Source organism: Lissotriton vulgaris, chromosome 8, assembly GCF_964263255.1.
Source record: "Lissotriton vulgaris chromosome 8, aLisVul1.2, whole genome shotgun sequence".
Lineage (NCBI taxonomy): Eukaryota > Metazoa > Chordata > Amphibia > Caudata > Salamandridae > Lissotriton > Lissotriton vulgaris.
In genome coordinates this window covers 591,211,046-591,283,134 of record NC_141696.1, presented here as the reverse complement: position 1 = coordinate 591,283,134, position 72,089 = coordinate 591,211,046, and positions in this window count along the sequence as shown.

Here is a 72,089-nt window from a genome sequence, read left to right as displayed (position 1 = left end):
GTCCCTCGAGAACACAGTCCTCTTTCTAGCTCCACATTCAGCAATGCAGAAAACGCCATCGGAAGCGTGCTCCTAGCGTCCAGGAGGCAGAGCCAGCACAAGACGCGGAACACGCTTCCTAAGGCGGGTGAGTGTTTCCCCTACTGCCGCCGGTGAGTATCCAGCCACCGGCAGACATCGAGTTTACTATTTCTCTCTGATGTGTTTGTAGCCTGGGACAGAGTCCACACCTCCTGATGGGACCTGTTTAAAATTGCCTCAAGGTAAGACCTCTCATGAGGTAACCGAACACCACTTTTTTTCGTGAGTGTAGTATTACATATTACCTCCGTTCTTTTTCCCACCAGGTTCATTTCACTGTACACCTAATATAGAGGTATGATTTTAAAATTACATGAGTCTGCGCATTGTCTATTACTAAACCCTGGTCTCAATATATCGCAAACCCCCTCTTAAACTCGCCATGATGTCAACACTTGTGTTGTTTTGTTTCCTGACAATTTTGCACATAATGCCTCAAAAAGAGCGCGTAAGCTTTGATAAACACAATGCATGTTTTTCTGACCACGTTTTTTAACATAAACCTGTTAAAATGCCACAAGTTACCCCTTTTCTCTCTAATCTTTTAGGTGACTATTAAGAACCTTCATGGGTAAGACTAATACGTTATATTGACCCATTCACATCACAAATAGTGAAAGTAGTCTTTTATTGTATGTTTTTTGTTATATGTCCTGACGAATTCTCTTAGACCCACGGGCCAAGAGAGCAGAAACATGTTGACGTTTTTTCTGTCCTAATGACCTATGCTAAGGATCCCTAAACATCCCCAGAGCATACCCGTAACATTTTAATTAGTGGTCCAGCGTTCTGAATAAAGCTTATAATCGTCTGGAAACTATTTTATCCACTTTCTCTCAGCTTCAGTGGGGTAACTCCACACTATCTCTGGATACTGCCACGAAAAAACCAGATATTGCCTCGGGTGAGGCTGGCAAGATACTGATTGAAAAAACCCAATGACTGTTGCCATAACGTTTGTGTGGGGCGGAGAACAAGATATACCGCTTCTCGTAATACACAACGTTTATGAGGGTTTTTCAATATATCTCTTGGCATAAGTGGTTACAAGTGTCCTATCCTCTTTGATAAATTCAACATAGTTCTGGGGAACACATAGGGCAGCAATTCCTCTTCCCTCAATCTGATTAAATACTTACATTTATTTATAGTCATAAATAATTTACTATTCCCACTCCATTCTACATTTAATTGGGGTAGGTGCTGGACACTAATTAAATAAAATTTACTATTCCCACTCCAATCTACACAACAAATTGGAGTTGGTGCTGGACACTAATTAAATATAATTTACTATTCCCACTCCAGTCTACATTAAGGGGCTCATTAGGATGGCGGACGGAAGTGCCTCCGCAGCCCCGGAGCATGCGGAACATGCCTATTCTGCGTCCGCCCGTCGCGGACACTCCGTCCGCCAGATCAGGATAGGAAATATGGGCCAAAATCCGTCCGCGGCGGTAGATCACGGTCCGCCGCCCAACTACACCCAACCACGCGGCGGACGTAACCAATCCAGAGACTCCGCCGTACGGACTGATGTCTAGGACCGTCCTCCAAATCAAGATGGCGGAAAAAACACATAAAAGCGCTCCGGAAAAACAACCTGCCTGAACACTGCGGATGCCCCACAGCGACCATACCCACCACGAGCCGCTCGCCGACATGGACCCAGCACTACACGCTTACCCGATACTCTTCGCGATCCACCACGTCCTACTCTTGGCCCACCATCGAGGACGACGCAGGTAGGCAACAAACCATTCGCTGTCTGGAGAGGAGTACCTGCAAGGGCCGTGACGTAGGGAGGGGGGAGTGACATGTATCTGAAACCACTGATTTGTGTGGAGGGGAGCACCTGCAAGGGTCGTGACGTAGGGAGGGGGGAGTGACATGTATCTGAACCCACTGCCTTGAAATACATACAAATGCACACCAGCATCACACACGCAGGAATGACTCCGACAACCCACGACACATGATTGACAAGTTTATTTACACATAATCGGGTAACATCACAGTCTAGGCTTGAGCATGGGCATAGTGGACACCAGAGCAGGTCCATCAGAGGCAGTACATGAGAGGGCATACAGCAGTATCAGAACAGCAACAGGGCATTGTGGACACCAGAGCAGGTACATCAGAGGCAGTACATGAGAGGGCATACAGCAGTATCAAAACAGCAACAGGGCATTGTGGACACCAGAGCAGGTACATCAGAGGCAGCACATGAGAGGGCATACAGCATTATAAGAACAGCAACAGGGCATTGTGGACACCAGAGCAGGTACATCAGAGGCAGCACATGAGAGGGCAGAATGCAGTATCAGAACAGCAACAGGGCATTGTGGACACCAGAGCAGGTCCATCAGAGGCAGTACATTAGAGGGCATACAGCAGTATCAGAACAGCAACAGGGCATTGTGGACACCAGAGCAGGTCCATCAGAGGCAGTACATGAGAGGGCATACAGCAGTATCAGAACAGCAACAGGGCATTGTGGACACCAGAGCAGGTACATCAGAGGCAGCACATGAGAGGGCAGAATGCAGTATCAGAACAGCAACAGGGCATTGTGGACACCAGAGCAGGTACATCAGAGGCAGCACATGAGAGGGCAGAATGCAGTATCAGAACAGCAACAGGGCATTGTGGACACCAGAGCCGGTCCATCAGAGGCAGTACATGAGAGGGCATACAGCAGTATCAGAACAGCAACAGGGCATTGTGGACACCAGAGCAGGTCCATCAGAGGCAGTACATGAGAGGGGCTAAGTGCACCAACAGTCCATGGCAAGGCACAGGTCCATCAGAGGCAGTACATGAGAGGGGCTAAGTGCACCAACAGTCCATGGCAAGGCACAGGTCCATCAGAGGCAGTACATGAGAGGGCATACAGCAGTATCAGAACAGCAACAGGGCATTGTGGACACCAGAGCAGGTACATCAGAGGCAGTACATGAGAGGGCATACAGCAGTATCAGAACAGCAACGGGGCATTGTGGACACCAGAGCAGGTACATCAGAGGCAGTACATGAGAGGGGCTAAGTGCACCAACAGTCCATGGCAAGGCACAGGTCCATCAGAGCCAGTACATGAGAGGGGCTAAGTGCACCAACAGTCCATGGCAAGGCACAGGTCCATCAGAGGCAGCACATGAGAGGGCAGAATGCAGTATCAGAACAGCAATAGGGCATTGTGGACACCAGAGCAGGTACATCAGAGGCAGCACATGAGAGGGCAGAATGCAGTATCAGAACAGCAACAGGGCATTGTGGACACCAGAGCAGATACATCAGAGGCAGCACATGAGAGGGCCATATGCAGTATCAGAACAGCAACAGGGCATTGTGGACACCAGAGCAGGTCCATCAGAGGCAGTACATGAGAGGGCATACAGCAGTATCAGAACAGCAACAGGGCATTGTGGGCACCAGAGCAGGTCCATCAGAGGCAGCACATGAGAGGGCACAATGCAGTATCTGAGGCACCACAAGTACGAATCACAATTAACCTGTCCCAAGGACCACAGCAGTGGAAGACTGTTTACAATGGACAATGTACACACCATGTCCAATGACATGCGAGTGAAGTCAACAGCACCTTACATCACACTATCAGGTGGATTGCGTGAAGTACCCGCATCGGACAGACTGCCAGCACCAGAAACCGGAGTGTGACACATAGCCACAGATGTAGTGACTGACACGTGAGCCACAGACCCAGACACACTGCCAGCACCTGATACAGGAGTGTGAGACACAGCCACAGCCCGAGTGACTGACACATGGGCCACATACCCAGATACACTGCCAGCACCAGAAACAGGAGTGTGAGACACAGCCACAGCCCGAGTGACTGACACATGGGCCACAGACCCAGATACACTGCCAGCACCACAAACAGGAGTGTGAGACAGAGCCACAGCCGAGTGACTGACACATGGGCCACAGACCCAGATACACTGCCAGCACCACAAACAGGAGTGTGAGACACAGCCACAGCCCGAGTGACTGACACATGGGCCACAGACCCAGATACACTGCCAGCACCACAAACAGGAGTGTGAGACACAGCCACAGCCCGAGTGACTGACACATGGGCCACAGACCCAGACACACTACCAGCACCAGTAACAGAAGAGGGCACAACTGATACAGTGCCACTACATGATGCATGACAGCAAACAACAGACACAGTGCCACTATCTGACACATGCGAGTCAACTGCAGCTGCGCCACTGGGACCACTGAAATGATGAGCCACAGGGCTGTATGGCCCAGGAGGCAGGGTGGCTCTGGGAGCGGGGGATAGTTGCAATTGGCCGACATCGGGTTGGGCATGTGTCAATGCTGTGTGTCTACGTTTCTTGGTGACATGTGACTGCACCCTGGACAGGACAGGACTGGCAAGTGGCCCGGACTGAAAAGAAATATCACCCACCATGGGAGGTGCATCTGCTGGCGGGGGAATGCTCTCTGGGGACGTGCTGGAGCCTGCTTGTTGTTTGCTGTGTGGCTGCCTTCTGGCCTCTGCAACATGTGTCATGGGGGATGCTACTACAGGGTCCACCTGCATCCGCTCCTGACAGGCCCTGATGGGAGTGGAGGTAAGGGGTGACTCCACTGCGGAGACATCTGTATTCCGTTCCCTCAACAACAGCAGCCTCAGTGCATCAAGGGGTGATGTATGCCTGTCCTTGACAGCGCCACTGTCCATGGGAGATGCCTTGTCCCTTGGATGTTCCATTTCTGTAGGAGGAATGTTGTCTGTCGACCTTCCCTGTTCCCTGGATGGTGCCCTGTTCTAGGCAGCAGACTTGTCGTCTGTGGTGTACCTATCCCCAGAACACACCTTCTCCCTGTGTGTGTCCCTGCCCCTGGGAGTGTCCGTGCTCTTCTTAGGTGCGTTTGTCTTGTGACTGTCCTTGTCCCTGCCCTTGGTAGTGGCTCCTTCCTTCCTAGTCTCCCTGCCCTTGGTAGTGGCTCCTTCCTTCCTAGTCTCCGTGCCCTTGGGAGAGGGTCCTTCCTTCCTAGTCTCCCTGCCCTTGGGAGTGGGTCCTTCCTTCCTAGTCTCCCTGCCCTTGGTAGTGGCTCCTTCCTTCCTAGTTTCCGTGCCCTTGGGAGTGGGTCCTTCCTTCCTAGTCTCCCTGCCCTTGGGAGTGGGTCCTTCCTTCCTAGTCTCCCTGCCCTTGGGAGTGCCTCCTTCCTTCCTAGTCTCCGTGCCCTTGCCTCCTTCCTTCCTAGTCTCCCTGGCCTTGGGAGTGGCTCCTTCCTTCGTAGTCTCCCTGTCCTTGGGAGTGGCTCCTTCCTTCCTAGTGTCCCTCTCCCTGGGAGTGTCCCTGCTCTCATGAGGTGCCTTCGTCTTCTGACTGTCCTTGTCCAAGGTAGTGTCCATGGAACTGGGAGTGAGGCTTGCCTTGGGAGTACCTTTTGTGTGGGATGCCTGTGCAGCATGTGTAGCCATTACACCCAACCCCTCTTGTGGATCCCGTGTGTGTACTCCAGTGTATCTGACGTTGTCTTTGTGAACAGATTTTGCTGACCTAGGGGATGGTGTCTGAGCCCTCCGTGCCTTGACGTGCTGGCTGACGCTGCTTCTAGTGCAATAACCTGTATTAGAGTCCTGGTCAGAATATTCACTCCCCCCTGAGACAGCCAGTGTTGTAGATGGTGGAACAGAAGTAGCACCCAGCCCATGCGACTGTACAATGACAGACGACACACTGTTAGCCAATGACTGCACTGTCCTGTGTAGACCAGCCAGATCGCCATGCATCCCTTCCATGAAAGCCATCACCTGCCCCAACTTCCTATCGTGGTCTTGGAAAGCATTTATCATATTGGTCTGCCTCACACACAGCTGTCGCAGCAGATCAACAGCCTCTGCACAAAGAGCGTTTTAGCTCACCGAGGCTGGGGCAGCGGTGCCGACACCGAACGCCACTCTGCTCCCCCTACTCCTGCGTGCACGAACAGTACATGTTGCAGTTGGCGCCAGGGTGGGCCCTGTGTGCTGTGTCCCGACCGAAGGTGTTGATTGCCCACTCCGAGTCTGTGACAACAGTGCTGACTCACCAACACTGTCGGAAGATGATGACGATGTTGTCTCCACATGCGAGTCCTCCGGAACGGTCCTGTCCCCCTCTCCGGCGCTGGCCTCTTCTTTGTCAGTCTGCGTGTGCGCGACGTCTGATCCGGATGCATTGCCTTCAATCATCTCCTCCGTCTGTGGCTGGGTGCCCTCTGCCAATGCTGAAATGCACAGGAAATGGGTGTAAGTCATGGGCACACTCACGTACAGTACTGCTACGGAATCCCTAATGCCATTGATTACAATGTACATCGATCCCCCAACCTGCACACGGGCCACCCCTACCAGTCATCCTCACAGGAAATAAGTGGTGTTGGCCGTGCAACATGTACAGCATGCGGACAGGGCATGAGCACGTACATCTGCACACCAGTCTTGCCATGGGGTGACGGAGCACTACAGCATGTGCATCAACACTCAACTGCTTAGCGAGTGGCTTGTCAACATGCCGGACCTGGACGTGACATTTCACTGCGCCAATGTCACCAACATGCCATTGCAACGAGACACACGATACACGGAAGTCACTAATGTGTCTGGGCAACAATACATGCATTGCACTCACAAGCAACATACACTGACAGTATGCTTACCGCCACGTTGCTGTTCATCCACACGCAACCGCTTGGACAGGTCAGGATGCGTCACAGCAATGATACGGTGCATGAGAGGGGTCATTGAGCGCCGGGCCAGACGTGCCATTCTTGGAATCATCCTTAGTGTCACTTCCGCTACATTCTTGCTCAGCCTGGAAATGTCGTCCTAGCGTTTGTGGCAGTGTGTATGTCGTCTATTGGACAGCCCCACTGCCCGTACATCACGTACAATGCTCCTCCACACATCCTTGCGAAGGTGCAGCTTGACCTACCATGATGGGAGACAAAAGGGTGTAAGTCAGTGGACAGTTGGCCAGTCACACAGATAGGGGCAACACGTATCTCTCTGCAGCCATGCACATTTCTACTCATGTGTTGGTCCCACATCACACCGCCAAGATTCCAGAGCCCAGGTGTCATGGACCACCTCATGCACACCAACATGTCCCCCACTGCACTTACCACCTGTCCGGGTGCGCCGTACAGGCGTCCGAAGTTGCGGAGCACACGGTCCACGAGGACATCCAGCTCCGTGGTGGTGAAGGGACGAGACCGGATCTCTTTGACTCTCGACATGGCAAGTTCACGGAGGATGGCACTAGAGCGGCAGTCGGTGGTCAGCTCCGCAGCAGCAGGTGGAGGTGATGGTCACAGGCAGCAGTCGGTGGTCAGCTCCGCAGCAGCAGGTGGAGGTGATGGTCACAGGCAGCAGTCGGTGGTCAGCTCCGTAGAAGCAGGTGGAGGTGATGGTCACAGGCAGCAGTCGGTGGTCAGCTCCGCAGCAGCAGGTGGAGGTGAGGGTCACAGGCAGCAGTCGGTGGTCAGCTCCGCAGCAGCAGGTGGAGGTGATGGTCACAGGCAGCAGTCGGTGGTCATCGTAGAATGTGTGCTTTTGCACATCACACATATGTAGGGCCCTGTGGCCATGTCAGTGGCATACGGCGCCAGCCATTGGTCAGCCCTGGATGCGTGTTTGGAAATGGGCCAATTACTGGCTCTGGTGTTGCGGTGCACAGCATACGCTACATTCGATTAGGCATACGCGGGCCTTGTTCACACTTCCCATTGGCTGCACGTGCACAGACTATCACGGTCACACACCGGCACCCGCATGTGGAAGCTTCCGGGATGGATGCTTCATTTGCAACAATGTTCAATCACTGGCGCCAACATGGCGGGGCACGTATTCGGCGGGGGAGGTGCAGGCCAACACATCCATTAGCTGATGTCATGACCCCCCTTACAGTGACATTGCATCATCCAGCCTACACCGGCTGGCCCAGCCCTGCCCAGGACCGCCGTGCCTGCCATGTCAACTACTGCCGTTTCAGGCCCCGTCCACTACCGCCGTGCCAGGCCCCGTCCACCACCGCCGGGCCTGGCACGGCGGTAGTTGACATGGCCGGCACGGCGGTCCTGGGCCGGGCCTGGCACGACGGTAGTTGACATGGCCGGCACAGCGGTCCTGGGCTGGGCCTGGCACGGCGGTGGTTGACGGGGCCTGGCACAGCGGTGGTTGACATGGCCGGCACGCCGGTCCTGGGCCGGGCCTGGCACGGCGGTGGTTGACATGGCCGGCACGCCGGTCCTGGGCTGGGCCTGGCACGGCGGTAGTTGACATGGCCGGCACGCCGGTCCTGGGCCGGGCCTGGCACAGCGGTGGTTGACATGGCTGGCACGCTGGTCCTGGGCCGGGCCTGGCACGGCGGTGGTTGACATTTGCCCGGCACGCCGGGCCTGGCACGGCGGTAGTTGACATGGCCGGCACGGCGGTCCTGGGCCGGACCTGGCACGGTGGTGGTGGACGGGGCCTGGCACGGCGGTGGTTGACATGGCCCGCACGGCGGTCCTGGGCAGGGCTGGGCCGGCCAGTGTAGGCTGGATGATGCAAATCTTTGCTGACGATGCACCTTGTTCTATTGTCTGCAGCTGCCTGATGACGGATGTGTGCGTGATTGCGTGACTCCACATGTCATGCTCTATCCCATGTGTGTCCATACCATGGCCATCGGTGTGCCACAAATGTGCATCACATGTGCATGTCGACATCGGGTATTTCCCTACACAACTTTTCAGTACCTCACATCTACACAGTAGATCCCGGATGTATCGGCACATTCTGATTCAGTTGTCAGTGAGTGGTATATGTGAGATAATGACTATGGTGGGGGTACACTTGTGTTCAGTGCATGTGTGTTGCCTATTGTGTCACCATGCATGTGATGCACGTATGCCCACCATTATTGGTTTTTCCATTGGTGCATGATGAAATGGTGTGTGTGTGTGTATCTTTTCGTTTGTGTGCATGTACTTGCATGTGTGTATGTGATGTTGCGCCTACACATTTGGGTCATGTCACATGTCTTGTTGGCAGTAATGTTGACCTGAGACAAAGTAGCATTGCACATGTTGAGACACATCATGTTGCTAGTGGCTGCACATTGTTGCTACGTCAATCCATGTTGTAGTGACAATCAGAGATGTCACACATATGACAATTATACACTGCATATTACGTGTTGGTAGAGTTCGTTGACATGTGAGTGAGTTGCACAGACATGCGTTGCATGTGAATTGACTTCCATTCCATCTACTCCCACACAGGAGGGCTACAAATGTCCATCGCCCATACACTGTGCTGGAGGATATGGTTGACGAGGAGGTGATCAGGAAATTCAGGCTGGATCGACGTCGATTGATGGAGCTTGTGAACCAATTGTCTCCTCACTTGCAGCCGCGAAGAACCTATCCAGGTTCCATTACACCCACGGCAAAGGTGATGTCGGCACTCCACTTTTTTGCTACAGGCACATTTCAGTACACAGTTGGACATGCCGGGGGGATGTCACAGTCCATGTTCAGCATGGTACTTCGGGATGAACTGAGAGCCATGATGCTGTACAAGCATGACTACATTCATTTCCCACAGGAGCGGTCAAAGCAGACTTCTATGCACTGGGTCGGATACCACACGTTGTGGGTTCCATTGATGGCACGCATATCGCAATCATTCCACAACGGGCACGTGAGCAGGTGTTTAGGAATCGGAAGCACTTCCATTCCCTCAACGTGCAGGTGGTGTGCCAGGCAGACAACATAATATCACATGTGTGTGCAAGATTCCCAGGCTCTGCACATGACGCCCACATCATGCGGAGCAGAATTGTCCCCCAACTGATGGCAAATCTGCGTCCGGCACAAGCGTGGCTTGTTGGTGAGTATGCTGTGGTGACAGGAGTGATATCTGTGTGGCATGGTGTGCCCACCAATTCAGGTTGTGATGTTTCTGTCTCTCTCTCTCTTCCACCAACATAGGCGACTCGGCTTACCCAAACAGGCCTTGGCTGCTGAGTCCCATACGCAATCCAACTACAGCGGGAGAAATGTGATACAATGATGCCCATGGAAGAACACTTTGAGTGGTAGAACGTACATTTGGCCTGCTTAAGTCTAGGTTTCGGTGCCTGGATAAGACTGGAGGGGCCCTGCCTTACTCACCATGCAAAGTATGCAGGATCGTGATTGCCTGCTGCATGCTCCACAACCTGGCTGTGCGCAATAACATTGAACTGCTCTTGGACCCTGATGAACAGCAAGTTCCTCGCCCTCCCGACCCACCCATGTCGACTGATGAGGATAGTGGTGAGAAGGAAGGTGTGGACCAGAGGCGCCAGCTCATTGATCGCTACTTCCCTTGAATGTGAGTGTGCTCCTCTTGTGCTGCTTGTGTATGCCCTGTGTATGTTTGCTGGTGTTGTGTCATTGTGGTGTGCATCATCTATGTGTTCTGCAATGTGATGTATGCATGTGTGTGTGTGTGTCTTCATTTATTTGTACATGCAAGTCTCCATGATGTGTGTACTCTCATCCAATCATGTTGTGATGAGTGTGGTTTGTGGAATGTTGCACTGCAGTGTGTTGTGATGAGTGTGAATCTGTTTCCTGTCGTGTCTTTGCGGTTTCTATATTTCCCTAGGTCACTCCCGCTGCGGCATGATTCTGTACGAGTTGGATCCCTGAACCTGGTAACGTCTGTTCCTGATGCAATCATGTGAATAAACATGGAGGCAACACATCATTGAGTGAGTAAGTGGTATTTATTTACAGATTGTGCATAGGTGTTGGTGCATATTTACAAATGAGTGAAGGGGTGGGGGAGTGAAAGTTAAAGGTTATGGCAGATGAAATGTCTGTGCTGACACCACATAGGGTGGTGTCTGCCTAGTGCAGCAGGCCTGTGCCAATGATTGGCTAGGTGGGACCGGATAGTTGGCAGGGTGAATGGCAGGCTCAGGTAGTGTGACAGTCATTGTCGGCTCCTCTTGGAGCGTGTGGAAGGAGCATCCACACTGCTCTCGCCCACTTCCAGCCTCGGACGGTCCCTCCGTCTTTGAGTCGGGACGGAGTCAGCTGGGGGCACAGGCTGATCTGGTACCACATCCGTCACAAGGGGCGCAGGTGGCGGTGGCGGTGGTGTTGGTGCCCGTGGCGTTGTTTGAGGGGGTGTGGGGAGGGTGGTGTTGGCGGCTATCCATCCCATCCACATGGTATTGTTCAGGGACAATATGTCCACTAGTTGGCCAAGCCGCCTCTCAATGGCCCCCAACATTGCAGTGTTCTCAACAGAGTCCTGGTGGGCACGGTCTGCCTGTGCCTGGCCACGTTCATAGGTTTCCTGGACCCTGGCTAGTGCTTCCAGTGACTGTGCCACGGCATTGGGTGGGTGTACTTCCTTAGGACGTCTTTGTGCTGTGCTCCTGCCTGCCGGATGTGGCCTTGCCTCTCTGCTTTGCCTCACACTCTCCCTGCGTGGCTGGGATGGCGCAGGCCCGGCGTCGTGCGGTGGGTTGGCCAGGGTGGCAGGGGCAGGAGTGGTGGTACTGGTGGTGGTGGAGGTGGTGGTGGTGGTGCTGGTGGTGGCTGTGCAGGTCACAGTGGCCGGTGTTGTGGGAATAGCAGAGGCCGTAGTAGTCGGTGCTGGTATGACCTGGGAGCCAGATGGCCCTGGCCGCCTGCTTGTGCCCGCACCATCCTCCGCACCGGAGCTGGCTGGGCAATCGTCCCCAGAGACTCCTGAGTGAGGCGAGTCTGGAGGCCAGGTGGTGGTTCCACCTGTCAGATTACGATCACCTGCAAAACAAAAATGTGAAGATGAGTCATGTGGGCATTACGTGTTATTTTCATTTTGTTGACTATTCAGTCGGCACTCGCACTCACCCCACCCACCACCACCGCCATCCCTATGGACATGGGGGCCTGGTGGGAGTTGTAGTGCCGTCCTCTCACACACCCCACCCACCACCATCGCCATCCCTATGGACATGGGGGCCTGTTGGGAGTTGGACTGGTGACCTCTTACACACCCCACCCACCCCCACTGCCATCCCTACGGACATGGGGGCCTGTTGGGAGTTGGACTAGTGACCTCTCACACACCCCACCCACCACCACCGCCATCCCTATGGACATGGGGGCCTGTTGGGAGTTGTAGTGCTGTCCTCTCACACACCCCACCCACCACCACCGCCATCCCTATGGACATGGGGGCCTGTTGGGAGTTGGACTAGTGACCTCTCACACACCCCACCCACCACCACCGCCATCCCTATGGACATGGGGGCCTGTTGGGAGTTGGACTAGTGACCTCTCACACACCCCACCCACCACCACCGCCATCCCTATGGACATGGGGGCCTGTTGGGAGTTGTAGTGCTGTCCTCTCACACACCCCACCCACCACCACCGCCATCCCTATGGACATGGGGGCCTGGTGGGAGTTGTAGTGCCGTCCTCTTACACACCCCACCCACCACCACCGCCATCCCTATGGACATGGGGGCCTGTTGGGAGTTGGACTAGTGACCTCTCACACACCCCACCCTCCACCCCTGCCATCCCTATGGAAATGGGGGCCTGTTGGGAGTTGTAGTGCCGTCCCCTCACACATCCCACCCACCACCACCGCCATCCCAATGGACATGGGGGCCTGTTGGGAGTTGTAGTGCCGTCCCCTCACACACCCCACCCACCACCACCGCCATCCCTTTGGACATGGGGCCTGTTGGAAGTTGTAGTGCCGTCCCCTCACACACCCCACCCACCACCACCGCCATCCCTATGGACATGGGGACCTGTTGGGAGTTGGACTAGTGACCTCTCACACACCCCATCCACCACCACCGCCATCCCTATGGACATGGGGGCCTGTTGGGAGTTGTAGTGCCGTCCCCTCACACACCCCACCCACCACCACCGCCATCCCTATGGACATGGGGGCCTGTTGGGAGTTGTAGTGCCGTCCCCTCACACACCCCACCCACCACCACCGCCATCCCTATGGACATGGGGGCCTGTTGGGAGTTGTAGTGCTGTCCTCTCACACACCCCACCCACCACCACCGCCATCCCTATGGACATGGGGGCCTGGTGGGAGTTGTAGTGCCGTCCTCTCACACACCCCACCCACCACCACCGCCATCCCTATGGACATGGGGGCCTGTTGGGAGTTCGACTAGTGACCTCCCACACACCCCACCCACCACCACCGCCATCCCTATGGACATGGTGGCCTGTTGGGAGTTGTAGTGCTGTCCTCTCACACACCCCACCCACCACCACCGCCATCCCTATGGACATGGGGGCCCGTTGGAGTGGTTTAGACGTTGGTGAGTATGTGGACTGCATGCATGTGTTGGGGTCTGGGAGATGTGTCTTCTGAGTTGTGTGAGGCACACCATGTTGTTGTGCTCGTGGTGCTTGGTTTTTACTTACCAGCCTCTTCTCCATCCTCAAGTCCATCAAGGGTCTCAGGGTGCAGGATGCTCAGCACCTTGTCCTCCCACTCGGTGTACGGTAAGGGCTCCGGGGGGGTTCCACCGCCTGTGTGATTTGCCGGAGATAGTTCTTTGCACGGATGGATTTGACTCGGGTCTTGAGGTCATGCCACCACCTCTGAATCTCCTGATTCGTCCTCGGGACGGTCCCAGACGCATTCACCCTGGTGACTATCCGGTCCCACATGTTGTTTTTCCTGGCTATGCTGGTCTGCTGCACTAGGGCCCCGAATAGGTGGGGTTCTATACGTATTATTTCATCTACCATAACCTTTAACTCGGTGTCAGTGAATTTGGGGTTCTTTTTTGGTGCCATGGTGTGTGGTGCTCGGGGTGTGGGTTTGAGTGAATTGGGAGGTGCAGGTGTGTGGTGTGTAGGAATGGTGTGGTGGGTCTTTGTGTAGTGGGTGTGTTTGGGTGTGGGTTATGTGTAAGATATCGGTGTTTGCTGTAAGTTCTGTGGTGTCTTCTGCTAGCAGCTATGCTGTGATGCAGAGGATTTCTGGAGTGGGTGGGAGTTATTTTATAGTCTGTGTCTTGGTCCTGTCTGAATGGTTATTGGCAGTCAGGTGCTAGGTGGGTGTGTTGCCAGGTGTGCATTATGTGGTACTTGGGGGTGGGTCATTGTGTCTTGTGATTGGTTTTGATGTTTCAGGTGGGTGGTCGTTCATTTTCCTGTGTTTGGTATTAACTTCCGTCGCACTGTATGGCATTGGTTTGACGGTAGGGATGTTGTTCGTGTTGTCCTTCCACTGTGGAGCATGGTTTCTCATTGCATTGGTACCGCAGCGGACGTGGATCGTGGTGGCTACCGGGGTACTTGCGGAGTTATCCTAATTGCGGACACGGACACTACGCAGGTATAGCGGGAGAAGTGGATGTTCTCGCGGTCATGTGCGTACGCGGCGGTCGGTGTTCTTTCGGTTCCGTCCGCCTGTGGCGGTCTCAGGTGTACTTCTACCGCCGCGGACGGGGTTTGGTGTGCTCCGTCCGCCGCGATCGGTGTTTCATTCATATATTATCCTAATCACTATTGCGGTTTATCCGCGGACAGGTCCGGAGTATCTTGCCACCTTCCTCGGCGGACGGAACACGTTTACGTCCGCGATCCTAATCGACCCCTAAATTGGGGTAGGTGTTGGACGCTAATTAATTATGATTTACTATTCCCACTCCAGTCTACATTAAATTGGGGTAGGTGCTGGACTCTAATTAATTATAATGTACTATTCCCACTCCAGTCTACATTAAATTGGGGTAGGTGCTGGACACTAATGAATTATAATTTACTATTCCCACTCCAGTCTACATTAAATTGGGGTAGGTGCTGGACAATAATTAATTATAATTTACTATTCCCACTCCAGTCTACATTTAATTGGGGTAGGTGCTGGACAGTAATTAATTATAATTTACTATTCCCACTCCAGTTTACATTAAATTGGGGTAGGTGCCAGACACTAGTTAAATATAATTTACTATTGCCACTCCAGTCTACATTAAATTGGGGTAGGTGCTGGACACCTTTTTAAAATTATTTACTATTCCCACTTCAGTTTACATTAAATTGGAGTAGGTGCTGGACACTAATTAATTATAATTTACTATTCCCACTCCAGTCTACATTAAACTGGGGTAGGTGCCGGACACTAATTAAATATAATTTACTATTCCCACTCCAGTCTACAGTAAATTGGGGTAGGTGCTGGACACTAATTAATTATAATTTACTATTCCCACTCCAGTCTACATTAAATTGGGGTAGGTGCTGGACAATAATTAATTATAATTTACTATTCCCACTCCAGTCTACATTTAATTGGGGTAGGTGCTGGACAGTAATTAATTATAATTTACTATTCCCACTCCAGTTTACATTAAATTGGGGTAGGTGCCAGACACTAGTTAAATATAATTTACTATTGCCACTCCAGTCTACATTAAATTGGGGTAGGTGCTGGACACCTTTTTAAAATTATTTACTATTCCCACTCCAGTTCACATTAAATTGGGGTAGGTGCTGGACACTAATTAATTATGAATTACTATTCCCACTCCAGTCTACATTAAATTGGGGTAAGTGCTGGACACTAATTAATTTTAATGTACTATTCCAACTCCAATCTACATTAAATTGAGGCAGGTGCTGGACACTAATTAAATATAATTTACTATTCCCACTTCAGTCTACATTAAATAGGGGTAGGTGCTGGACACTAATTAATTATAATTTACTATTCCCACTCCAGTCTATATTAAATTGGGGTAGGTGCTGGACACTAATTAATTATAATTTACTATTCCCACTCCAGTCTACATTAAATTGGGGTAGGTGCTGGATACTAATTAATCATAATTTACTATTCCCACTCCGGTCTACATTAAATTGGGGTAGGTGCTGGACACTAATTAATTATAATTTACTATTCTCACTCCAGTGTACATTAAGTTGGGGTAGGTGCTGGACACTAATGAATTCTACATTACTATTCCCACTCCAGTCTACATTAAATTGGGGTAGGTGCTGTACACTAATTTAACATTATTTACTATTCCCACTCCATTCTACATTAAATTGGTGTAGGTGCTGAACACCAATGAATTATAAATTGCTATTCCCACTCCAGTCTACATTAAATTGGTGTAAGTGCTGGACACTAACTAATTATAATTAACTATTCCCTCTCCAGTCTACATTAAATTGAGGTAGGTGCTGGACACTAATTAAATATAATTTACTATTCCCACTCCAGTCTACATTAAATTGTGGTTGGCGCTGGACACTAATTAATTATAATGTCTGTTCCCACTCCAGTCTACAATAAATTGGGGTAGGTGCTAGACACAAATTAAATATAATTTACTATTCCCACTCCAGTCTACATTAAATTAGGGTAGGTGCTGGACACTAATTAATTATAATTTACTATTTCCACTCCATGGTACATTAAATTGGGGTAGGTGCTGGACACTAATTAATTATGAATTACTATTCCCACTCCAGACTACATTAAATTGGGGTAGGTGCTGGACACTAATAATTATAATTTACTATTCCCACTCCAGTCTACCTTAAATTGGGGTAGGTGCTGGACACTAATTTAAAATTATTCACTATTCCCATTCCAGTCTATATTAAATTGGGGTATGTGCTGGACACTAATTAATTATAATTTACTATTCCCACTCCAGTGTACATTAAATTGGGGTAGGTGCTGGACACTAATTAATTATAAATTACTATTCCCACTCCAGTCTTCCTAAAATTGGGATAGGTGCTGGACACTAATTAATTATAATTTACTATTCCCACTCCAATCCACATTAAATTGGGATAGGTGCTGGACACTAATTAAATATAATTTACTATTCCCACTCCAGTCTACATTAAATTGGGGTAGGTGCTGGGCACTAAATAAATATAATTTACTATTCCCACTCCAGTCTACATTAAATTAGAGTGGTAGCTGTAAACCAAGAAAATATTTATAATACATCAAACAAAATTTATACAAACAAATTAAATAATATAGTAATATAATATGTGTTTTCTTAACATAAATATTAATTTAAATTAAAAAATATATGCACTTTTTTAAAATATTACAAAAATATGAAATGTGTATAAAAAATTTAAAAATTTCGATTTTTATTTATATATATATATATATATATTTATTAATTTTCGAAATTTTTTAATTTGTAAAAACATTTTTCTATAAATATTTCTTGGTTTTTATATTTTTTTAAAACACTCCCCACCCTTATCCCCTATAAACCCAACATCCCGCTACTAATTACATTTTTTTAAATTTTCATTTATAATTTTTTTGACATTTTAAAACGTTTGTAACAGAAATTACTTCACATTTTTAAATTTTTGAAACACTCCCCACCCTTATCCCCTATAAACCCAACATCCCGCTACTACATTTTTTTTTAATTTGTATACTTTTTTTTACAAATATTACTTCAAATATTTTAATTTTTGAAACACTCCCCACCCTTATCCGCAATAAACCCAACATTCCGCTACTAAATATATATTTTTTTAAATTCAATTTTTATAATTTTTTTGAAATTTTTAATAGTTTTTAACAAAAATTACTTCACATTTTTAAATTTTTGAAACACTCCCCACACTTATCCCCTATAAACACAACATCCCGCTACTACATTTTTTTTTTTTTTTAATTTTTAATTTTTTTTTACAAATATTACTTCAAATGTTTTAATTTTTGAAACACTTCCCACCCTTATCCCCTATAAACCCAACATCCTGCTACTAAATATATATTTTTTAATTTTATTTATATTTTTTAAATTTTTTTTAACAAACATTGCTCAAAATATTTAACATTTTAAAACACTCCCTACACTTATTCCCTATAAACCTAACATCCTGTTCCTAAAATTATATATTATTTAAAAAAATATATAAAAATAACATTTAAATAACACATTGGAATTACTAATTATTAATAAACACTAAACATTTCTAAAAAATAAACTACAATAAAATAATTACAATATATCGATATTTTTATACAACCATATATTGTCTGACTATATTTTTGCATCCGATATAAAATTACACATACTTAAAACGATATTTTTGTAATCGATATTTTTTGATTCGATATACTTTACCATCGATATATAAACTTCGATATTCTGTCACATCGATATTAAAAATTCAATATTATTTCTGCTTACCGTATGTTATACTGTTTGCTGGGTAGCCCTCCCTCTACTCTGAAACTCCAGTGCCGGTTGTAGTGTGTGAAGACTGTTGGTTTGTCCCGGTAAGACTGGGGTAACTACATTATGCGGACTATGGACACATGGTTGCATGGTCAAATATGCATAGTTAACGGATTTTGGCTGGAGGGCTCCAAGCCACACTGTTTAGTTTTCTGTGGCATAACGGGGGTGGGGCGCCTTAACGACGTTTCTTCGATTTACTAACAGTCACAGATTGGCAGCTTACCAAATGTTCTACTATGGTTATCTAGACGGGGGAACAAGATCTTTTGGTCTGGGTTGTTTGGCTGTGTAGAGTTTCCCCTTCTCAAGGTTACTAGTTATGGGTCTACAGGCACTCTGCAAAATTGGGGGGGTGGGCGGGTGTAAATCAGTGTTGCAGGGAGGCAGGGAGGGGGGTGGTGATGGGGGGTTTGCTATGGGGTTGTTACTTTGTGTATTTAGGTTTTGGTGAAGTTTTTATACAGCATTCTTCCTAGTGCATTGCAGATTGACAACCAGTCAGAATGTAGATCAATCTACACAATGTTCAAAGTATTTAAGGTGTGGTCACCACATGGGTGCGGGAGAACATGCCCCTGCTTTCCCGCCTGTGTTGGCTTGCATTGCAATCAACCCCATTCACAACAAGTTACATGAGTGACATATGTAATTCAGCTCCGCTTTTTTGGGCCGCTTTAAATTACTCTTGTGGAATGTAAATGGCCTGGGGAACCAAAATGAACATGGAATAGTTTTATAATATCTGAAATGATAGGCTTCCGACGTGGTGCCTCTGCAGGAGACTCACATCCAGGGGTCCTCTTATTGTGCACTCAATAGATGGGGATTTAGGTTAGTGGCTCATTCAGGCTATGTAACAGCATATCGGCGGGTGGGCATTGTCATGTGCACCTCCTTCCCATTTCAGGTCCTCACGGTTGCTCATGACCCATTGGGCAGATTTTTGTCATGGTCTCTGGCCTGTGGGAGGGTAAATCCCTAAATATAACCTCACTCTAAGTACCAGCCAGACTGCACTCCGTGACACTGGCTGTGCTCAGACCCCACATATTGAATTTGTCTGAGGGTGACCGACTTCTGGGTAGGGATTGCAACGCTGCCCTTGATGGGGACTTGAATAGGCAGCCACCAAGACAGGGCGGGTTGGCAGGGAAGATTCTGTTAGATTTCTTCGGGCCGATGGGTCTGATTGATACCTGGAGGGCGAATCACCAGACAACTAAACAGTAGACTTTCCTTTCTAGAGCTCACGGTAGTATCTCCCGAAGTGATTATGTCTTTTGTAGAGCCACCCAGCTTCCCAGGTTCGGGGAGGTTTCTTTTCACCCCAGGGCCATTACTGATCATTCCCCGCTGGTGGCATTTTATGGTGTGCTCCTTCCCCTGCACAACACAAAATAGTTCTCAACCCATGGTACCTTAAAGTGCCAGCAATCAGAGAGAAGCTTAACAAAACGACCACCTAATAATTCATTGACAACAAGGGGTCAGTGGATTCTGACATTGTTTTGTGGGAGGCATATAAGACTGTGGTGAGAGGTAGCGGGGTGGCGGTGTTGTCGGGTCATAGGGCAGAAAAGAGGAAGCACCTACAGAAGATAGAGGGTTAGATTGCTCTTATCGAGCAAGATCTCATGGCGTTGGACACTCCAGACACCAAACACAGATTGCTCCTTAAACAACAGGAGTATCGAGATGCTGCGGAGGATGCAGCAAGGGCCCAGTACCGGGCCACCCAGCATTGTGTATGTGACATTGGCGATAAGGCGAGCAAGTTATTAGCCTGGCTCGACAAAAGAGATAGACCCAACAGATGGGTGGTGGAGATTATGGGTCAGGACAGGACTAGACCACATGATAGAGCTAGGATCGCGGAAGCATTTGCTTATCACTTCAAACGGGTCTATACCTCCACACAGGCTCCCACCCATGAGGCGGCAGGGGAACTCCTGGACACCCTGGAACTCCTTGTTCTTGACCCTTAAGCCATGGAGGACTTGGATTCCGACTTGACCGCTGAGGAAGTATCCAAGGAGATTGACACCATTCAGTCTGAGAAAGCCATGGACCCTAGTGGCCTCCCTTTGGAACTCTACAAAACAAATGCTACCGCCATTACCCCATATATCATACGGATGTACGAGGAAAGTGTGCACAAAGTGATTTTGCCTGCCACACCGAGAGTGGTCAACATAGTCGTCATTCATAAAAAGGGTAAACCCCCTGAGCGTTGTTACTCGTACAGGCCAATCTCCCTTCTGGACCCAGAAGTTAAAATTTTCGCTAAAATCCTGAAACGCCACCTCTCGCCACATCTGCACACATTGGTGCTCCCGGACCAATCCGGTTTTATGCCAGCCAGAAAGACCGATCTCAATCTACATGGTGTTCTGGGCAGGGTGGCTACAATTTAAGAGGATGCAGTGATTATGTCCCTGGATACCAAGATGGCATTCAACATGATCGAATGGCCTTTTTTACTCACCGCTCTTAAAAGATATGGGTTCAGGAAGCAATTTTTAGCTTGGGTGCGCCATCTTTATATGGAACCACTGGCCCGCATTACAGTCAATGGGGGTTGGTTGGGAAAATTTATACTGCTGAAGGAAAAGAGGCATGGATGTCCCTTTCCCTTTGCTTTGGCCCTAGAGCCCCAGGCTATTTGGGTCAGGGAGGGCCCTCTTATTAGGGGCCTTAAGTGGTCTGCGCAATGGGTGGATAAAATCTCCCTTTAAGCTGATGATATCCTGCTTTTTTTGGCCAGACCCTACTTCTCCATTCACTGTGTCCTACATATCTTTGCTCTTTTTCGGAAATACTATGGTTACACCATTAACTGGGATACGCCTCTTGTCTATGTTCTACGCGGGGTTCACCCAACACTGCCCAAGGATTTCAGGGCTAAAATAGTCACAGACGGGTTTCTGTATCTGGGAATCTACGTTATGACCGCCGCCAAAAGGTTTTATGACCATAATTTGGCTCCCCCACTACGCAGCTTTCGGGCGGACGTTGATCACTGAAAGACCTTACCCTATTGGCTAGAGCTGCTCTTTATAAAATTTGGCATTTCCACGCTTTATCTATGCCCTACGGAACACACCCTATTTCGACCTGGTGCACTTTTTTATCGCTATTGAAACAGGTACGTTCCCTGCTTTGGGATAATGATGCCCCTAGAATAGCACTGACTAAATTTACAAAAAGCTGGTATGATGGAGGGATCGCCCTGCCCGCAATAAAAAGCTATTACTGGGCCTCCCAGCTGGCCGTTGTTAATCACTGGGTGCATCATCCTGGGACAGACCCCGCCTACAGGATGGATAGACATAACATTCTCCCTGGCCATTATCTCAGAGCAATCTATGGTGGGAAGCACTCGCACCAAAATACACCCCGACCTCTACCACAATTGCTATACGGCACGCCACGACAACCGCGCTCGGGTGGAAGTCCAGATTCACACAGGTTACTCCGTTGCACGCACCAACTGGGAATGCTGTCGAAGCACCCCGGATTCGACAAGTAGAATACAATTGGTCTCTTGAGGGTGGGTGACTTGCGGGTGAAGGGTGAAGTGGTCCCCTTTAGCGATCTTCAGAGAGATTACCGATTACATAGGGACAAAACTTTTTGATATCTCCAAGCCCGAAATGCGCTACACAAGGCAATTCCCAAGGGCACGGAACTGCCAGCTTCCTCGCCTCTGGAGGATAGACTCCTGGATGACTACCTACAGGAAAAATTATTTTCCCTGACATATTGCAAAATACTTAACAACACACCGGACACATTTGAGAAAGTTTTTACACGATGGGTGGAAGATGTTGAAGACATTGACAATGAAGAATGGCAGGAGACGTTCCCCGGGAGGTAGTGATTAGTCCCCAATTTAAACTCATTCAACTTAAAATTCTACACAGGACTTACTACACCAGTTCAGCGCTAGTTAAAATGGGGGTCCTGGGCTCCTCTGTCTGCCCCATGTGTAAATGTAAAATGTAAATTGATACTTGTATAGCGCACTACTCACCCGCAAGGGTCTCAAGGCGCTTGTACGAATAACGCTGTGGAACCCATCCTGGCTTTCCCTGTGCAACGTCCACTCCTGGGCACCCCCAAGGTGGAGGCCAGGCATCCTTAGCGTTGTGGGGGCCGTTGTGGAGATTAAGCAAGCTACTGCCCAGAGTTGCAGAGTGGGACTCCATGATTGTAATAGGCACCGAGGCGAGAATTATCAGGTCAGTGGAATTTTTGAGCCTAAGACCCGCCGAGGTGGGGAATTGAACCCTGGTCCCGGGCTAGACCTATGCATCAGGGTCTGCCGCTATAATCATTGAGCCACACTTTTACATGTGATGTAGCCAAACTGGTACATACCTGCACCAATGGTGGGAATGCCCGATTTTTCAGACTTACTGGGGAAGGGTCATGTCAGCATTGTCCGCAACCTGTCACAAAACCATTTACGTTTCGCCCAGCTTATGGCTCCTTAATATCTGGGAAGCAACTGATCTGTCTAGAGCAGAGAGAGTTTGGGTGTTCCTTGGCTGTATGGTCGTGAAACGCAACATAGCAAGAACCTGGAAGGGCTTACTTAAACCCAAGTTTTTTGATTGGGAGTCCGATATGGACTGGTGTATGCAGGCAGAGAGGGTGGTATATGAGAGTAGAGGGTGCCAACAAATGTGTCCAGGGGAATGATTTGCACCCCCTTTGATGATACCTCCCTGTACCTGGCAGATCTTGTGAAGGAATAATGTTTATATTATTTTGAATTGTTGGTGCCACTACCTCAAAGGGTTGTTCTAATGTACCATCTTGTCAAAGACTGTACCAATGCACCTAAGTATGTCTGAAAATCTGGAAACCCACGGCTCTTTGTTCCTCTTTTGTTTTTACCTTCCCTGTTTGGTTTTATTCAATAAAAAGATTTATAACAACAACAAAAAACAGAACCCTACTTATGAAGTCTCCCTTAAGACCCCTGCCGATAATAGAAGAACCCTTCTCAAGGGTCAGAATGGACATAATTGTCTCCTGTAGTGTACACCATTATGTGTTAGTTTTAGTGGATTAGGTGACCTGATTCCCTGAGGCGGTTGACAACCCAATGCCATTCAGATTGCCAAAGCCATGATTTATATCTTTTCTCGGTTAGGCTTCCCAAAAGAGATCATAACTGACGACTGAACACCCTTCATCTCAAACTGAACGAAATCGGTATGCCAACACTTAAAGTTTAAACAGTTACGCACAGCCGTTTACCATCCACAAACATATGGATTGGTGGCGAGGTACAATGTTACCCTTAAAATAACCCCAGAAAATGTTAGACTTGGAGGCCTGCAAATGGAAGGATATGCACCCTTGGCCCTATTTACCCCCCTTTGAGCTAGCTGTTATATGGGAAACAGCCATGTACCTAGTTAGACATGATAAGAGAAGAGTGGGAAGAGGAACTCGAGGGAGACAAACCACTCCCATAGTATGTCTGCAGTCTAAAATCCCATTTACAACAGATTAGAAGTATTGTCAAAGCACATTTAGAACAGGATAAGGCTGCCCAAAAGAGTGAGTACAACAAGAAGGATAAAGAATGAACCCTAGAAATTAGCGATTTGGCCCTACTGATGATGCCCACCTCTGACCATAAGTTGTTAGTAACACCAGTTACCTCCTCGGGATGGATCCTAAAAATAAAAAGCACACACAGATTTATCATATTAATCTATTTAAAAAATGGGAACAAACAAAACCTGTACTACTAGGGAGAGTGGAAGTTCCCACTCCCTTATTCCAACAAAGCATAGGCCCTGAATTACCCGTTTATCAAAGGCAGGAGTTGAACAACCACTTACTTCCTCTGCAAAATATATTTTCCCTAACCCCTGATTGAACGTGCAATACATACCCGCTAGGAAAGAAAGTCCATATAGAATAGCCAAGTCCCAGAGGGAGGCCATTGAAACTGAAATACAACAAATGCTGAAAATGGGAGTAATCGAACCATCCAATAGTAAATGGAGTACACCCATTGTGATAGTACCCAAACTTGATGGGTCCATCAGGTTCTGTATTGACTTTAGAGAAGTGAATGAGATTTCGCAGTTCAATGCATACCCCCTACCCCGAGTTGATAGAATGATTGGTACATCAGCACGTTAGATCTATGTAAGGGTTATTGGCAAGTACCGTTGCAGAAGCAAGATAAGGAAAATACAGCCTTTACCACTCCGGGAGGCCTGTATCAATTTACTATGCTTCCCTTTGGATTACATGGTGCTCCTTTCACCTCCCAAAAGCTTATGAATAAAGTCCTCAAACCTTGTAAGTCCTTCTTTGCGGCCTATATAGATGACATAGTCATTCATAGCGCTTCATGGGAGCAACACCTGACCCATCTTACAAAAGTGAAATACCTAGGATACCTCTTGGGATACCTGCATTAAACCACAAGAGGAGAAAGTAGCAGCAATATCTAACCTAACCTTCCCTCACACCCAAAAAGATTTTAGAGCCTTTTGGGGAATCCTAGGGTACTACAGACAGTATATACTTTCCTTCTGTCAGATAACCGCCCCCATGACCCAGTTAATAAAAAAGTACATAAAAACAGAAAAAGAACTCAAACATCCTTCCCAAGAGATCCTACAAGCTTTCCATCAATTGAAACAAACCCTCACATCAAAACCAGTCCTCCTCAGCCCTACTATTCTTAACCATTCATTTTACAAACTGATGGATTGGAATACGGCCTAGGAGCTGTCCTATCCCAGATGGATTCCCAAGGACAAGAAAAGCCCATCATCTACATTAGCCGCAAATTATTCCCTAGAGAGAAAAGCTATGCTGTGATAGAAAAGGAGGCCCTAGCTATCAAATGGGCCATTGATTCCTTGCGATATTACTTTGATGGGCGTGAATTTACGCTGTATACTGCCCATGCTCCACTAGAATGGCTATCTAGAAACAAAGGACAAAACAACAGGATCCTACGTTGGTTTCTAGCCTTACAACCTTTTCGGTTTACCACTCACCATATAAAGTGGAAAAACCAGTACTCTGGTGACTATCTATCTAGGTACCCCCTGGATCCTTTTCTTGCTAGCAAGAATGTTAGGGAAGGGGGATGTGGGGAAGACCGGGACATGACTCCCATTGAACCCTATCACCCACCTCTTGTGACACCCTCCTCCCACTGCTGGTCCGATCCATAGTCCTGGCTCACTTGCAAAAACAAAGCGAAAAGGGTTATATTGATGGCGATGTATTCTCCCATGCAGGAAGAAGGCAGACCCAACTAAACCCTCGACAAATCAGGGAAACCCTATCCTGGAGAAAAGGACGTGATCCGTACAGGGGAGGAGGAACGAGAAAACGGAGGGCGGAGCTGGTGGATGCCGGAGGGAATCACTCGAAGAAGACACCAACACAAGGGACAGAAGAGGCTAGTAAGGATGCTGGGACCAGAGATCTGGGGGACCGCACCGAAACTCCCAAGGACTGGAGCGAGGAGTGGTGGACGCCCCCAGGAGAGGCTTGTCAGCCTCTGCAACTCCAGAGTTGCATCATCGGCGGTGCGTGCATCGAGCAGAGGAAGGGATGGAAACCTAAAAGAGGGTAGGGGTAGGAACACTGGATTTGAAGCGAATATAGCCTGAGGTATTGAATTCATGCAGAAAAGAAAGTTATACACTGCAGAGAGGGTGTATTGCATTAAATTGGTCCGACATTGTGTTGGTTCAAAATTGCCAGATGTGGTAGCAAGTCAAACTATTAAAATACAAGGTACACACTATTGGCGATGGTTTCTCTAAGGTTTGGGGGTCAAAGATACCAGACACCAAATAAAGGTGGGTCATATATTGTTTATTATTATTGTGGATTATTTCTTTTCTCTATTCCACATTGCGCTGCAAGCATTCTTTTTTCCCCCCTCCGTTCACTTCTCAATTGTCCCCAGAAAGGAAGAAGAAAAAGGGAGTGGTTGTGCAAAAGGAAAGATCTAGGGAGTCTATTCTCTCCTTCATTGATTCTGTCCAAACCTCAAAGACCCGTCACACCTGAATAACTTTTCTCCCCATCACTCCGGGGTGGTGAAAGGAACCTATCCTCTCCCCTATAAGTTCAGAAGTACTTACCACCGTTTTCTTTTCTTTCGAGTATCCTGGGGACGCCTTCCTGGACAGGACAACCCTGGAAGAAAAGAGAGATAAAGATGATGTCACCCAGAAGAGGACGTTAAGTGTCATTCCTGGCTTGTGCACCCCATCCCCCCCAATAAATTGCACCAAAATTGCGAAACATATCAAGCCTCTTAGAATATGTTTCCACCTATCCCTCCCACATGCCCCTAGTAGGATTCCCACATCCTTCACATACATTCTAGGGCACCTTATCCCAATTGCAGACATGCTCCTTTATCAGATTTTCTCCTATATTAATATTTCTAATGACTGTTAGTACACAGACTCTTGCATATGGGCAGTGTACACCCGCTATCTCTGGTGCAGCACCACCACATTTTGTCCTCAACTTGCAGGCAAGAGAGTTGTTTTGGCAGCGATGACGGGCAATGTGTGATGTGATCTACAGTGGCCTCCTGGCCAGGGCCCTGGCACTTATTATTTTTACAAATGAAGCACTGCTCCACTGTGTTAAGGTCTCCGACCATTCTTGGTCACAATCATCATTGGACCTCATCACAACATTTTGTGATTGGTGTGCCCGGATCTAACTAAACCTGCCATTGTTTGATTCAGTGCGCCACCCCTCCTTCCAACTCTATAGCACAAATCAATTGATTACACACTCCTTACATTCGACATTAATAACTACTGTCACCCCCAATTGCAGATATTTCATGTTTTACTACCTAATGCCAGCTCTGTGTACCACATACTTAATCCACACAACAGAATGCCTCCCCACCCTCAAATACTATTAGGAGTATGTTCCCTTAATGCAACTGCTTACCACATTTTATAAATAGGAAACAAAATCTCATGTTCTTAGCCCCGATTATGCTCATGGAACATCAACAGCTTATCAACAAAAATAGAGGATCCGGTGGGCGTGGCCAAGATGGCGACTTGAGCAGTCGCAGTTCCTCGCGGCTCACCGCTCTGTACCCCTCTTTGGGCCAATTTTGAGCATATTTTCCCCATCTGTGCCCCAGACTTGGTGAAAAACAGGGCGGAGCCGAAGACTCTACCTGGTAGGCACCTTGAAAGCGTGAGGCGCCTCTGAGAGATCCCGTACCAACTTTGGACCCGAGGCTGCGAAATGGCAGTCGGATCGTACGGGCGCCGAAAGTAGCTCCGCACGGCTCCACAGCGAGGTGTCGGGTTTGGCTAGGCCCCGGAAATCCCTAGCCACCAAGCTGCACCACGCTGTGGGGGAGCGGCGGCTGCGGCTCAGCCTGGAGCCCTGAGGTCAGGCGGACCATGACTCGGCATATCTCTCCCCCGCTGGGAGTGCGAAAATTGGGGCTGGGGCACCTGGGCCTACGAGGCGGGGCCTGTTCGGGGCCTTCCCCGGGGCCGCTCTGAAGGGATTAGCGCTGGAGCGGCATACCCAGTGGAGTGAAACAGACACCCCCCCCGAGTGGGGCAGCATACAGGTACCAGAGCACATCTACAGCGTGGGGTCGTGGGGACTTGAAGCTGCGAGGCGGCGGATCGTAGCCCCCCGCTAGACACACTACAGCGGGGAGTGAGGAACGAACCCAAGCTGGCCACCAATCCCCTTGAAGGCACCCAGGGAGCGGAGCGAGAGAGGCCTACTACCTCGAGGCAAAACAACGTGGCCACCGGGGGCACAGTGTTGCAGTGCGACCCAGTGGCGGGAAGATCACCTTCCCCTACACACGCACTTCGGAGAGAGAACATCTGGACCCTGTTTGGTGCTGCTGAGGCGGGAGTGTGACGCCGGATCCACCACTGCTAGAGGGCCCCACTCCTGTAAGACGTTTGAGGGGCACAGGACTGACCCACCACATAGGTTCTGACGCAATAATATTCGCATCAGGGGAGTTCCATCCAAGGAAGAAGGGGCGGATATCACCAAATACCTGCAAGGCATGTTCCTGGAGGTACTTGGAGAACCCTCAGACTTTGACATTCAAATCGACCGGGCGTACAGGGTAGGACTGGCACGGCGCATGCCTGCTCCCCCACCGGATATTCTGGCCTTCTTACCGGACTTTCCCTTGAAAGAGAGAATCCTGCGAGAGGCACGTCGGAAGCAGCCTCTTCAATACCAGGGGCTGCCAGTGGCACTGTTCCTTCCAAGACCTCTCGGCCATCACATTCCAAAACTGAAAGGTGTTCAAAGTTGCCACGACGTTCCTGAGAGACAAAGGGATTAAGTATGAGCGGAAAATCCGTTCCGCTCGCGGATTTTGCGAATTTTTGGTAAATTCGTGATCCGCGAACTCCCGCGAATTTACCGAGAATTCGCAAATCCGCGAGCGGCGGATTATTCCGGGGGCAAAAGTTGAAGCCTGGCCTGTTGTAACTATTTTACGATGGCGCCGGCAAGCTGCCAGCGCCATCCTAAAATAGTTACTAAGTTAGCTTCAACAGGAAGCTCTAATAGATAAAATAAAGGGTGATAACCAATTCACCAGATGCAACATCTGCAATCCTGTAGATCAGAACCCGGTGCACAAGGGCCTACACCTAGGCCTACTCAACTGCAGGTCGCTCGTGAAGCACTCGCATGAAGTTAACCTTCTAATTACAAATCTTGCCTTAGACATCGTGTTTCTTACAGAAACCTGGCTCACCCCTAGCAGCGGCCCCGACATCGTCCTTGCACTCCCCCCCGGGTACTTCATGTGCTCGCAGAATAGACCAGAGGGCAGAGGAGGTGGATTAGCTATAATCCTTAAGGACGGCCTCACCTGCAGAACCTTGGACGGCAACATCAAGGGGCACGAAAGTTGTCACTTCACTATACAAATCTCTCCAGTTACCTCGCTGTCGGGAATGCTGGTATATCGTCCACCGGGCAGTCTAGCAGACTTTCCGAAAAAAATTATTGATCAGACCTCCATTAAGTGTACGTCTTCCACTAACTACATACTACTGGGAGACCTCAATGTACACTTCTTGGACCCAGTCGACAAGCAGGCCAGTGAATTACTTCAGGACATCACTTCCATCGGCCTTGACCTAAAAAATCCACAGGCCACCCATGAAAAAGGGCAATTGCTTGACCCCATCTTTTCAAATATTCCTGACCTGAAAACCCTCGACCATATCCCCCTCCCCTGGACTGACCACTTTCTGGTCCCCCTCGTGTGGGACATCGACACTCCGCCCCCTCAACCCCCCAAAACCAGAACTCATACCAGACGATGGCAGAAACTGGAACCAGACGTATGGGCAGCAAAATTAAGGGAACACGCTCCCCTCCCCTCTCTAGACCCCATAGCTGGGGACATGGAATTTAACACATGGATCACCCAATCGCTTGACGCTATCCTGCCCAAAACCTACTCGCTGAAACACACCAAGAGAGTTAACCCCTCACCCTGGTATACCCCCGAACTAAACCTTCTGCGTAAGGTGTGTAAAAGGAACGAACGCCTCTGGAGGAAGGAAAAAACAGAGGAAAAAAAAGAAACATTCCGCACCTCCATAAAATCCTACAAAAAGGAGCTACGCAACACCAAAATCTGCTTCTACGAGAGCAGAATTAAAAACGCTGCCTGCTCGGCTCACGAAACTTACTCCGTTCTTAAAGAACTCCTCCACGCCCGACCCTCCACTCAAACCTCTCGATCCTAAAGAAGCAGAAAGTAAATGCTCTAATTTAGCCACATTCTTTGACGAGAAGATCCAAAAAATTCTCCTGGCTATACCCCCCCCTGAACCGGCCCACACAGATCGGAATCTTGCCATCACTACCACCAATACCCCCCTTCCGGCTGATAACCCCCCACCCTCCCTGAACGTCTTCGGCCCAGTGACAATGGAAGAGGTAGGGGCAACGCTGGCCTCAATTAAAAGTGGTTCCCCCTTCGACCCGCACCCCTCCGGTTCCTGAAAAAAGTGTCTAGCACCATCATCTCCCCCCTTACAGCTCTAATTAACTCCTCCCTCTCGGAGGGTACAGTTCCACCCAGCTGGAAAGCGGCAGCTGTCAAAGGCCTTCTAAAAAAACCCTCCCTAGACCCGCAGGACCTCTCCAACTACAGGCCCATCTCCCTTCTCCCAGGAAACAGCAAGATCGCAGAGAAGTTGGTGAACAAACAACTGTCACTTTTTCTAGAGCACAATAATCTATTGAGGGTCTCCCAGACAGGTTTCCGTCCAGGCCAGGGCACTGACATCGCCCTCCTGGCAGCAGTGGAGAAAGCCAGAAGCATTCTGGACACGGGAGGATCAGTGGCAGTGATCCTCCTGGACCTCAGTGCGGCCTTCGACACTGTAGACCACCCCACCCTAGTCCAACGACTGGGAGAAATTGGATTAAAGGGTATGGCCCTGAAGTGGCTACAATCCTTCTTATCTGGACGTTCCTTCCAGGTTTGGGAGAACGACAGCCACTCACCCATCATCCCCCTCCAATGTGGAGTACCGCAGGGCTCGTCCTTGAGCCCGACGTTATTCAACATGTACATGGCCCCACTGGAGAAGAGGGTCAGTCCGTTCGGCGTGTCAATAATCAACTACGCCGACGACACCCAGTTGGTCGTTACCCTCTCACATCCCCATCACGCCCCCTCTGACCTTCACAGCTGCCTCTCCGAAGTCCACCGATGGATGAATCTTTCATCGTTAAAGCTAAACGGGTCAAAGACCGAGATACTCATGCTGGGTCACAAGGGGCCCTCCCTGCCACTTCATCTCTGGCCCAGCTGCTTGGGCGACCCTCCCGCACCCAAGGACGAGGTTAAAAGCCTAGGTGTTTGGATTGAGAAGGACATGAGCTTTAAAACTCAGGCAAAAAAAACAGCAGGGACATGCTTCGGTCTCCTCAGAGCCTGCAGGAAGATCTTCCCTCTGCTCCCCGCAAACGCAAGGAAGCTCCTTATTCAGGGCCTAATTCTAGCGAGATTGGACTACTGTAACGCCATCTACCTGGGAGCTCCCGAAGCTACCCTTAACACGTTGCAGAAAGTCCAAAACGCCGCCGCACACCTACTCACGGGCACACCCGCAAGATCCTCTGCCAAGCCAGCTCTCAAGTCTCTACATTGGCTTCCAATCAGAGAAAGGGTCGCCTTCAAGGCCCTCTGCTTGGCCCACAAAACCCTCAACAATAATGCCCCCCCTTCTCAAGGAACTCTTAATCCCCTACAAGGTGGAAAGAGATCTCCGGTCCAATGGAGAAAATCTTATCTCAGTCCCCAGAGTCAAAAAAGCCAAAACCGGTGGCCGTCGTTTCTCGGTCCACACAGCCAAACATTGGAATCGCCTACCCCGAAGACTGAGGACAGAACCAAATTACCTCCAGTTCAGGAAATCCTTAAAGACTCTCCTCTTCCCTCAAATAATTTCGCTTAGACGGCTGAAACCCCCTGGAGAAACAGGTTTAGCGCTGGGATGCTCATTGGGTTACTACGCGCTTTATAAAACCATTAAATAGATAAATAAATAAATAAAAAAGCAGGTGCTCGATTTTATCTATTAGGGCTTCCTGTTGAAGCTAATTTAGTAACTATTTTCGGATGGCGCTGGCAGCTTGCCGGCGCCATCGTAAAATAGTTACAACAGGCCAGGCTGGTGTAATTTCCTTTCCCAAATGTGCCGTGGAACATCAGCTGTGATGCTGGATAGAGGCCTTTGCATCCTTGACTTTCACTAGCGCAATACCTGTGCTGTTCTTGTGACCAGGGGCTTCTTTCTCTTCATCTGCTGAACTGATCTTTCTCTGACCTTTTATACACACAAGAGGCATGTGAACTCGCATTGAAGCCCCGCACGTTTGGTCCCGCTCACACACTCGCAGTGTGCACCGTCTTCCCGCCATTTACCCACTATGATGGACAGCTCACTCAGGGACCCCTGCGCCCTTCGGGGCGATTGCATAGTAACACACACATGGTCGCTCGAACTAGTTGAAGCTCAAATTCAGTGACTCATTCATTAGCCCAAAAACAATCGTGAGCGTCGTCGAGGCTGGGCAGGTGTGCCTTCATCCCAAATCTACCGTGGAACATCAGCTGTGATGCTGGATAGAGGCCTTTGCATCCTTGACTTTCACGAGCACAATACCCGTGCTGTTCTTGTGACCAGGGGCTTCTTTCTCTTCATCTGCTGAACTGATCTTTCTCAGACCTTTTAAACACACAAGAGGCATGTGCACTCGCATGGAAGCCCCGCCCCAAATCCGCGGATCCGCAAATCCGCAAATCCGCAAAATCCGCGGATTTTGCGGATCCACGATCCGCAAATCCGCAAAATCCGCAGATCGTGGATCCGCAAAATCCGCCCATGCCTGAAAGGGATACCGTATTCCTGGGGCCACCCCTTCCGCCTGATTTTCAAATGGAATGGTACACTTCATCAACCGCGATCCCTTTAAGAGACATGCTCCCTTTTGGGAATTGAAGATGACCCGCCGAGCACCTCTCCACCGCGTTCCCAACAATCCTCAAGAGTGGAGTGGCAGCATAGCTGAGCTGAAACTGGGTCACCACCATGTCACAGGAACGGGCATCGGCCCTTGATGGGGTGCTCAGAGACACAGCATCGTCTGAATAACCTGTTCGCGATGGGGACTCATTAGCACTACTCCATCGCTGGCCGAGGGGGCGACGGGGAGCCAGGGGAATCACCATGGTTTCACGTTCATCCGGCAAAAGACACCACAGGCCAGCGGCACGGGTATCCAGGCTTGGGACTATAGTTCTTTGTTTGGGCTTTCTTGTTGGGGTTAGGGAGGGGGATGGAGTGGATGGGTTCTCAGCGTTGGTGAAGACAGGGGTTTTGGGGGTTGCATTGGGAAGGGTGTGGGGCCCGGGGAGAGGGGAGGAGGTATTGGGGTGGACTATTGGGGGGGTCGGACTGGTGGGGTTGGGCAGGCTGGGGATGTTGCGGGGGGCGGGGAGGGTCCCGGTGTGTCGCATATATGGGGGGCTTATAGGTTTCACCTGATCAAGGCACCCCCCCTTGGAACAAAATCTCCCACGTACATGGATACCATGTCTGCCAATGCCCTTAAAGTAATTTCCCTGAACGTAAAGGGTTTCAACAATCCTGTCAAGCGGCGGGCAGGACTTTCCTATCTAGAGAACACGGGCGCCTCAATCTGCTTGTTACAAGAAACACATCTTCTCTCCAGGGATTGGCCCAGAATGCGCTCCAGAGCTTTCCCTAGCCAATTTGACTCTTCTCCTAATGAGAAAAAAGCGGCAGTTGCCAATCTCTTCGCTAGTCATTTCCAGGGTAAGGTGGGGGACAAGGTTGCAGAAATTAAAGGCAGACTCCTCGCTTACAATGTGTGGGTGGGGGACCTGCCCAAAGTCATCGGCTCCATATATGTCCTTAACTCCGGGCAAAAGTCGTTCCTCAAGGGGGCCCTATCTGACGTCCTTACACTCCAGACACACTATATACTGGTGGGTTGCGATCTCAACCTGGTAACGGACCAAGCTAAAGATAGATCAGGTCACCGATTTGGCGCCACAGGGGCAATTTCCATAGAGGGACGGAGCTGGTTGGCTAGTCGAGGCTACTTGGACATCTGGTGGGAAGCACATCCCCTCACTACTCAATACACCTTCTATTCTCATGAACATCACACTTATGCACAATTAGATCATTTCCTGGGGTCCCCAGATATTGCTGCAACGATAAAGGATGTTGACATAATCCCCACGGCCCTCTCCGACCACGTTGCGGTTACACTCACAATCACTGTCCCACGCGTGCCCACTCAGAGAAGCCGATGGTGCCTACAGGAGGCCCTCCTACAGAGACAAGGTGTTTCACAACAACTGCACAAAAACATAAAAGATTACTTAGCACGTAATGATACACCTGACGCACCAGTGGCAGCAGTGTGGGGAGCGCTTAAGGTGGTTGTACGGGTTGACCGCGATATCTGCGGCTGAGGAACGCAGGAATAAAAGGGAGGCGCTTTTGGCGCAGGTGTCGGAACTGGAGAGGGTGCACAGTCACACTGGGGCCCCCAGGATCTGGCGACAACTAAAAGCATACTTTAACAAGAAGAGAGGTAGGGAGAGTAGTTTGACACTCTTGTTCCCCGGTTAATTATCAAGATCTGGCGTTGCAGCACACCAAAGAGACACTCGGTCTCTTTGGTGGGGCCCGATGATGAAGCATGTCATCACTAGGTGGTGAGTGAGGGCTTTCCTTAACATCCCAGTGTGGTTGTTTCCCGTCTCTTAAGTCTGTTGCTCCCTACTGTGGTTTAGCCTACTTCTTAAGACACTCTTTTTTTGTTTATTGACAACTAAAAGCAGCTAGGGCACAATTGGCAGGACTGGATCTCAATCACGCGGAGTACGCGGCCCTTCGGTTGCGATATTCTAACTTTGTGGGAGGCGATAAAACAGGTCAGTTGCTGGCGGGCAAAGTAAGGGCACGGGTCCAGAGGTCTAAGATCACAACTATCTAGAACAGCCAAGGGCGGGGTGTACAAGATGACGTTAAAATTGCAGAAGCCTTTCGGGCCTTCTACACCGAGTTATACAGCGCAGATCTCTCTCTAGATGAAGGGGTGGCGGATTATTTGAACGAGGCGACGGTAACATCGCTTAACGAAACTGGGGCTACTTCCTTAGATGCAATAACAAAAGCAAGATTCCTTTCTGTGTCGTGCTGTGGCTTAGTGGCCAACTCGTCTACTAAAATTGTGTTATGTAACTGGCTGAACCGACAGGTTATATAGGTACTGATTTTTACTCCACACTAGAATAGTTTTCTTTCTCTCAGCATTTTATTTTCATTGATTAAAAACATTCATATACAATTCACAACAAAATATATATCATGCATAAAAATTGAGCGTTCCCTAGTCTAATACAGCATAAATCCTGTTCTTGTTATCGCTCAAAAACATAAACTTAAAAATGCAAATTAAGTGTTTAAAAAAACCAAACTTTTGGCATATATTCAATAAAAAATTCATGCACTATGTATTGAGTCAAGTAGTCCTTTTGTCAACGCGTTTCGGTGCGTAGGGGTCTTTATGGCACCTTCTTCAGGACAGACTTTTGGATACAACAGTATTGTGCTTCTTTCTAAAATTTAAATAAAAACAATTAATATCTAATTTTATGCTGAGGGTTTTTAACTATCTCTAAAGGGTTGGTCGCTCATAGTACCTTATATATCACTGTCTAATTTTAATAACCTTCTTACTTTTATAGCCAGAATTTCCGGATAATCCAACTTCTTATCTTTAAGGATTATTCCTCTTCTACGTTACGATTTGATTAATCTCTGTAACGTAGGAAGAAACTGATATTATATCTTACTTTACGCTTTACCCTTTCTCACATGAATCAGCTAGCTGAATTTCTCATGTCACTTACTTAAAAACAGGAGAATCGCTGTTTTGCGTGTCTTTTCTTTTATATGCGTCTTTAGAATTAGTGCTTCAACTTCCAGTAGAACGTTATTCTTAATCGTCCTTCTGTTAAAAAGGGGGGCATAAGGGTTTCAATGTACAAATACAATTTTAGTGGACGAGTTGGTCACTAAGCCGCAGCACGACACTGAAAGGAATCTTGCTTTTGTTATTACTTTGATACCCAGTCCTTTCTGGTTTTTCTGGGAAACTCTCTTCTTTGAAGTACTTCCTTAGATGCACCTATCAGGACGGAGGAGGTGATAGCAGCGATTTCATGCCTTAAGCCTCTGAAAGCGCCGGGGCCGGACGGCTTCACAGTCGGCTTCTATAAAGCATTTTGTCCCTTGCTGGCGCCCCGCTTGACTAAGTTATTTAACTCCTTTCAAGGGCCGGGCTCCATTCCCCCCGACATGCTTGTGGCCGATGTCATAGTACTTCTTAAGCCGGACAAAGATGCTGTGCAATGCGCCTCCTACAGATCCATATCTCTGCTTAATATCGATCTCAAACTTTTTATGGGGATCTTAGCAGCTAGATTAGGACCGTGCTTGCCTGGCATCATAGAGCCAGACCAATCAGGATTTATCCCAAATAGGCAATGAAGCGATAATACCAAACGGCTACTACATGTCATAGACAAAGCCAACAACAACAACTCTGATGCGGTTCTCCTCTCTTTCGATGCTGAGAAAGCGTTTGACAGGGTAGACTGGGGCTTCCTGGACAAAACGTTCATAAGATTCGGTATAGGTGATCGCTTCAGAGCCTGGGTAGCCAGTTGCTATGATGCACCCCAGCAATCTGTCCTCATTAACGGCATTGGTTCGCAACCATTTGAAATCAGACGGGGCACTAGGCAAGAGTGCCCCCTCTCGCCCTTACTGTTTGTGCTATACATAGAGACGCTCGCGCAAAGAATCAGGGACAATCCGGACATAACTGGCATCACATTCGGAGGTGAACCACAAACCATAAGCCTCTACGCCGATGACATCTTGGCGGCCCTCAACAACACCTGCCAGTCCGTGCCAGCCTTCCTGACAGAAATGGAGGCTTTTGAGAAGGTATCAGGGTTCAAAATGAATACGAGTAAGTCCATGATCTTCCCTCTAGGCCGTAATGCTCCCAAGTCTGCCAGCGGTACATTGACGTACGGAGGATTGGTTTCTAGCACCTCGATCACTTACCTGGGAATCATCTTGACACCAAGTAGAACGCAGACTGTCGACCGGAACTACTCAGATCTCTACTCCCAAATTCAGGGAGACCTGTGTGTGTTTTGTAAATGTGTGTGTGTGTTTTGTAAAGCGCACTGCTACCCGGAGGCATCCTGGCGCTATAGACCGCTGGGGAACCCGTCCTGGCTTTCCCTGTGAGATGTTCCCTCCTGGGTATCTCCAAGGTGAAACCAGGCATCCCCGGCGTTTGTGGGGGGCCGTTGTGGAGATGAGGCAAGCTAATGCCCAGAGTTGCCGAGTGTGATCCCTGGTTAGAGTAGGCACCGAGGCGAGAATTATCGAGTCCGCTGACCCTGGTTCACAACCCTGCCGCGTCAGGGATTGAACCCTGGTCCCAGGCCGTCCTCTGCTTCCGGGTCTGCCACCTCTAACCAGTGAGCCACACCACTCCACTCCTGAGAAAATGGCGACAACAACCACTCTCACTGCTGGGTCCCATAGCGGCGGTCAAAATGTCCCTGCTCCCCAAAGTCCTATACATATTCCAGACCATCCCCGTAACTCCACCGATAGGAATGCTAAAGAAGCTGCAAGACGCAATATTGCAGTTCGTATGGGTGGGGAAACGTCCACGAATGTGTAGGAACCTCGCTCAACGGGTGCCGCAGGAGGGGGGCTTAGGGATCCCAAACCTTTTGAGGTATTTCCAGGTGACGCAGCTACGATATTTCTTAAAATGGATCAGACCAGAGTCAGAAAAGAGATGGCTCTTCCAAGACAGAGCGATGGCCCAGACATCGCTTTGGAATATCCCTTTTTTGAAACGCGCGGATAGACCGACATAACTTAAGAAATCTCTTATTACACGCACAATTCTCAGGGTTTGGGATGCAGTAGCAGTCAGAGGGGGACTCACCTCCTTCCCCTCATCTCTCACGCCGCTATTTGATAACCCTGCATTCCCTCCGGAGAAGGAACCTCACGCCTTTGAGCAATGGAGGGCTTCCAACTGCAGGTCAGCGGGACACCTTTTTGACCTAGATGGCTTCATCCAACTCGACGACCTGGAGGGAATGTACAATCTCACTGCCCCTCGACGCTTTCAATATTTTCAGATTAGACATTGGCTGACTCAACCTGACACTCAGCCCCATGTGGGTAGGCGACTCACGGCCTTTGAGAAATGGCTATTCATAAAAAAGACAGATAGTAAGGCGATTACGGATCTGTAATAAAAGATCTGTCCTGTGCCACCCTCACACCGATCGGCGGGTCAAAGAAGATGGGAATCCGAGCTAGGAAGAAACCTCTTGGATAAGGAGTGGGAAGATATCTTCCACAGAGCGCACCACACAGCTAGAAACATTGCAAATAAAGAAACAGCGGTTAAGATTGCTTCCTAGTGGTACCTGACGCCTGCCCGAGTAAACAAAAGCAATCCACGCTGGAGCCCTACATGCTGGAGGGGATGTGACGAAAAGGGGACTCTAACACACCTATTGTGGGATTGCGTAGTAGTAAAAGACTACTGGATAGATTTCTTAACGCTGTAAACACACACTTCGACAGTGACATTCCTCGCTTTCTGGCCTACACTCTCTTGGGTCTCCCAAATGCACTCACCTTCACTTTAAAATCCATCCGAGGCAAACAAATGGGGATTGGCACTGGGGGCGGCAGTCCAGCACATCCTCTTGCTCTGGGGTTCTACGAGACGTCCCTTGCACACGGGGTGGCTCCACAGACTCTGGTATATATTGGGTATGGAGCGCATCCAGGCAACCCTCACGCAATCATCAGTGTCGTTTGCTGCTGTTTGGCAGCCTTTCCTATCCCTCTTATCCACAGAATTCAATTAAATCACTTGCCTCGAAGTACCTGCGCCTGTTGAGGCTGACCGACAAACCCTCACCCACGAGAGACCTCACTTGAAGGGGCAAGGATGAACATCTTGTTCCAGCGCCCACTTAGGGCGGCTTAGGGCCGTTTAGCGACACACCGGGAGGGGGGGAAGGGAGTGGGCGTGAGAAGGGGGATTGGGGGTTTTGGTTTGAGAGGGAGCATTGTTACTTCATGAGGTGGTAGAGTACTTTGATTGCTAAAGCTTGCCTCACACGAACTCTCAAGGACATTATACTTCCATACGACTTTGGGGCCTGTACAATCTCTGCTCCGGAGGAGGCGGGGTTTTAGAACGTTATCTGTACACCTAGGGGCATGTGATCATTGTGCTGTACTGTACCTTTTGCACCAGAAATTTAATAAAACAAAGTTCAACAAAAAAAAAAAGGATCCGTATTTTGGGGAATAGGTCAACGCTTTTGACATTATCATGCTCCAAGAAACCTGACTCACTGACTCACAGCACATCTGGGGTTTCATGTGTTTTGTTACACCAGCTACTAGGGGTGGTAAATTTGTTCACCGGTCTGGGGGGCTTGCCACCTATGTGTCTATGACAAGCATACCATCAGCGGTACTCATGGACTCAACCTCAGCAACAACATTAGCAGTTAAAGTCACCATCTCCCTCCAAGGTGAAGAAACAGAGGTGGTCTTAATTAATACGTATATCCATCCCAAACGAAGAGCGAAAGAATCAAAAAAGCTTACAGACTTTGTAACAAAGCACTTAACAGAGATGGAAACTACAACAATGGTTCTGTCTGGCGATTTAAACCAATACCTCTTTGGCTCCTCTGAGGAAGAGGAGGTTCTTATACAAATGGAAATGCATAACATCCCCACACAATGTGCACCAACTCACGGATCGAAGAACTTCAAGACAAATGGCCTCTTGGCTGACTTAGAACATCTATTTCTTCAAGAACTTAACGGCAGTATCACTGATGTTTCTCAACCAGTTGATTCTCACTACTCTGCAACAATGAGTTCTGTATTTGATTATACGATCGCAAGTCTCTCACTGTTCCCATACATTAAGGGGTTCAGAATGGGGGACAAGGGGGAGAGCGACCTCCGACCACAAGAACTGCAGTTAATAACGTCAGTATGCAGCTCCATCACGCAAGCTACAAACCTGGGGTCCACATACACCTCCAACTTAAGAAAGATCAAATGTAGTGTAAATAACACTGAACCTCAGGCAGAAGCTGCAATTCAATTTTTCAAATCTCTTGCGACAGGCTCAATGGATCAAACGGCTCAATGGGGACAATTCACAGCTACACTCTTTGACCGTTATAAAAGACCGACTCATAAAAAAAGGCCATCCTCAGACAATGCGTCAGAAACACAGAATTCCAAAAGGGCAAAGAGACTGCCTCAAAACCCTAAAAAAATAATTAAATCGCACAATGCATAGATTGAGAAGATCTCCGGGGGACATCAGCATACACTCACTCCCGAAGGACCAAAGGTTATCACTCAAAAACTGAAATGGAATATCACTAAAGGTAAAGAAAATACAACTTGGGCAAAACTATTACACAATCTAAATCACAATGACAGTGTTCGCTTCTGGAACACTGTTAATGGGATAATCCATCTTCATCATCAAGGCATATCGTCTCACATTTCGGAAGATAGCTGGGTGGACTTTATCTTCAAGCATTTCAACATCCTAAAGGGAAACGCCAGAACGGAAGAACGCATTGGAGAGGGTTATGCAGAGACCTGGGAGCCAAACGGGTCAATGCCAGACCACTCACCTCCCTGCGCAGCTAGCGGTTTATCGTTGCACTTAATAAAGAAGCAGATTGCAAAGGGATGGAGAGAAGGGGGACCAGGACCAAACAGCATCCCTCCGGCATTGTTTGAAGCCAGGTCGGAGGATTGGGCTGGCATTCTACAACAGCATTTTCTTGAAGTCAGGCTCTTGAACACATTACCTGAATCATGGAAGGGGTCGACAATTGTGCCAATCTACAAAAAAGAAGACAAGGGGGAACCAAGCAATTATCGGCTAGTTGCCTTGAAAGACAATGAAGCAAAATATTTTGCAGGCATGATTTTAGAGGAACTTACAACTTGGGCAGAGGCAAACGAGATAATACCGCTAAATCAAACTGGCTGTCGCAAGATGGAGGGTACATCAACTAACATTCTCGCAATCTCCCTATTGATAGATGCAGCAAAAACCTCAAATCTTCCCTCACACTTATGCTTCATGTACTTTAGCGCAGCATTTGACAAAGTGGAGAGCGGCAGACTGTGGGGGAAGTTGGCGAGCTGGGGAATTCCGCAATCCATCTTAAACATCTTGTCTCTTCTCCACACAGATACCTGGGTAAGGTAAAGTTAGGGGGCGGAACTCACCTCTCTTCTAAATTCCCCACAACCAAAGGCCTGGAACAGGGATGTGTGCTCGCTCCCACCCTGTTCAATCTATTCATGGCTGACCTCCCGAAGGCACTTAATGCTTGCAATTCACACTCCCCGAAGCTAGGTGGAAAAATATTGAACAACCTTATGTATGCAGACGATGTAGTTCTGCTCAGCCACACTTATGTGGGTCTTCAACATTTCAACACCTACTGACGGAAATGCAGAACTATGCCACAGAAAATAATCTAAAAATCAATCTCAGCAAGACACAGTCAATTTCGATAAACATCAAAAGAAATCGGCAAAGGAATTGGCTTCTGAATGGCAATCAATTAGAAAAATCACAGGATTATAAATATCTAGGAGTCATAATAGACAAGGAAGGAACATTTCCAGGCCGAAAAGAGTAAATAAGAAGGAGAGGGCTGGTAATAGCCCTTTCAATTAAAAAACTTGCTAACAAACTGACGGGGCCAACATTGAGCCCGCTGCTGAAGGTAGCCCAGGCCAAACTACTCCTTACGATTACCTACGGCAGTGAAGCACTGCGGGGGAGAGAAGCCAAACTACTAGACAGCACATTGGTCAAAGAATACAGGATTATGGTTTGCCTCCCACATTACATGTCACCGGCGCAAATAAGGTTGGCCTAAGATCAGAAATGCCACTCCCAACACGCTAAACCAACTGCTGTGGAACGAAATCCAGCACAGGGACTCTTGCCAAGCAAGGAGACATCTTCAGACAACTCTGGAAAGCACCAAGCTCGTGGATCTCTGGAACACACAACTTGCACATTCAACTTTTAAAAAATTGGCACGGAAAAGTGTAAAACAAATTGCCGTTGTAGAGGACAAAGCAACCTTTGCTGACAGGTCCCATGCCTGGATGACCTTGAACTCGTACAAATCACTAGCACCACATAAGTACTTTAATCAGGACTATTCCGATGAGTTAAAAATCAAATTCTTATAGTACCGACTTTGCATTCTCTCCCATGCACTAAGCATCTTCCACCATGGCTAAGGGCTACAACTCCTAGCGCTTACAGGCTGTGCAACAACAAGCAAGGAGACATTTTACACCTAATCTGTACCTGCAAGGATTTACATCAAGAACGGCTACTGTTATTAAAATCTTCCCTCGAGCAATTAGGAACCTGCACTAGAAGACAAGCAGTGTTGGCTTGCTTTAACCCAGGAAAAATGCAGCTAAATTGCAGATTGGTAAAATACTTAAAGCTGGCCGAACAAAAAACACCTAAATTTGTCATAGTGGAACAACAGACAGACAAGTGAGAACCCTCTATGGCGCAACTAACTTAAAATTCGGGACTGGCTTTCTCCAAAGGACGGAGCACTTGCTCTTTCGTTGAATAATAATCGTTTGTGTTGCAACGGTTCTTTGCTTTAAATGTATAATAATGTTATCTACTCATTATGGTTTCTATTCATTGCATAAGGAAAGAGCACTAGCACTTTTGTTAAAAAATCATTAATCTGTACAGTTACCACTTTTTTTAATGCACAATAATGTTAGCTTCTGTTTGACGTATTTTTTATTATTGTGGAACAACAATTTTATTGCATTTTTAAAGCAAATACTGCTAAGGTTTTGAATAACTATGCAAAATAAATAAACTTAACTTAATTCTTTCATAGCCCACAGGAAACCGGGCATAGCAGAAAATAATCAAAGCTTAAGTGGGAGTTCAGGTTCCTTTACGCTTGTGATGCATGTGAGGTTGGCAGCACCCATGGCTTCCTAAAAAGAGGTGTAGCAATCTTATAACACAAATAACTACCCTTTGCACCTGCACAAGCACAAGCCAACTGCACCCAACTCCATCTAGAGACCGAATTTCAAACCCTGACTACTAGTTACTTAAACTCCCACACACAGGACAACGTGCGGGCCACTCCTGACCGCTAAAATGAACTTAAAGGTCTTATAAACTATGGAGGCAGAGACATGTATTTTTTCGTATCTGTCAGAGACACTATGAACAAGAGAAGTAAAAAGGACAATTACTGGCCTGACAGCTACAACAAATCGGTTCCTTTAGAGCCATTCTGGTTGTTCATAACACAATAACGTCCTCCTCATGAATCCAACTTATATCACAACAGAATTCCATAAGTACTACTAGCCTTTATATACATCCAACAACTTCCCACTAATAGCTGAGGAGACTGACTGATCAGATACAGATGCTTAAACTCAATCACTGACAAATTATCGATTTCACTAAAATCGACCAACACTAATATCGAGTCTCAAACATCGATAACAATTACATCGACTCCCTATACTTAATTAAATAAATACTAAAATATCGACCACACAATATCGATGTACAAAAATATTGACTACTCTAATTTCGATAGCATATTTATCGAAATACAAAATATCGACATTTATAATTAAATATAGGACACAACTATTATATTGATTACACTAATATCGACAGCACTTATTTCGACTATCTCCAAATATCGATAACACTAAACAAATAAATAATTATTTTCTAAACTCTACACATCAACACTATTACAAATACACCCATAAAATATATTTATAAAGAAAATAGACTTTTACATACTTATATATCACAAGAACTTTTTTTATTAATTACTATATTAATACATTAAATATAAACACACACATTTAATATATACAATTTATTTGACTAATATTATACTATTTTTACTACCAATACAAATTATATACATTATTATTAAAATACTTACAAATACACTGCTCCTCTGTATAAACCTTTAACAAACAAGTAACTTAATTCTTTAACTTAAAAAAATTCTAACTAACCAATACAAACACTTCTCAACGTATGTGACCAATCACAAATAAACACTAATTAAGCATACCCTATATAAAGAAGCCACAATTATACCCTAAAACCTGCAGAAAATATTCAGCCTGAAGGCAGAATGCCAAATATTCGACTACCTTCAAGATTCTTCTGTGAAAGAAAATACTACTAAGTACAACAAGTAAGTATTCTAATAGCTCTGAATGATAAGTTTGATCTAATGTAACCTACTACTCATATTCACTATTTTATAATTAATTATTTCTTTCTCTATCTCCTTTTTTCCACAACAGACTCTACTATTAAAAAACAGATGAACATTTTCATCAAGAAATACTACAAACTAATTATAAAGTAGGTATATACCTAATTGTTGTTTTAAACTTCTAAAAATTAGACAAATAGTTAAAAGGAAAACAACATTTTTTAATTCTGTCTTCTCTTTTAAATTGTTAAAAATTAGTAAACACAGGTTTAAAAGACGAAATAAGTGAAATAGCTTTTGTTAAAATGTCACTTCTATTATAATTACATAACTAACTTTTTACACATACAACATTTTTTCTCACAACAGATAACTGAAAAACGAATAGCAGCAATTTATCATCCAATAACCGACATTCAACAACTAAGCATAACACTTGGTAAGTACAGAATGCCAACACATATACTAATTTTTAGCTCTCAAACATGGACAATGTTAATACTTGCCTTTATAATAATTTTTGTTTGTATTTTCTTAAACTGTTCTCTTTTTTAATCTAAATAAACTTACCTTTCTCATTATGAAAGGTTATACCCTAGCAAATGTCTAACCAAAATACACAAATATACATTTCCTATAATATTGTTTGCTTTCTTTCTACATACCTATAAAAACTATAACAGCATCAAACTGAAAATACATCTACTTTCTAAATCTATAACTTTACTGTTGGTAAGTAAGAAGCTACAAATGGTACATATTTAATTTAATATGATTGTAAAGTTAAAAAGTTTCCTAATATTTTGAATACAACTTTTCTAGATTTAAGAAAACAACAATGACAGAAGATGCAAGATTTATTACATCTCAGAAAGGATATTTTTTATTATGCTATATGGGATATACTTATACTCAGGAAAAAGAAAAAGACCTTAAAGTTAACTGGAAATGTACTTTAGTATTACTCTAACAAATGCTATGGGCGTGCAACAACCAGAGAAAGAAGTGTCATTAATACTACTGAACATAACCATCCACCTAACATCTCAGAAATAGAGGTTAAATCTACTCTAGAAAATAGAAAAGAATTAAGTAGCACATCTGACCTACCAACAAGCGTAATTCTAAAAGAATTACTACCTAGAGTACCTAGAGAAGCAAGAGGTCAGTTACCATCAATTGCTTCTATAAAAAGAACCATAGCTAGGACCAAAAAATCCAGTAGACCCACAATACCAATACCTAAAACCTTTGAGGAGATCATTATTCCACCTGAACTTACCATCACACATAATGATGAACCATTTATCTTCTACGATAATAACAACAAAGATAAAAGGATAATAATGTTTGCTACAAATAACAACCTGAAAAAATTAAAAGAAAGTCAAACGTGGATGATGGATGGCACTTTTACCATATGCTCTAAACCATTCTATCAATTATATACAATACATGGGCAATACCATAATACCTGTATCCCATTCATCTACTGTTTGTTACCAAAGAAACAAACAGCAACTTACACAGAAATAATGAACAAAATCAAAGAACAAACATCAGACTTCTTTCCACTAAAAATAATAATAGACTTCGAACAAGCTATGATCAATTCAATTCTTAAAACATATCCACACACATCCATACAAGGATGTTACTTCCATTTTAACCAATGTCTATGGAGACATTTGCAAAAATCAACGCTAAGGGGCCGATTATGATTGCGGTTTTTCCGCATCCTCCGGGCCGGCGGAAGCCACTACGGCCCGGAGGATGCGGAAAAACCGCTGTGGAGCCTCCAAAGACCCACCGCCATATTAGGATGGCTGGTGGGTCTGGAATTCCGTCCGCAGCTTTTCCGCCGCGGGCTCTAACATGGCTGGCGGTGTCTATCAGACACCACCGGCCATATTAGGATGGTGGGAATGACATGCTTTTCCACGGCGGCTTTTCCGCCGTGGAAAAGCATACGGACTTTCACTTTGGGGGCCCGTTGCGGGCCCCTTGGGTGAAGGGGGGGTGGGGGTGCACATGGGGGGTACCTATGGCCCCACCTGCATTTGCGTGCACAAAGCAGCAGGTACTGCACGGTGCCTGCCGCTTTGTGCATGCAAATGAGATGCATGCATTTTTAACATGGCTGCGGGTGCAGCTTGAAGCTCCACCCGCCGCAATGTTAAAGATAGAGGATGTGACCGCCACCCTGGCGGTCACATCCTAATCTGCTCGGAGGGAACGCTGCAGCCCCTGCGGACGTTCCCTCCTCCTCAGGGGTCACGGACGGACTCAAGTCGGTCTGCGATCATAATCGTCCCCTTAGTGTTGAGTATGCAACCAATATTACCTTTGCATACCAAATCAAACACCTAATAGCCCTAGCATACGTGCCAATAACTGATGTGGCTGAACACTATAATCTTTTAATCGAAAGTCCTTTCTACACACAAAATGAACAAAAACTTGCTCCACTTTTGGATTACTTTGAGGACACCTGGGTGGGGAGACTACACAGGTCAGGCCACAGACGCCAACCTAAATTCCTAATACCTTGGTGGAATGTATATCTACCAACCCTAAACCAAGAAGCCAAGACAAACAACGCAGTTGAGGGTTGGCATAATGCCTTACTATCTTCAACTGGACGAATAACTCCCACACTACACAAACTCCTCACAGCAATCCAAAAAGAGCAACGTTTTCAAGAATTACGAATGGAGCAATCTGTCTTACAACTAAAACCCAAACTATCAATACAAACTGCCCAAATGTACCAATATTTACAACAACAAGTACAACTTTACCCTACAACAAGAGGACTGGAATACTTAAAAATGATAGCCAAAACATTGAACTAAAAAGACTAACTAAATCAAAGGATCAAAATCCTAATAAATCCTGAAATATTACACCACACATATCAATAAAAAACCATAATTTCCTTATTTTGTCTAATATATTTATTTAATTTATAATATATAGACAAAATAATTATCTCAGTATAGTAAAAACATTTCATAAGAGCACATTTCCCACCCAACATAAATATTAATATTAAATCACTTACCTTTCACAGCAACATGATAGGCAAATCCAATAATCCATAACAATCCATGTAGTGATAAATCCACAAAATTTGAAAAAAAAAGCCCAATAAAATGTAAAAATACAACTGTGCAAAATCCATCCAGCATCCAAAAAAATCGATAGGTCCAAATCCATGAAAAACCCGAAAATAATATAAAATTGTAATAAACGCTCCTGGAAACCCAAAAAATAAAGGAAGTATTCTATACATCTCAGTTCAAACAACTGAAACACACTTCCTTTGATAAAAAAACCGTCACAGCTCGGAAACGGAAATGGCTGTATCCAAACATCTAGAATAAAAAAAGAAACATTCCCACCAACATTACACTTAGAACGAGACATTAAAAATAAACATTAACAAAATAGACATAACCTGCCACAAATGCACTAACTCCAACTTCTGAAAACCACAAAAAGCCTCGATAACGGAAATCCGTACCTACTCAACTCCATAATATCTAAATAGTCATATACTAATCCACAACCACTAAATAACAAACTACTACCTTCAAAAGTTAGTGAAAATAGTTAAAATAAACCTAAATAAACTCTTACCTGCTCAGACGTGAAGTAGCTTTCAACCGCGAGCTTCAATCTTCCAAAATGACCCAAAATGACTATGAGCGGTTACAAAATAAAAGACCCAAATAATAGAATAATGAAATAAATAGTGAAATAAATGCCCAAATAATTTATTTAACTTGGAATAAATACTGGAAAAATGTTACAATGTACTTACCAACATGTTAAAATTTATTTTCTATTTTCAAACTTACAATTGTATTATAATCATATTTTTAATATTTATTACATTAAATATTAATAATGTTTAATATTTAATAAAATAAATATTAAAAATTGTTCTGAAAAAATTGTCAAAATTACTGTCTATTTTTTCTGTATGTATTTTTCACAATGTCACTAACATTTAAAAACTATTATTATTAAAAATATTATTTTAATAATAATACATTTTAAATATATAAATTATATTATAATTTAAAAATGTTCTACAAATGATGTTAATTGTATGATGTACAATATTATTAATATCAATATGTCATTATAAATATGTGAATTCATTTATAACATAATTTGTACAGCACAGTATTATGTTAAAAAATTTAAAAATGTTAATTTAATATCAATGTATAATTATTTTATTTTGTATCAAAATGTATGTACTCTATGTATAGTATTCCTCATTGTATAATCATGTACTACATTTTTTGTATCCACCTAAAATGTACTTTACTAAACAACTATCCAAAAATATTTAATTTCTAATTACATTGTACTTATACTTTTTAAATAATATATTATACATTGATTTGTAATACATGTATATTTTACTTTATATACTATGTAAACAAATTAATAAAGTTTTTTTGAAAAACCACTGTGTTATTTTTATCTACTAGCTATTAGAAATTCATAAATAATAATAATACAAACTTTTTTTATAAAATTTTAAAAATATATATATAAACATTAGAAATTGTATTTTTACAATGTTATAACCCTTTTAAGATTCACACATAAAACTATTTTTAAATTTCATACATACTACACACTTAACGTATGTAATTTAGTACTCCTACTCAAAACTACATTTCATTAGGGTAGATGCAGGACACAGAACCAAAAGAATTTAGTATTCCAACTCTAATCAACATTTAATTAGGGTAGGTGCAGGACACTGAACCTATTTAATTTACTATTCCAACTACAATATACTATTAATTAGAGTAGGTGCTGGACACTGAACCTATTTAATTTACTATTCCAACTCCAACCTACTATTAATTAGGGTAGGTGCTGGACACTGAACCTAAATAATTAACTATTCCAACTCCAATCTACATTTAATTAGGGTAGGTGCTGGACACTGAACCTATTTAATTTACTATTCCAACTCCAATCTTCTATTACTTAGGGTAGGTGCTGGACACTGAACAAACATAATTAACTATTCCAAATCCAATCTACATTTAATTAGGATAGGTGCTGGACACTGAACCTATTTAATTTACTATTCAACTCCAATCAACATTTAATTAGGGTAGGTGCTGGACACTAAACCTAAATAATCTACTATTCCAACTCTAATCAACATTTAATTACGGTAGGTGCTGGACACTGAACCTATTTAATTTACTATTCCAACTCCAATCTACTCTTAATTAGGGAAGGTGCAGGACACTGAACATATTAAATTTACTATTCCTACTCAAATCAACATTTAATTAGGGTAGGTGCTGGACACTGAACCTATTTAATTTACTATTCCAAATCCAATCTACATTTAATTAGGGTAGGTGCTGGACACTGAACCAATTTAAGTTACTATTCCAACTCCAATCTACTCTTAATTAGGGAAGGTGCAGGACACTGAACCTATTTAATGTACTATTCCAACTCCAATCTACATTTAATTAGGGTAGGTGCTGGAGACTGAACCTATTTAATTTACTATTCCAATTCCAATTTACTTTTAATTAGGGAAGGTGCAGGACACTGAACCTATTTAATGTACTATTCCAACTCCAATCTACTATTAATTAGGGTAGGTGCTGGACACTGAACAAAAATAATTAACTATTCCAAATCCAATCTACATTTAATTAGGGTAGGTGCTGGACACTGAACCTATTTAATTTACTTTTCCAACTCCAATCAACATTTAATTAGGGTAAGTGTTGGACACTGAACCAATTTAATTTACTATTCCAACTCCAATCTACTCTTAATTAGGGAAGGTGCAGGACACTGAACCTATTAAATTTACTATTTCAACTCCTATCTACATTTAATTAGGGTAGATGCTGGACACTGAACCTAAATAATTAACTATTCCAAATCAAATGTACATTTAATTAGGGTAGGTGCTGGACACTGAACCAATTTAATTTACTATTCCAACTCCAATCTACTCTTAATTAGGAAAGGTGCAGGACACTGAACCTATTAAATGTACTATTCCAACTCCAATCTACATTTAATTAGGGTAGGTGCTGGAGACTGAACCTATTTAATTTACTATTCCAACTCCAATTTACTCTTAATTAGGGAAGGTGCAGGACACTGAAGCTATTTAATTTACTATTCCAACTCCAATCTACTATTAATTAGGGTAGGTGCTGGACACTGAACAAAAATAATTAACTATTCCAAATCCAATCTACATTTAATTAGGGTAGGTGCTGGACACTGAACCTATTTGATTTACTATTCCAACTCCAATCTATTCTTAATTCGGGAAGGTGCAGGACACTGAACATATTAAATTTACTATTCCTACTCAAATCAACATTTAATTAGGGTAGGTGCTGGACACTGAACCTATTTAATTTACTATTCCAAATCTAACCTACATTTAATTAGGGTAGGTGCTGGACACTGAACCAATTTAGGTTACTATTCCAACTCCAATCTACTTTTAATTAGGGAAGGTGCAGGACACTGAACCTATTAAATTTACTATTCCAACTCCAATCTACATTTAATTGGGGGTAGTTGCTGGAGACTGAACCTATTTAATTTACTATTCCAACTCCAATTTACTCTTAATTAGGGAAGGTGCAGGACACTGAACCTATTTAATTTACTATTCCAACTCCAATTTACTCTTAATTAGGGTAGGTGCTGGACACTGAACAAAAATAATTAACAATTCCAAATCCAATCTACATTTAATTAGGGTAGGTGCTGGACACTGAACCTATTTAATTTACTATTCCAACTCCAATCAACATTTAATTAGGGTAAGTGTTGGACACTGAACCAATTTAATTTACTATTCCAACTCCAATATACTCTTAATTAGGGAAGGTGCAGGACACTGAACCTATTAAATGTACTATTCCAACTCCTATCTACATTTAATTAGGGTAGATGCTGGACACTGAACCTAAATAATTAACTATTCCAAATCAAATGTACATTTAATTAGGGTAGGTGCTGGACACTGAACCAATTTATTTACTATTCCAACTCCAATCTACTCTTAATTAGGGAAGGTGCCGGACACTGAACCTATTAAATTTACAATTCCAACTCCAATCTACATTTAATTGGGGTAGGTGCTGGACACTGAACCTATTTAATTTACTATTCCAACTCCAATCTACTCTTAATTAGGGAAGGTGCAGGACACTGAACCTATTTAATTTACTATTCCAACCCCAATCTAATATTAATTAGGGTAGATGCTGGACACTGAACAAAAATAATTAACTATTCCAACTCCAATCTACTCTTAATTAGGGAAGGTGCAGGACACTGAACATATTAAATTTACTATTCCTACTCAAATCAACATTTAATTAGGGTAGGTGCTGGACACTGAACCTATTTAATTTACTATTCCAAATCCAATCTACATTTAATTAGGGTAGGTGCTGGACACTGAACCAATTTAAGTTACTATTCCAACTCCAATCTACTCTTAATTAGGGAAGGTGCAGGACACTGAACCTATTAAATTTACTATTCCAACTCCAATCTACATTTAATTGGGGTAGGTGCTGGAGACTGAACCTATTTAATTTACTATTCCAATTCCAATTTACTCTTAATTAGGGAAGGTGCAGGACACTGAACCTATTTAATTTACTATTCCAACTCTAATCTACTATTAATTAGGGTAGGTGCTGGACACTGAACAAAAATAATTAACTATTCCAAATCCAATCTACATTTAATTAGGGTAGGTGCTGGACACTGAACCTATTTAATTTACTTTTCCAACTCCAATCAACATTTAATTAGGGTAAGTGTTGGACACTGAACCAATTTAATTTACTATTCCAACTCCAATCTACTCTTAATTAGGGAAGGTGCAGGACACTGAACCTATTAAATTTACTATTTCAACTCCTATCTACATTTAATTAGGGTAGATGCTGGACACTGAACCTAAATAATTAACTATTCCAAATCAAATGTACATTTAATTAGGGTAGGTGCTGGACACTGAACCAATTTAATTTACTATTCCAACTCCAATCTACTCTTAATTAGGGAAGGTGCAGGACACTGAACCTATTAAATTTACATTCCAACTCCAATCTACATTTAATTGGGGTAGGTGCTGGACACTGAACCTATTTAATTTACTATTCCAACTCCAATCTACTCTTAATTAGGGAAGGTGCAGGACACTGAACCTATTTAATTTACTATTCCAACCCCAATCTACTATTAATTAGGGTAGATGCTGGACACTGAACAAAAATAATTAACTATTCCAAATCCAATCTACATTTAATTAGGGTAGGTGCAGGACACTTAACCAATTTAATTTACTATTCCAACTCCAATCTACTCTTAATTAGGGAAGGTGCAGGACACTGAACCTATTAAATTTACAATTCCAACTCCAATCTACATTTAATTGGGGTAGGTGCTGGACACTGAACCTATTTAATTTACCATTCCAACTCCAATCTACTCTTAATTAGGGAAGGTGCAGGACACTGAACCTATTTAATTTACTATTCCAACCCCAATCTACTATTAATTAGGGTAGATGCTGGACACTGAACAAAAATAATTAACTATTCCAACTTCAATCTACTCTTAATTAGGGAAGGTGCAGGACACTGAACATATTAAATTTACTATTCCTACTCAAATCAACATTTAATTAGGGTAGGTGCTGGACACTGAACCAATTTAAGTTACTATTCCAACTCCAATCTACTCTTAATTAGGGAAGGTGCAGGACACTGAACCTATTAAATTTACTATTCCAACTCCAATCTACATTTAATTGGTGTAGGTGCTGGAGACTGAACCTATTTAATTTACTATTCCAACTCCAATTTACTCTTAATTAGAGAAGGTGCAGGACACTGAACCTATTTAATTTACTATTCCAACTCCAATCTACTATTAATTAGGGTAGGTGCTGGACACTGAACAAAAATAATTAACTATTCCAAATCCAATCTACATTTAATTAGGGTAGGTGCTGGACACTGAACCTATTTAATTTACTTTTCCAACTCCAATCAACATTTAATTAGGGTAAGTGTTGGACACTGAACCAATTTAATTTACTATTCCAACTCCAATCTACTCTTAATTAGGGAAGGTGCAGGACACTGAACCTATTAAATTGACTATTTCAACTCCTATCTACATTTAATTAGGGTAGATGCTGGACACTGAACCTAAATAATTAACTATTCCAAATCAAATGTACATTTAATTAGGGTAGGTGCTGGACACTGAACCTATTTAATTTACTATTCCAACTCCAATCTACTCTTAATTAGGGAAGGTGCAGGACACTGAACATATTAAATTTACTATTCCAACTCCAATTTACATTAAATTAGGGTAGTTGCTGGACACTGCACCTATTTAATTTACTATTCTAACTCCAATCTATTATTAATTAGATTAGGTGCAGGACACTAAGCCTATTTAATTTACTATTCCAACTCCAATCTACTATTAATTAGAGTAGGTTCTGGACACTAAACCTTAATATTTACTATTCCAACTCCAATCTACTATTAATTAGGATAGGTGCTGGACAATGACCCTAAATAATTAACTATTCCAACTCCAATCTACATACCAGTACTAAACAAAACATTTTTAAGGTTAAAGTTACATCTAATTTCGAAATGTTAATTTTGTTTAAATTTCTATATGTAATATCTAAATTTAATGTAATTATTTTATAATAATTTTATGAAATATGTATATATCTTTTTTGAAACTCACAACCCTTATCACCTATAAACTCTACATCCCACTACTAAACTTAAAATATTTTTGTAAATGTAAAATTTAATTATAAAATCTAATTTATAAATATTTAATACAATTTGATTTTAAAATCTAATTTCTATTAAATACATTTTTAACAATGTTAAAAATTCTGTATATATTATAAGAACACTCCCCATCCTTATCCCCTATAAACCCTACATCCCGCTACTGAACATTAAATACATTTTATAATTGAAATTTTTAATCCAATTTTTTTAAAAAATTAAATCTTTCAATACATTTTGTAAATTTTTTTAATTTATAAAAATTGTGAATATATTTTTAAAACAATCCCCACCCTTATCCCTTATAAACCCTAGATCCCACTACTAATCATTAAATTAAAAATGTATTTTAAATTTGAAATTTACTTTCACATTTCTAAATAATTTCAAATTTCATTTTTTTTTCTAATTTCAACTTCATTATGTGACAACAATTTTTTTAATTCAATATATATGTTTAAAACACTCCCCACCCTTATTCCCTATAAACCCAACATCCCCCTACTAAACATTCAATACAAATTTGAAATTAAAATTTTAAATTTAATTTCAAATTTCAAATTATTTTCAATATTTTAATTTATTTGAAAAATTTCAAATTTTATTTCTCAAATTATACATTTTTGGTATATACTTTTTAAAAGACTACCCACCCTTATCTCCTATAAACCCTAGAACCCGCTACTAAACATTAAATTACAATTTAAATTTAAATTAAAAATTTTAAATACATTTTCAAATTATTATTAATATTTTAATTTTTTTTTAATTTTTCAAATTTAATTTTTAAAATTATACATTTTTGGTACATACTTTTTAAAACACTACCCACCCTTATCCCCTATAAACCCTAGAACCTGCTACTAAACATTAAATTACAATTTAAATATAAATGTTAAATTTTAAATACATTTTCAAATTATTTTCAAATTTCAAAATGTTCAATCTATTTTCAACTTCATTATTTTAGAAAAAATAACAAATATTCAAAATATATTTTTAAAACACTTCCCACCATTATCCCCTACAAACCCTACATCCCGCTCCTAAAAATGTATTATACTTTATTACACTATTTATCAGTACTATAAACTATTATAGCTAACATTCAACACAATTAGTATTTTACATACATTTAAAAAACACTATTTAACATGTCGATATTTTGTCTTATCGATATTTTTAACATCGATATTTAAAATCTCGACTTTACTGAACTCGATATTATGTATACACACAAAAAACGATATTTATTACATCGAAATAATAACATCGATATTACTTACCTTCGATTTTTCTAACTCGATATTAGCGCTAGTCGACCTTAAAAACTCGATATTTTGACTGTGTACCGCTTAAACTCACACAAGCCAAGTTTGACTTTGTTGAAAGAGAAAATAACCACTGGTGATATTGTGAAGCTGATTAATGACATGGCAACCTTGATGGACCTGCAGAAGACGACTTTCCTGTCAAATTTTGTATGACAATTAAACCACTGAATATTTACATCCTAGCCTTGGCATTTAATGAACCCCTGAGAAAGGTTTTCTTGAATGACAATTTTATCAGAGTTATTATATCATTCATCCCAAAACTGCTAAAGGATCCCTAGAAAGCCCAAGTTACAGACCTATATCGCATATACATGCAGATGTCAATATTCTAGCAAGGTACTAGCCAACTGATTTAAAAAGGTTATGACTTTTCTGATCTATCCCTCGCACATGGGTTTTATACCGAGACGCTTCTCTACTAACCATTTGCACATCCTCTCCTACTTTCCCTGGAATGTGAGGGACGACCTGGATGTTACCGTGCTTCTCTCTGTGGATGCAGAGAAGGTGTTTGATCAGGTGGAATGGAACTACTTATTTCGAACAATGGATAGGATGTGCATTGGACAGACTTTTTTACATAAACTAAGGGAATGTGCCATAATCCCACGACATTGGTCTATTGTGGTGGATTCAACTTTCTCTACCTTTAGATACATGGTGGAATCTTACAGGGTTGCCCCCTGTAACCATCACTGTTCCTCTTAGAATTGGAACCCCTGTAGATTGCCATCCAGGCCAACAAACAGATCAAAGGTATGGTGTTAATGGCAGGGGAAATTAAGGCCCTCTTCTATGCAGATGACATCCTGCTAACTTTTTCCCACCCATTCATTTCAACTTTCTCATTAGTAACCTAATTAACCTCATTTTCCAAATTCTCAGCCTATAAAATTGTCTGATCTAAGTGGAATGCCATACCATTAACTAGACCACCACACAGGCGTTCCTGAGGTAAATAACAAACTGAAGTCCTTGGGCTTGTACATAAAACAGTGGCTATGAAACATGGTACAGGATAATATTTGTCTAATATGGATAGAATGAAGCAAAGTGTTCCTTAATGGACAACTTTGAACCTCTTATTATGGGGTAAAGTCCAAATAATTAAAATTAATACAATATCTAAGTTTGATTACATCTTTGGCATGTTACCAATTCTCATACCCAAATTCCTTTTTAAGGATATTACACACAACATCTTGCAGTTCATTTGGAGAAAGGATAACCCAAGACTGAGGGGTTCCAAACTATACACAACTGCTGAGTAGGGAGGTCTACACCTAGCACATACAGAAATCTACTGGCTGGAACAACAGCTAACCCATTCAGTATAAATGATGGACAAGAGGTACACCTTCTTGGGTTGCACCTGAAAAATATCTTAAATACACAAGGCAATCTTGCAGTTTACTACATGAATCAGCTGCAAATGACCTCACTCAATCAATCCTATCACATTCAATTCTCTACATGCATGGAAATAGGCCCATAAGCTCCTAAAATCCCATACCTCCTCTATTCTAAAGCACCCGTATAGCTCCATGTAGACATTACAATAGGAGATGAGAAAATCAACTGGTTGACATAGAAGTTACATAAGATACAACACATTAATAATTTCCTCTCCCAAGGTTGCACAAAACATTCCCATTACTACAACAGGAAGATGGTCTTCCTATCACACAGAAAAAGAGATACATCCAACTACTACAAGTTCTACCCAGAAAGTTAGGGAAGGCATCTTTCACACTAATGGCTCCACAATTGTCCACTACAAGCATACCAGGAAAGATTATGGAGGAGTTATAACATGTATAAGGACACAGGCTGTTTGCAAGTTTCCGGCCCACTTTGTGCCCCATTTGGACTTCTAGCTGCTAATTTTGCGACTTTGAGGGTGCACTGAGACCTGTTAACCAGACCTCAGTGCTAGTGTTCTTACCAATTACCAAGTGTATGTTGGATAGGCTGTCCCCAATTGGCAAGTACTGACTTACTTATAAGTCCCTATTATATGGTACCAAGGGCATGTAAGGCAGATGGCCCGATTCACAGAACTAACTTAAGACAAAATGCTAAACTTACTACCATTTTGGTATTCACAGAAGGCACTTACTCATTTCGGTATTCAGAGCAAGTTATGACTCATAAGTTTAGGACTCCTAAATACCTTCTGCGAATACCCAAAGTCTTAAAATTAGGGTTTTTCTCAGTTTAGTAGTAGTAAAGTTAGAGCTCCTAACTTTAGAACTCCTAAATGCCTTCTGTGAATACCAAAGTCTTCAAATTAGGATTTTTCTCAATTTAGTAGTAGTAAAGTTAGGACTCCTAACTTTAGGACTCCTAAATGCCTTCTGTGAATACTGAAAGTCTTAAAATTAAGATTGTTCTCAACTTCACTTCTACTAAACTGAGAAAAATCCTAACTTTAGGACTTTCGGTATTCACAGAAGGCATTTAGGACTCCTAAAGTTAAGACCCCTAACTTCTGTGAATACCGAAATGAGTAAGTGTCTTCTGTGAATACCAAAATGAGTAAGTGCCTTCTGTGAATACGAAAATGGTAGTAAGTTTAGGATTTTGTCTTAAGTTAGTTCTGTCAATCAGGCTCGGTGTGTCCACCAAGGGCTGCAGCGCTAAATGTGCCACCCTGTATATGCCAAAGTACTTGTTGATTCTGGCATAGAGGGTGTTTCCTTAGCCCAGTCTGCTGGTTATGAGTGTATGGGTGACTATCTTTCTTGATTCCAGACGGATGCATTTGAAGGTCTTGCGAAGGATGTGGAGGGTGTTGAAGCAGTTGCAGGCGACGTGGTTGATCTGCTGGGTCATTGACAGGGAGGAGTCGAGTATGATGCCAAGGTTCCGAAGGGGAAGTGGGCCACCAGGTGTTGTCCCATGCGGTGGGATCGGGTCCGAAGACGAGGACCTCCGTTTCCTCCGAGTTGAGCTTCAGGCAGCTGATGCTCATCCAGGATGCAACATCCTTCATTCCTTCCTGGAAGCTGAGTCTGGTGGTAACGGGATCCTTGTTGAGGGAGAGGTTGAGCTGGGTGTCGTCGGCGTAGGAGACTATGTTGAGTACTTGCTGTCTGACTGTGGCTGCAAGGGGGACCATTTGAATGTTGAAGAGCGTTGGGCTGTGTGACAATCCTTGGGTTACTCTGCAGTTGATCTCTGTGGGTTCGGAGAGGAAGGGTGGCAGTCTGATTCTTTGGTTTCTGCCGGTGAGGAAGAAGTGGAGCCATTTGAGGGTAGTTCCCTGAATGCCGGCATTGTGGAGTGTGCGGTGGGAGACGGCGTCGAAGGCTGCAGAGAGGTCGAGTAGGATCAGAGCTGCGGTGTGACCTTGGTCAAGGGGGGTGCGGATGTCATCTGTGGCAGCGAGTACACCAGTCTCGGTGCTGTGTATGCTGCGGAATACGGATTGGGAGGGGTCGAGGATGGAGCTCTTTTTGATAAATTTCGTTAGTTGGGCGTTAACGGTTTTCGCAGTGACTTTGGCCGCAAAGGGGAGGAGGGTCGGTAGATTTTGAGGTCCGAAGGGTCTGCCGAGGGCTTTTTGAGCAGGGACTTGACTTGTGCATATTTCTAGTTGTCGGGGAAGGTGCCGGTTTCGAAGGTGGTGTTGATGGTGCATCGTAGTTCCGGTGCGATGGCGGTGTTGGCTCTGTGGGAGATGTGTGGAGGGCAGGGGTCCATAGGTGGTCCTGAGTGGATGTCTTTCATGGTCGATTCAGTGTCTTTGGTGGTAGCTGTGGTTCAGATGGAGATGGTGGGATGGCTGGCATTGTTGGAGGCGGGAAGGGTTTTGGAGTCTGTTCATTGATGTTGTCATAGAGAGACTTGATTTTCAGATGGAAGTAAGAGCTGAACTTGTTGCGGAGGTCCTGGGAAGGGGTGATGTCTGTGGTCTTGCTGGGGGGGTTGGTGAATTTTTGGATGATGCTGAAGAGTTCCTTCGATTTGCTAGCTTCAGTGGTGATCTTGCACTGGATGAAGGTTTGTTTGGTTGATCTCATGAGTTGGTGGTATTCTGTCATGGTGTTCTTTTATGTGGTGCGGTCTTCCAAAGTTTTGTTGTTTCACCAATTCTTTTTGAGACGTCTGCAGGTGCTTCTGGATTCTTGGAGGTCAATGGTGAGCCAGGTGGCCTTTCTGGGGTGCAGTCTGTCGGGGTTGCAAAGGGGTGAAAGTTTGTCTGCACAGTTGGAGATCCATCTGTGCAGTTCTTTGACTACGAGGTTGATGTTGCTCGAGGTGGAGGGGGCATCGCAGTTGAGGGTGGAGTTGAAGTGCTCCTTGGTGACTTTGCGCCAGTTCCTTCACGATGGGCGAGGTGCAGGTTTAGGGGTGGTGGGTTTGCGGACGTGGAAGTGTACTCAGTGGTGGTCCATCCAGAGGGGTTGCATGGTGTGGCTGAAGTGGATGTTGATTCCTCCTGTGAATATGGGTTCAATGGTTCGTCCTGCCTTGTGGGTGGGGGTGGTGATGAGCTGTTTCAGTCCGAGGTTGGCAAGGTTGTCTACGAGGGTGGAGGAGTTGGGGTCGTTAAGGTCACTAGAGGGATTGCCCTTTGACACAGAATAGTGCTAAGGTGTCTGCACCCTTCTTTTTCAAACACAACTGCTGTTCTCACTCGCAATTGTTTAAAAATTGGCAGTTAACTTGTGACATGACATTATTGTTTTAATGTGGAGCTCTGAAGCCTTTTTTTAAAAATACATTGCTGCTATCACTTACACATGTTTTAAAACGCTCTAACTGATGACAGTACCTGTTCTGACTTGCGGATCTGCGTTCAATGCTCGGGGGGGGGGGAGTGGAGTTCTGGACTTTTTGGTTCCGTCCAGAGGTGTCAGGGAACAACACCCAAAGACCCCGGAGTTCCACCTGCCTTGGTGCACAAATGAACAGAAACACGGGCTTCTCGATGGTGGCGTCAAAGACCAAAGGTTTATTACTGCAGGGACACAGAAGTCACAGAAACTACGCATGGGCAGTAACTAGGAGCCTGTTCCATTTGTACAAAGAGGGTTGCTCCTTATATACTAAATTTTGGCCTTCAGGCGAATTCTTTACATGTTGGTGCGTTCCCAAAACCTTTGTGTCATGAACAATAAATATTTGGCGTACACAGGAATCGTCGACAATATCTGATGTCACAACATTACGAACGAGGGGTTCCCACTTTTCCATCATAATCCCATGTCAACTTTTCATTCAAGAGCCGGACCGCCTCATCGTAAATTTCGTTACCTCCCCCTAATAAAGGCCCAGAAGGAAAGGAGCAGAGCCAGGTGCAGAAGATAGAAAAGCAGGATAAGGGATGTTTGTGGGTTGTAAATGGGCAAGGCTACCGGCTTCGGCCTCCTAATCGTGATCAGGACAATGGACACGAAGACCAGTTTGGCAGGACTGGCCTCGGGCAGAGGAGACAGTCTTTGTCGAGTCATGCAGCTACAGCGTGATCTGGTTTAAGGTGCACGTGTCATGTAAGAGGTGAATCTCCGGCTAAGGCTACGTGTCCTTAATCGAAATGAAGTGATTAGAGGCTATTGCGTATGTGAGGGCAAGAAACACAAAATGGCGGCCATGATCTAAGATGGATGCCGTGGGTAGATCAGAAATGTGTTTATTAAAGGAGTGCTCTTGCTCGCAGCGTAGCGAAAACACCAGGATATACTAAATGGATCATTTGCGGTTCGCTGATACCGATATTATGTATTTCCGACAATATTGAAAACACGGGTTCAAATCGTCACGGAACCTCAGACCCTCCTTTTGCCCTTACATAGGCAATTACTCAGTCTACGTCAGAGTCTAATTCTATGCTCATCAGGTCAGTGACATGCTGTTGTATCATCATCCTTTCTCGTGCCTTTTCTCCCAACGCAGGTGGTTTCCTAAAACAAGTTGCAGCACAAAGACTACACAGAGCAGGACCACACTGGATAATCAGGCAACATGAGAATAGGAATACTAAGATGACACCAATAACCATTAGAACCTTCCATCCCCACGCTGAGATCAGAGTCCAAAACCACTCCATGAAGGACCAGTTTCCCTTGTCTACGTGAATAGAGTCGGAAATCTTGTGTAGCTTAGAGATCGCCTCATAGACTGTTGGAGCATTATTAGGGATAAAGACACAGCAGCTCGATTGGATCATTCTACATACCCCACCTCGATCTGCAAGTATAACGTCTAGAACCATTCGGTTCTGCAACGTCATGAGTCTATCCGCCTGAAGCTCAGCTGTCAAATTGCTAAGGGCACCAGCAGTTTCGGTAATAGTAGATTCAACTACCCGTGTTAGCTGACGTATGTTTCTACTATTGGCCATAGGCCCCCAGAACGGAAGGAAGCCTTTGAAGAAGTCTCCAGCTTCCTGGCCAGCAGTATCCTCCTTGCTGAAGACACCTCTCGCTACTCTGGTTCTGTGGTAATCAGATGAAGCAGTGTATGTTGGAGGCAACAATCGAGCAATATAGCATGATCCTGAAAAGTCGGCAGGCAACCATGTATAAGCTCTATCTCGACAGATGAAGTAGGTACCCCTAGCAGTAAGAAAAGCAGGGGAAGAGTTAGCCGGAAACACATAAGTCTCTACGCACTCACTCCTCCCTAGCTGAGCTTTCGGATTCCTCCCATTCCCTTGCAAACAGACCTGACCTCGGTGAGGTACGACCCAGATTGGAGTTGAGCTTTTACGCTTGCTCTCTTCTAAACTAAGGCGATACTCTGAAGTATTCCAACTTAAATACACTCGCAATTCGTCTCTAGGGTATGATGGAGTATTATTGACGTCCTTGATCATGTCAATAATTCCCTGGACTAAAGCTTTGTTGGCAGAGTTATATTTAGTGGAACGTGGTGGACGTGGAGGATAGGTTTTAAGGGCATAAGCAAAGATGGTTTGAAGGGCCTGAAATGATCCATTGTAGCTAAAAGGCAAAACCAGATAGGGAATACCTTTATCCATAGTGTGGGGTATCAAGCCACACACCCAGCAGTCTGTAGTGTTAACTACCAGTTGGTGTTGATGCAAGAGCTGTACAAAAGTGTTGTTAATGAATTCTGAGCGTCGGGCTTGCTCATGTTCAGGAAACGAATGGAAAGAGTGTATAGAAGGAACAGTAGAAGTAGCAGGATCAAGGGGAGGTACTGTAGTAACTGGCACAAAAATCAAATTTATACTGAAGACGATTCCACCCACCAACGTTATCAAAATAATCAAGAATGTAATGGCACATTGCATCAAAAAGCATTTGCTATGAAGAATTCTATAAAGTCTGTTTCTGCGAACATAAATCACATTTTCTCGTTGCAGCGCAGGAAGCTCCATCTTCTACAATCCGCTCGCGACCACTGATGATGTGTACGTAGATGAAAATGCCTCTGTCAGCCCCAGGAGTTCCCAGAACCAACAGAAAGATCGACCTTGTGTCAGACCCCTGCAAATTCAACTAGGCACACAGCCACGACCCTACGGCTACCCAGACGGCAAGGCAATTTAAAAATAATAAAACAAATAGCAAACTTCCTGGCTGAAGGCAAAAGTTCAAAATGTCGAAATATCACAATAGGCAATTGCCTGCTTTATTTGTCCATTTTACGGTTTCGTAAGTTATATCTCTGTTTCGCAGGTACTGTCTGATCAGCAAATAGCGTTTCACCGGTAGCTGTTGCAGTGTTCAAGTTCGCAGATGTCAGAGTTCTTTCTGATACAGGGGACAAATGTTCAGTGTTCGAAAGAGTCTTTTCTGGAGGAGAGTCAGAGCTTGGAGTGTCAGTGATCAATTCGGCATCGCTGAAAGGGATGAATTTTGGTGTGCTTTCAAATTCGGAGGAACCAATTCCCTTCTTCACCCAGTCGTCGTAAGGAAGTGGCAAAGGCACACGCTTTACATGGGATGCATGCACCCAGTGCTTGCGTCCAGCCACACGAACCGCTGTTCTCGTTGCCAGTAGGACTTGGAAGGGTCCGACAAATCTCGGTTGAAGGTTCTTCGTCCTCGCAAAGTTTCTGATCACAACTTGATCGCCGGGTTTCAGCTGATGCCCTGGACTCTCCGGAGGTTTTGGCAAAGCATCGAAAACCTGTTGGTGAATAAGACTCAATTTAGCAGTCAAGTCGTACAGGTAGTCTATCAACATAGGATATTCTAGAGAACAAAACTTTTTAGGCCTCGGCACACCCCAAATATTTGCCGGACGGCCAAAAATTATTTCGTAAGGGCTAAGCCCCACTCTAGAATGTACAGTTGCTCTCGTGGATAACAAAGCCAAAGGAAGTGCGTCTGGCCAGGCTAAACCTGTGGATGCTTGTATTTTAGCTAATTTTAGCTTAAGGGTGCCATTATAACCCTCCACTAAACCAGCAGACTGGGGATGGTTCGCACTGTGGAATTTTTGTTTCAGCCCTAGACCAGCACACACACTCTGCATAACTTTCCCTATAAACTCACTTCCGTTATCTGACCATACAATCCGTGGCATTCCGTACCTAGGGAAATATTCTTTGAGAAGAATCTTGGCAGTTGATAGGGCAGTATTGTCCTTTAGTGGATATGCTTCGATCCACCTGGAAAAAGCACAAACTACCACTAGGACATATTTTAAATTATTACAGCGCTCCATGTGAATGAAGTCTAACTGAATCACTTCAAAGGGGCAGGAAGGAGGAGCGAAATGACCAGCTGGAGTTGGAGTTCCCTTGCCAGGATTATGCATCAGGCATACCATACAATTTTTCACCACTCTCTCTGCACACTTACTGATCCCATCATTCTTCCAGACTGGAGCCAACATCTTACAAATTCCTTTAGAACTTATGTGAGCTACTCCATGCGCCATTGTCACCACTGCAAGCACATACGCGTCAGGCAACATCCAACGCTGCTGTTCTGTCAAATCAATCCAACATCCATTCGAATCCAACTTGCCCATACTTTCTCTCCATACACGTTTTTCTTCCTCAGTTGCTTCTTTCTGAATCTCTTTCACACTTTCCATAGTATCCTCACACATTCCAGAGTCAGCAATCCATCTTGCAGACGTAGCAACATACATTCTGCTCATCGTGTCTCTAGCTGTCTGTTTAGCAACTTCATCAGCAAAAGCATTCCCACGACCAACATCATCCGTGATTGCTTTATGAGCACTGCACTTTACAATCGCAACTTCAGTCGGCAAGGTTAGAGATTCCAACATGTCGTTAACTAGCTGACCATGTTGGATCTTAGTCCCATGGGACGTAATGAAACCTCTTTCTCTCGACAAGCGGCCAAAACTATGGGCCACGCCAAATGCGTACTGACTGTCTGTGAACACATTCACTCTCTTTCCCTTAGCTAAAACACACGCTCTTGTTAGAGCTATTAATTCTGCAGCTTGGGCAGAATTCTGACTCACTCTTGCAGTCTCCACAATCGTCTTCAAAGTCGTTACTGCATAAGCAGCAGTCACATCACCATTCTCCAATTTAAAACATGACCCGTCCACATACAGCGTACCATCTGGATCGGATAACGGAGTATCCTTTAGGTCGATGCGTCCTTTTGTCTCTTCCTCCGTTTTAAAACAACAATCATGTGGCTCGGAATCACTCAACTCTTGATCAGTCGGCAACAGCGTTGCTGGATTCAATACATTACATCTTTTGATCTGAATATGACTCGCTAGTAATGTCAGCTCGTAACCAGATAGTCTCGCACTGGTAAGGTGTTGTGTCTTCGTTCGATTCATGAGTGTATCCACCGCATGAGGAACCATGACCACTAGCATGTTGTTCATCACCAAACCAGCAGATTGTCGAATGGAAGCCGCAGCTGCCGCTGTAGCTCTCAAACAACTAGGTAACGCTCTAGCTACCGGATCTAATGTTGATGAAAAATACGCACAAGGGCGTTGTTTATCACCAAACTTTTGTGTCAGAACACTCAACGCGCAACCTTCTCTCTCATGAACATAGAGCGTGAATGGCTTACTGTAATCAGGTGTACCCAATACAGGAGCTGAACACAAGGCTTTTCGTAATTCAGTAAAACTTTCTTGACATTCATCAGACCATGGTACCGGACTCTGAACATTTTTCCCAGTCAAGGCTACCAATGGTTTTGCTAAAAGAGAAAAATTTGGGATCCACTGTCTACAGTAAGAGGTAATGCCTAAAAAGGCACGCACTTCTCTCTGTGTGCGTGGAACACTCATCTGTGTAATTGCTTTTATTCTCTCTGGGGTCAACTTCCTTCCCTCCTTTGACAAGAGATGACCTAGGTAGGTCACTTCTTGGCAGCAGTATTGCATTTTGGAAGGTGACACCTTGTGATTCAAATTAGACAAATGATGCAATAGCGAAATCGTAGCTGCTTTGCAAGTTTCCTTGTCATCGGCAGCTACTAGAAGATCGTCTACATACTGTACTAAAGCAGAACCTGGAGGAAGGACAAAGGAATCTAACTGGCTTTTTAATGCTTGACTGTAAATAGATGGGCTCTCACAATAACCTTGTGGAGCGCGTTTAAATCTGAAACTGCGACCTCCTAGACAGAAGCCAAAAATATCTCTGCTCTCCTCGGCTATCGGAATGCTGAAAAAGGCATTCTTTAAGTCAATGACTGAGAACCAAGTGGCTGTAGCAGGAATCAGTGTTAACAAGGCAGTAATGTCTGGGACTACAGGAAACTGCGGGACTACAATCTTATTAACTTCTCTAAGGTCGATAACAAACCTATAAACTGGTGGCTTTGTAGGATCAGTTCGTTTCAAAATCGGTAGCACAGGACTGTTACAGACATTTCCTCTTGTTTCTTCAATCACACCTTTCTTAATCAAATCTTGCACAATCAATAAAAGTGCACGCTCACCTTCACTAGATATTTTATATTGAGGAATTCTTGGAAATTTTACGTTCGCTTTTAAAGTCACTACATATGGTGGTATTTCTAAAAGGCCTACATCGTTAGGACCAGTTGCCCAAAGAGAATCAGGGAGTGAGCGTAGTTCTGGCGGGAGTGCATCCATTGACAAGTACATCGGAGAAGTGATATCTTTACCCAACGTAAGCTGTACTCCTTCCGGAGAACAGTACAATGTCGCATATAGTCGTTTTAACAAATCTAGACCAAGCAGATTTTCATTACAACCTGTCGTCAAAATCAGAGGTGCTTTCAAGTGACATGGTCCAACAGAAATAGACAAAGGACCAGATATCGGGTTGTAAACAGGGGCGCCTGAAAAACCTACAGAAACATTTGTTGAGCCGGACAAAGGTGCGCCAGGGAGTTTCGCATGAATGATAGAACTTTTTGCGGCACCAGTATCCAACAGAAACGGTTCGACTACACCTGATGTTGCTACTGCGACATAAGGCCCACTCTGATCCACTGGAACTGATACTACTCCCTCTCTCTGTCCATGGCTGTCCTAGTACCCATTTTGCTGAAATCCCTCATCCACTTCACAATAGTCTTCAACAAGATATTGTTGAGATCTATTTTGCTGAGTAGACTGTCCATTTTGTTGATCAAAGTGATTTGAAGGACGATCATTCGTTTGTGGGGGCATAACACCTCGTCCTCGACCTCTAGAATTTTGCACAAAACCACCACGACCTCTCTGAGCTGCTGCTGCATTATTTTGCGCTAAGATCGGACATTCATTTTTGTAGTGACCCTCTTTCTTACAGTATGCACATTGGTTCCTCTGATATTGAGGCCTCGATGTACTATAGTCTGTTCTTTGATACGGACCCTGTTGCATATTAGTCTGATTTGTGCGAGGCGGATACGCCTGCTGTAAAAGAACTTTAGTCTTTAAATCCTTTGTTTTCTTCTCTGATTTCTCCTTTTCCTCTTTATCCCTGTTTTCGTAGTACTGTGCTGTCGCAAGTATTTGCGCGGTTGTGGACACAGCCCACGCACTCTCTGAATCTTTCAGTTTATTGCATAATTCAGGTAACAAATTATGCACAAATTTATCGACAAACAGTCTTTGCCCTCCTTCTGTACTCATGTCCTGACCACTATGATCTACAAAAGTCTCTTCAAACCTCGTGAAGAAGTCGGAGACACTTTCGTCTTTCTTCTGCCTGCATGCTGATAACTTGTCCCAATTAACACGCAATGCGGGCATCAGAGTCTTCATTAGATCAATTATTCTACCTGGAAGATTAGCAATTAGAGGTTCGGGTTTTGCACCACCTACTTGCTGACCATCCGCTGCAGTGATAGCTGCCCAGTCACCACCTAAGGCAACTTGATGATCCTCTCTACGAATCTTAGCCCACACTGGTTGTGGAACTACGTTGCCAAACAACATATCGATGTCTGCTAAGTTCATTATACAAGCCTCAACTGTCTGTGTCAATTCTTTATAATATCCAGCAGGATTCTTACGCGGATCTGGCAAGGCCTGCTTCACTGCTAACACTTCAGCTCGCTTCCACGGAATGTGTATCCACACTCTCTGGAATTGCGCTGGAGCGGCTACAATACCATTATTATGATCAGCTTGCACAGCTTCGCGCCAAATTGGAGGAACCTCCCTCATTGGATATTGGCGACTTAGCTTCGTCTTGCTTTTCTCTAAATCTCTCGGTGAACGAAGTGATGGATCATTCCTATAACTTAAAATCAGTTCCATCGCTTCTTCTATATTATCACCCACTATCATTCCTGCAGCAAACTCTTTCTGAACCTTAATCAAATCTTCTAGATTTGATTCAACATCATCTTCTTCTATCTCCTCACGTAACAACGAGCACATCTCGTCAAAGACATACCGTTGCGTTGGCTCTTTCCACTGCATAAACGTATCTAGCACATCTCTCGTACTATATCTCCTACTCTTCGAAATCCATCTGAGAGCCGTGGAATCTAAGATTCCCCGTTCCTCAGTACTCGGAAGTTGACTACGTCGCTGAACAGAATCGGAAGTAGGAGTCTTAATTAGTGTTTTATAGAAAGGAGACAGCATGTTAGACACAGAATCAGTGATTCTCCGACGAACAGAAAGTGGAGTCAACACACTCGCAGATGCAGAGAACACAGTAGAGGTAGGAACAGATAACGGATTAGTAGAAGTATCAAGGAAGATAGTTTGTGGAACAGTAGGTGTAAGCGAGACAGATACAGGTATAGAAGTCGGCAATCCAGGAGGAGGAGGAGCCGTAGGAACATTTACGTTGACCACAGGAGGTACAGGAACCTGATTCTGAGGGACAGGAGCAGGAACACCAGGTTGTCCAGCAACCGGCAATTGAACATTCGGTAAAGGTGGAGCCGTAGCACCTTGTGCATACGGTGGAGGTGACCGTAACAAATAAGATAGCAGAGGATCGTTTTCGGAATCCTCCAGTATCTTAGCTGTTTTCGATGGCAAGGCAGGATAGCACTTGTCAATCGCTAAATTGTGCTCTCTAATGGCCACCTCTATGGCTTTCTCACACTCGTTAGCTTGCAACTGCTTAGTTGCTTGCTCTAGAGTCAACTCTTCTTGCTCTTTTTGTTCTTTCTTTAACCTTTTCATCTCTCTCTGTTTGGATTCTTTTCGCCAGTAACGGAAAGAATCAAACATTGCCGGCCGGGCTTTCTTCCTAAACAATTTCACTTCTAAATTGTCGAGAATTTCAGGTTCAAAACTACCATGTAGTGGCCAACTAAGGACACCATCCTTTTTAGTGTAACGGACCCACACCTCATTATAAGATATAGGACCCACACCAAATTTACAATACAAGTCATACAGGGGAGTCCCAATCGGAGGAACCAGACATGAGTCCTCCAATCGTGAGTCACTGTTGCAACTAAAACAAGACAACATACAGTTTTTCCGACTTACCATTTTCAGTCCGGAACACAAAACAAACAAAACACGGAACAGATATGTGCACTCGAACCAAGAACTTAGGCCTACCAAAACGAACTGATGTATCGATACCCAAACTAAACCAAATAGATTATCGTAACTAGAACAACCAGTGATAATCCTACAAAACCAAACCAAACCAAGAACCAATCAATGATTTTAACAACCCTCACAAAGTAACCAGCTAGCTATCACTAAATACTTAACTGAGGCACTGAAGACGTCACCAAGGAGAAACCCGTCACGTTTCGCTGTACTAAGGACTGCACCTCGGGTCCAAGACAGGGCGACGGTCAAGGCAACGGCCCACTGCAGCCGTCCTGAACGGGAACCCTCGTGGAAGAGAACGTCGGGCCACTTTTGCGATATGCCGGGATCGATGAAGTGGGGCGCCTCCCTCAGGAATCTTCACACGAAGCTTCTCGAACTCTTCAGGCTTTTGGACCGGTACCGAATGACGTCGCCCCACGTTGGGCGCCAATTGGAGTTCTGGACTTTTTGGTTCCGTCCAGAGGTGTCAGGGAACAACACCCAAAGACCCCGGAGTTCCACCTGCCTTGGTGCACAAATGAACAGAAACACGGGCTTCTCGATGGTGGCGTCAAAGACCAAAGGTTTATTACTGCAGGGACACAGAAGTCACAGAAACTACGCATGGGCAGTAACTAGGAGCCTGTTCCATTTGTACAAAGAGGGTTGCTCCTTATATACTAAATTTTGGCCTTCAGGCGAATTCTTTACATGTTGGTGCGTTCCCAAAACCTTTGTGTCATGAACAATAAATATTTGGCGTACACAGGAATCGTCGACAATATCTGATGTCACAACATTACGAACGAGGGGTTCCCACTTTTCCATCATAATCCCATGTCAACTTTTCATTCAAGAGCCGGACCGCCTCATCGTAAATTTCGTTACCTCCCCCTAATAAAGGCCCAGAAGGAAAGGAGCAGAGCCAGGTGCAGAAGATAGAAAAGCAGGATAAGGGATGTTTGTGGGTTGTAAATGGGCAAGGCTACCGGCTTCGGCCTCCTAATCGTGATCAGGGCAATGGACACGAAGACCAGTTTGGCAGGACTGGCCTCGGGCAGAGGAGACAGTCTTTGTCGAGTCATGCAGCTACAGCGTGATCTGGTTTAAGGTGCACGTGTCATGTAAGAGGTGAATCTCCGGCTAAGGCTACGTGTCCTTAATCGAAATGAAGTGATTAGAGGCTATTGCGTATGTGAGGGCAAGAAACACAAAATGGCGGCCATGATCTAAGATGGATGCCGTGGGTAGATCAGAAATGTGTTTATTAAAGGAGTGCTCTTGCTCGTAGCGTAGCGAAAACACCAGGATATACTAAATGGATCATTTGCGGTTCGCTGATACCGATATTATGTATTTCCGACAATATTGAAAACACGGGTTCAAATTGTCACGGAACCTCAGGAGGTGAGGTAATCCGCACACTTCAAAGGCTCACACTGGGTGGGCGCCACGTCAGCGTTCTAGTTGCTGAACCCGACGCACAGCTGGCGCCATAAATAGGCCAGATGGTGCGACTGTCTCGCTGGCACGCGTAAGGCAAGCCTGTCTGTGTCAGACTGGGACCAGGGGCAGAAACCTGCACCTCGGCCCCCAGAAATGCTCTGCTATCCGAGCACTGAACTGAAGCAGCTAAACAAAATTCCTGGTCCCAGCTGTACGCATACCATTTCCTTGGACGAATATCACGATAGATGTCGTTATTGTGATTTCAGATTTCCCCCACGGGTCTCCCCCGCGGCTCTAAGAGGCCGCACCTATCAGCTACTTTCGCTTAATTGCAGATCCCTGCCCAAACATACAGCCGAGATTTTCACGCTGCTAAAGGATCTTGGGCTTGAGGTTTTGTTCCTCATGGAAACATGGCTTAACCCCTGCTCAGAACCTGACATGGTCCTAGCACTCCCCCCTGGATACTTAATCCAGAGAAAAGACAGAATGTCAGGGATGGTCCGCGGGATTGACATAATATATAAAGATCACCTGACCTGTAGACTTCTAGATAGTCCACTTGCAGACTGTGAGAATGTTCATTTTACAATCAAAATGACTCCCTAACTGTCATTCTCAGGCATTCTTATTTACCGCCCATCAGGGTCAATGGGACAATTTGACAAATCCCTGATGGAGACTGTCATAACCCTGGCTAGCACTTTGGCTAACTTCACTCTTCTGGGAGACTTCAATTTGCACTTTGATGATCCTTTAGCATCATCAGTGAACATACTAAAGCAGGACCTGATGGCATGTCAACTCCACCAGAAGTCTCCCAAGCAACTCATATCAAGGGTCACCTTCTGGATCCAATTTTCTCTAACCTGATGGACCTAAAACCAAAGCACCCACGCCATACCATGGTCTGACCATTTTCTTATCTCCATAATATGGTCCCCTCCAACCCTCGCACCACACTCACACTCAACGCGAACACTGGTCCGACCTTGGTCCAAACTTCCGTTCGAAGAGTGGGCCCAGGTTTTGAAAAACACAGAACCAAATTTGGAACCTAATCCTATCCCAGGTTACCTGAAATTCACACACTGGA